We start from the raw sequence: 72,089 nt of genomic DNA, 5'->3' as shown, positions 1-72,089 counted from the left end.
CAGTTTGCATTGTATTGTCTAAAATATACACCCCACGTCTGGTTGTTTAAAGAGTCACTGTTCTTTACACAATGGTAATTTCACACAATTGTAATTGTAATTTAATAGAGAATGGTGTAACAAATTTTTTTTATTACTTCATTCAAAAAAATATGCCTGCATCCACCTGAAAAAAAAAGCTGTAAAGTCATGGCCACAAGGGGTCTCACTTCCACCTAATTTGCAGTCCACTGCCTGTTGTCAGGGAAGATCTGTTCCTTGTAAGAGAGACACAGAAGACAACTCTTCTCAGGATATGGGGGTGTGTCAGAGCTAGCTGAGATCCTGAGCCTGTGTGAGAGAGGGATCATGCGGTCTGGACTTAGGAAGCACATGGCATTACCATGATTGATAATGCTGTGTGCCTCTTCCTGACATTTCTGCAATGGAATCATATTGACATAAAGCTGTCAGTATGATTCTGTTACAGAGAGGTCACACAAAGGCACACAGTATTATCAATCAAGCCGTGTCGATATCGATAAAGCCGTGTGCTTCCTAAGTCCAGAACGCACTATACCTCTCTTACATGGAGCATGATTCCTGCAAGGGACACACTCGTGTGAAATAACCATAAGGGAAGATGCTGTGGGATTTATTTTTTTGTGTGCAAGATCTTTGCTTAATGTACCTGTCAGGAGCTTTTTGTTTGAAGTTTTGATTATGCAGAAGAAAGGAGGGGGCTCAAGAGTTGTTCTTACATTGTTTTTAAATGGATTCATTGATAGTATCTGCACTTAAAGTGGCTCTGTCATCAGGATCAATCCTATTAAACCAGACCCACTGCCTGGTAGGGCTCATCATGCTGACTAAAACAATACCTTTCTTTTGTCGGTATGCTGAACAGCTGCAGAGAAATCTGCATTTTATTTCTCTGCAAATGAGAAGTTTGAGCACCAGGAGGCGGGGCTGAATCCTTAGTACACTGCTTTGTAACACCCCCTGTGCTACGCACTCTCCACTCTCCCCTTGATTGACAGGGCTAGACAAGCTGAAGGCAGAGCTGTGTCCTAGCATCTACATATCATATACTCTATGTACTATAGTATGTATGGTTTAGTAGAGTTGATCCTGGTGACAGAGCCACTTTAAGGATATCCCTGTTGTAAAGAAAGAAATCCCTTTTCCAGTCATATGGTGGTCCACAACAAGACTTCTTTATATTCTAGCAATTAAGTTCATTATCATCATTATTATTATTATTAATACATTGTTTCCTTATTTCCTTATATTCCTAAACAGCAAGATATTGCCCATTAATGGAATCTGGAATTTCCGTGATCATAGCCACGTAGTTATAAGAATATACCTAGTATCAGTCTAAATGTCTGAATAAATGGAATGTACTGTAAAAATCTAAAAACCAGGTGTCTTTAAATGGATATATATATTGCCTTGTTCTACACATGCAAAGGCAAAAATAACAGTTTAAAACAAAATACGCATTTCTTGACTCTGCAAGGCGAGAATGTACAGATTATGTACAACCTACACAGAATTAGTCTTTAACAGGATGACTAATGACTCACCTTTTCAATTACTTATACTACTCTGTTCTGCATTTTCTCTGTACTTCTATGTACTACCAACTAAAAACTCTGACTTAAAGTGAACCTGTCACAATGAAATGTGTTGTAATCTGCATGTTACAAAGTAAGAGGAGCTGAGCAGATTAATATGTAGTTTTGTGGGAAAAGATTCAGTAAAACTTGTGTTTTATAGATTTATATCTCTGCTATTTCTGAACCCAGTTGTACACGGGGGAGGTGTTATCAGTGACTGATAGCACTCTCTGTGTAAATGTGTATACAGACTTGGCTACTTTCACACTGGCATTTTGGCTTTCCGTTTGTGAGATCCGTTCAGGGCTCTCACAAGCGGTCCAAACGGATCAGTTTTGCCATAATGCATTCTGAATGTAAAAGGATCCGCTCAGAATGCCTCAGTTTGCCTCCGTTCCGTCTCCATTCCGCTTTGGAGGCGGACACCAATACATTGCCTGCAGCGTTTTGGTGTCCGTCTGATGAAACTGAGCCAAACGGATCCGTTCTGACACACAATGTAAGTCAATGGGGACGGATCTGTTTTCTATGACACAATCTGGCATAATAGAAAACGGATCCGTCTTCCATTGACTTTCAATAGTGTTCAAGACGGATCCGTCTCGGCTATGCTAAAGATAATACAAACCGTTCTGAACGGATGCAGACGGTTGTATTATCTGAACGGATCCGTCTGTGCAGATTCATGACGGATCCGCACTAAACGCGAGTGTGAAAGTAGCCATAGCTGTCAGTCACTGATAGTTGTGCAGGGTGCGACTCTGTAACATCCTGCCTGCAGATGGTACTGCATTTTCATGGTGACAGGTTATCTTTAAAAGGGTTTTCCAAAATGTTTATACTGATGACCTATTGGTGGGAGTCTGACACCTGGGACCCCCGCTGATCAGCTGTTTGAGAAGGCACAGGTGCTCCTGTGAGCAACGCGGCCTTCTCCGTGCTTACCAATCACATGTTTTGTATAGATGGAGAGTGGGCGTCCAGAATTATTTTATCTGCTAAGATAAAGGAACCCAAATCCAGTACTGTCCACAGATTCATCATTTCCCCACAAGGCCAGCACCCCAAATGCCCAAACAGCTGCCCATTTTGACACTGAGAAAAAGTTGAGAATATATGATAGTGGGGGACCTTTAAAGGGACACTTCCGTCAATTTTTTTTATTTCATATTAACTACTTTTTTCCCTATTATAAACGAGTGGTTTTCTAGATATAATTTCTTGAATTTACTCCATGTACCCTACTTAATTCCTGTCCTGGCTTTTTAACTTCCTCTTGTTCCTGTTTAGACTTAAGCAAGTGCCTGCAGCTAGTGATCGAATATTCGCGAACCGCGCATTCGCAGCAGACCCCATTGAAAAATCAGGTTATCTTTGCAGCCACCAAATAGTCCCACAACATGGACAGCGACATACCAGAGGGGGATCAATGGCAAATATTCCAACAAAAAATATGCATTTTAATCAGGGGCCATTTTTATGCGTCTTAAAGTGAAACTCTCAGCTGCATCCCCCAAGCTCCCCAGAACCTATTCGACATGCCAGGTGAGACGTTGCCTTGCTGTGCTGTGGCTGATGTGCCTGGTAAAGTGGTGTGCGACAACAGTGCCAATCTGCTCAGCACGCTGAAACAGGGCAAAATGACACACGTGCCATGCATGGCACACGTCCTGAACTTAGTCATGTAGCGATTCACTGCCAAATACCCCAGGGTCCAGGACGTCTTGCGGCAGGCCAGCAAAATCTCTGGCCATTTTAGAATATCTTACACGGCCATGGCTCACCTTGCTGACGTTCAGCGGCGACACCACTTGCCCGTCAAACGTCTGATTTGTGACTGCCCGACGCGCTGGAACTCCACCTTGTATATGCTTGATAGGCTGTTCCAGCAGAAACGTGCAGTTAATGACTACCTGTACGAACTCTGCGGCAGGGCAGGTTCTGGGGAGCTTGGTTTCTTTTCACCACGCCAGTGGCTGCTCATGCGCGACGCATGCAGACTTCTGCGGCCATTTGATGAGATCACCAAACTGGTCAGTCTCAGCCAGGTAGCCATCAGTGACATCGTACCTTACGCCTTCCTTCTGGAGCGTGCACTGTGTCGTGTCATTGATCAAGCCATCGAGGAGCAGGAGCTGGAAGATAATGAAGTCGCAATGCTGAATGAATTCCTAGGGGGACTACTCCATATGAGACAAGTCAGCAGGAGTCTGAAGAGGAGTCAGAGGAGGATGGTGGATGGGGGGAGGAGAAGGAGGAGCAAGAAGAGCAGGCTTTAATCTTTTTTGGTCTCCCTGGTGTTGTTCGTGACTGGGGGGAGGAGACCAAGGACGACATTCTCCTGGGTGATGAGCAGGAGCCAGGGCCCTCCACCGCTTCCAATTTAGTGCAAATTGGGGCTTTCATGCTACAGTGTTTGAAGAGGGACCCTCGTATAAAAAGCATAAAGGTCAAGGACCTATACTGGGTGGCAACGTACTTAGACCCCCGGTACAAACACAAAATGGCGGACATGTTACCAGCATCACAGAGGGCTGTCAGAATGCAGAATTATCAGGCCTTTCTGCGAGAGATGCTGCATTCTGCTGTTGCGGGCACTGGCAGAGGAATTTCCACCCACAGTAAAACAGTTGCAGGTACCAATCCTACCGCGCCTGCAAAAAGAGGGCGGTCTGAAGATGTGTTGGTCACTTCGGATATGAGATCATTCTTGCAGCCAACCCATTGACAGCCACCCTCCGGATCCAGCCTCAGGGAACGCCTAGACTGACAGGTGTCCGACTACATCGGGTTAACGGCCGATGTGGACCCTCTGAGAAGCAAAGAACCCCTTGACTACTGGGTGTGCAGGCTTGACCTGTGGCCAGAGATGGCACAATTTGCCATGGAACTCTTGGCTTGCCTCTCCTCGAGTGTCCTGTCCGAAAGGAAGTTCAGGGCAGCAGGGGGGATCGTGACGGATAAGCACACTCGCCTAGTTCATGACAGTGTGGACTACCTCACATTTTTAAAAATGAATGAGGCATGGATCTCGGAGGAATTCAACACCAGTGATGACCATATGTAATTGATTTTCCTCATGCCAGCCCACACATATTCGCCACCACACAGAACAAAGAATTTTCCTTACCTTATGTATATACAGCAGCATAAAAGGCATTTTATGTCAGGTGAATGTCTAATTTTTGGGGCCTGTACTGGCCGACAGTTACATATTTATCCTGTGACAACCTAATGCACCTCCAGCCACAGAATCCAAAGTTCTGTGCTGTCAGGTGAATGCCTATTGGCTAAGTTTTGGGGCCTGTACTGGCTGACAGTTACATATTTATCCTGTGACCGCCTAATGTAACTCCAGCCACAGAATTTAAAGTTCTTTGCTGTCAGGTGAATGCCTATTGCCTAATTTTTGGGGTCTGTACTGGCCGACAGTTAATTTTTTTTTATCTCTAGCTACATAATCACACCCTTGTCTCACTCCCCTGCCTCTCGTTATGGTGGCGTATGAACAGTATTCACCATAAGGACCTTCTAATGTCACAGGGTCATGTGACTGTGCCCCTTTCCCCGTACTGTGCCCCCTTATAACCTGCATTGTGCCCTCTTATCATACCCTGTGCAGTGCTCCTAGTCATTCCCTGTACTGTGCCCTCTTATACCCTTTTATTCGGTCACGGTATGGCGTTGTTATCAGTCACTGTACAGAGGTATTTTTTGTGGGAATTTTTGCCAGTGATCCCCCTCTGGTATATCACTGTCCATGTTGTGGGACTTTTTGTTGATGGCTGCAAATATGACCTGAAGGTTTTTCAGGTTCGCCTGCTATTACACGGTTCGCAAACATTTGATCACAAACGCGCTTTTGCGAATGGTCTCGGACGATGTCTGTCCATCACTAGTGACCTCCTCTCAGACAGTGATTAGCATTTCCTGTGTGCTGAGATGGGAGCAGGAAGTACAGAGCAGCAGGGACATGGGCAGCAGCGATGGATTGGTGATGTATTGTTTTTTAAGGTTATTTAAGCCATTCTAAGCCTATTGCCAACATTTTTTTGGTGATGAAAAACCTTTTAATTAGCTTTTGACTTGAAAATACTGAATTAAGTCATAGAATGCTATATACCTGTTTTTCTGTGCATGATGCACTCTATTATATGCTACCCTAGTTAGGGTACCATAGGAGAAGACCTGACAGAGCCACTAAGGTCCAGCCGTATGTTGGATTTTAACTGGCCCCAGCATTTCGTTGTACCTAATGAAAAAATCACACTCACCTACTCTCCGCTGGTCTGATCTGGCGACCTGAGTCCATTCAGTTTTCTAATCCCCCGTCTGTAAACCTCTGGATGGAAAACTTGGGGACACTTCACTGCTGAGGCCAGTCATTGGCTGCTGCAGTGCACATGACCCCATGTATAGCATCAAACAATGAAGTAAACAATATAGAAGTAAACAATGCAGGGACCGGAAGATTGCCAAGTGGTTCCAACAGGTGAGCAGGGGAGTATGGTTTTTGCATTAGGCACAGCATGCTCCTAGAGCTAGTTAAAATCAAGCATAAGTCTGGACAAATCCTTTAAACATCATCACATGGTTTATAGGTTGCAGCTACCGGTATTACCTTCTGAAACTTCAGTAGTGAAGTTAAAGACCTTAAAGAGACTGCTATAATGTAGATTCCCCCCCATGAATGTTTTCATATTACTAGAAGATACAGATGTGGGAGAAACCTGGGTCCCAGAGGCTTCATGTATCAAGGGATCTGGCAAGCTGAACTGAAGGTGACAAACATTTGAGTCATTTGATTTTGAATAACCACAACAAAAAGATGTTCTCAGTGGTGTTTCTCTCTCACATCATTTTTATGCCTATGTTCAGGACTGTCTTTATTATTGATTGTACCCTGGGCAAGAATTTACTTGGGCCCCCTGGATCCCGCCTTCCCACACCTCAGCATGCAATCAAGACCTCCACCACAACACACACACACAAAAAAAAAATCCACACACCTCGTAGAGTAGTAAACTTTAATAATGATGAGTGGCCACTAGAGGTGTTCCTTGGCAGTAATGCAAAGAAATCCAAAGTGTTCCCAGTAAATGAAAATATTAAAGATATGATTCTGGACGAGTTGAAGGATCCAGAAAGGAGATTAGGTGTCTCTAGGGAGTTTAGGAACAGGCAGTGGTTTGATCAAGCTGAAGTAAAAATCGTTAATGAAACACCAAAGATTGATGTCCAGGTAGCTAAAGTTGTCAAAAAGACCTCCCTTCCATTTGAGGATTCCTCTCAACTACAGGATCCAATGGAAAGGAAGGCTGATGCTCTACTGAAAAAATCCTGGGAAGCATCCATGTTTGGAATAAAACATTAGTGGCTAGATCCGTGTATTTTTGGCTCAGGGAATTAGAAAACCATATTAAAAACAAAACTCCTAGAGAGGAAATCCTAAAATCTATTCCCCTTCTCAAGTCAGCCACATCGTTCTTAGCGGATGCCTCAGCTAAAGATGCGGCTCTCTCTAATTCAGCGAGAAGAGCATTGTGGATGAAGTCTTGGAGGGGAGATAGAACATCTAAAGCTAAGTTATGCTCTATTGCTTTTTCTGGAGAGTATGTTTTCGTACCGGTCTTAGACTCTATTCTCGAAAAAGCAGCTGACAAAAAGAAAGGGTTCCCTGTGGAGAGTAAAAAGAGGCCCTTTCGTTCCTTTAACCCTCAGTCCAAATCCTATAGAGGCAAAGGAAAATCGGGGAGGTGGAGCTATCAAAAAGGGGGGAATGACAGGGGTTTCCTCCTTAATCCCCAAAATAAACAATCCGATAAACAATGACGCCAAGAATGGGGGAAGGTTGAGAAGTTTTCTATCCCAGTGGGAATCCATGACCCAGAATCCCTGGGCCTTGGACATCATTAAAAAAAAGGATACAGGATAGAATTCTCCTCAACTCCTCCAAAGAAGTTCCGGATAACCTCCCACAGCCGGAGTGTGTAAGAAAACATTTGGCAGGGAGTCTTAGATTTAATAGACTCAAGCGTGGTAATAGAAGTTCCCGAACTAGAAAAGGGAAAAGGTTATAATTCAAACCTTTTTTTCAAAAATACCTCAGATTTGCATTAATAGACAACACCGGTGTGGTAAATCATTTCCAGTTCACTGCTCTACCCTTTAGGATATCCTCCGCCCCAAGGGTGTTCACAAAATTGGTGGTGGAAATGATCTCCCCTTTCAGGACAGAGGGATTAAAAATGTTTCCATACGTAGACGATTTCATTATTATAGGCAACTCAGAACTAGAAACATCCAGTCAAACGGATTACCTGATTCACAAGTTCACAGATTTGGGCTGGTTAATAAATCGAAAAAAAGTCTTGTCTAGCACCATCTACTCATATGAAATTCCTAGGGGTGATGCTAAATTCTATTACCCAGATGTCATCTCTACCACAAGAAAAGTTAGTATCTTTCAAGGAAAAGATAAAGAGTTTCCAATCCCAAAGTCAGTGTTCTATCAGGAGTGCCATGAGACTTCTGGAATGATGACCTCGTGCATCACCACAGTGGCATGGTGCCAGGCCCATACCAGGATAACTCAATCCTAGATACTAGGGAAGTGAGACAGAAAACTGTCCTCCCTAGAGAAAAAGATAACCATCCCCCTACGTGTAAAGTCAGATTTGAACTGGTGGACGGAAAAGAAGAATCTGTCGAGGGGCGTAACCTGGTAGAAAAATCCAGAAGTCCAGATCATGACAGATGCAAGCGGCATGAGCTGGAAGAGCAAAAGTAGCTTCCTCAAACTATCAGGGCAGGTGGTCAAACAAAATAAAACAAAGATCATCAAACTACCGAGAGTTGAGAGCTGTCTGGGAGACTCTAAAAGTATCCCAAAAACTATTGTCCGGAAAACATCTAAAAATATTCTCCAACAATGTAACAGCTGTGGCCTACCTAAAACACCAGGGGGGCACAACATCTCAAAGCCTAAAGGGTCTGGCGGAATGAATATTCTTCTGGGCAGAAAGAAATGTACTTTCAGTCACAGAGATCCATCTAAAGGGTTCAGAAAACATAGAAGCCGACTACCTCAGCAGAAAAACTTTAGACCCAGGGGAGTGGTCCCTAAATCAAGAAATTTTTCTGAAAATTTCCAGAAGATGGAGAGTCCGTCAAATAGACATATTCGCGTAAAAAAACAACGCAAAAGTGGGGCGGTTTTGTTCTCTAAACCCCAGAGAAGAGCCATGGGCAGTCGACGCCTTTTCAGTCAGGTGGACCTGGAACCTTGCTTAAGCTTTTCCTCCCTGGGCCCTCATTTCTCGAGTACTGCAGAAGATAACAACCGATCCGGTAACAGTAATACTGGTGGTTCCCTATTGGCCGAAGAGAAGTTGGTTCCCCGTCCTAAAGGAATTAGTTCTGGAAGAGCCATGGAAAATACTTTTCCAAAAGGACATTCTATAACAGAGTCCCATCCTACACCAAGATCCCAGGCTGTTTACATTTTCAGAATGGATCCTGAAAGCGAGATCTTCAAGAGTAAAGGTCTTTCAGAAAAGGTTATAAAAACTCTAAAATCCAGCAGAAAAAGTATTACTTAAGCAATCTATCTCAAAATCTGGAGAAAATACTGCAGTTGGCTGGGACAAGATTCACCAATAAATTCTCCCCCAAGTATCGAGAAGATTTAAGATTTTCTCAAGAGGGGGCTGGATATGGGCTTCAGACCCAGTACACTAAAGGTACAGATATCTGCTTTGGGGGCATGCTATGATACAGATCTGGCCAGCCATAGGTGGATAAGAAGATTTGTAAGAGCTGCTTCTAGACTAAGACAATCTATAACCACAACGATTCCCCAGTGGGATTTAAACCTGGTCTTGAAAGGTCTAATGAAATCTCCATTTACTCCCTTACAGGACATTTCAATTAAACATCTTACTTTCAAAGCTGCGTTCTTAATAGCTATAACATCAGCTAGACACCTGGGAGAGATTCAGGCTCTCTCCTGCCGAGAGCCCTATCTCTCTGTCTTTCCGGACAGGATAGTTTTGAAACTGGATCCGGGTTTTCTTCCGAAAGTCGTCACAGATTTTCATAGAGACCAAGAAATCGTCCTTCCTTCTTTTCCTGAAGATGTAAAGAATGCATCTGAGGAACAATTCCAACTCCTGGATGTCAGGGAGACTATTATACAATACATGGCGGCGACATTTTTTTTTAGAAGGGATGATAATCTCCTTATTCAGTTTTCTGGTCAAAACAAGGGTAGAAAAGCATACAAGGCTTCTATAGGTTGTTAGATTAAGTCAACTATATCCAGCTGTTACCAAATGTCAGGCCTTACTAGTCCCACAAATATAAGAGCCCATTCCACAAGAGCAATGGCATCTTCAAGGGCTGAAAGAGCGGGCGTTTCCCTAGACAAAATCTGTAGGGCCGCCACCTGGTCTAATGTAAATACGTTCATAAGACATTATCGTATTGATGTGTCTGCTTCTGCTAATTTGACCTTTGGACAGAAGGTTCTGCAAGCAGTCTCCCTCCCTACTAAGTAATCTGATAGTTCTCATGGTTAAGACGTCATGGTGGACGAAATGGAAAAACCGTAATTAGACTTACCGGTAATTCTGTTGCCTTGAGTCCACCATGACGGCTCGTAAATCCCTCCCCCCCTTCCCCGAGGTTATGAGAAGGGTTAGAGTATGAAGTCACTAATACTCAAAAAAAAAAGAAGTTAGGGCTGCACCCACTTGGTAATTCGTAAACACTGAGGGTGAGAGTGGGTGGTGGCCTTTTAAACTCTCTGTGATCCTGCCCCAACAGAGGTCAAGGGGTCAATCTCATGGTTAAGCCGTCATGGTGGACTCAAGGAAACAGAATTACCGGTAAGTCTAATTACGGTTTTTCCTCATCTTCTCCTTTCAGACCTTCAGACCAGACCACCATTTTTCAGCCATTCTCGTCTCTGCAGTTTGGCAAACAAAATCTTAGTTTACAACTTTTCCATCATCCAACCATCTTCTGGACAAATCATCCTACCACCCCCAATACTGTGCTGCTGTGCTCCCCAATTCTATACTGCAGAAACAGATAAACCCCTTGATAATAGTAGTACCATGCAGATAGTGCCCTTCAATAATTATTGGCACACAGTGCCCTAAAATAACTGCGCCCAGCAAATAGTGCACCTGACACTAATACTATAAACATAACACCCCCCAAAAATAATTGTGGTAAGCTGATACTGTGCCAAGGTGCCCACACAGGAATAGTGCTCCCAAATGTCCCACCAATAGGAATAGATCTCTGCTAGAGCACACATGGTAGTAATAGTGCTCCTACAATGCCTCCAACATGTCTCCACTGTGCCCCAGAAGTAATAGTGCTCCCATATTGCCCATACTAGTAATAATGTTCCCCATAGACCCCCAGTAGTAATAAAGACCATCATAATGCCCCCCAGTAGTAATAATTCTCCTTATAATGTGCTAGTGCAAAAAAATATCCCCTTTTAATGCCGCCAGTTGAGCTAATGTCCCCATAGTGCCCCCATAATGTGCCAGTATAAAATACCACTATAAAGTGCCCCCAGTAAATGCCCCCATGGGGCTCCTCCCCCCCTTCTTCCTAGTGCCCCCCATAATGTACCAGTATAAAATGCCCCATATACAGTGAGGAACAGAAGTATTTGAACACCCTGCGATTTTGCATGTTCTCCCACTTAGAAATCATGGAGGGGTCTAAAATTCACATTGTAGGTGCATTCCCACTCTGATAGACAGACAAAAAAAAATAAAAAATTCAGGAAATCACATTGTATTATTTTTAAAGAATTTATTTGTCTTGCACTGCTGAGCATAAATATTTACACACCTGAGAAAATCAGTGTTAATATTTGGTACAGAAGCCTTTGTTTGCAATTACACAGGTCAAACGTTTCCTGTAGTTCTTGACTAGGTTTGCACACACTGCAACAGGGATTTTGGCCGACTCCTCCACCCAGATCTCCTTTAGATCTGTCAGGTTTCGGGGCTGTTGGTGAACAACCCAGAGTTTCAGCTCCCTCCAAAGATGTTCTATTGGGTTTAGGTCTGGAAACTGGCTAGGCCACTCCAGAACATTGATATGTTTCTTACGGAGCCATTCATTGGTTATCCTGGCTGTGTGCTTCGGGTCGTTGTCATGTTGGAAGACCCAGCCACGACCCATCTTCAATGCTCTGACTGAGGGAAGGAGGTTGTTGCTCAAAATCTCACAATAAATGGCCCCATTCATCCTCTCCTTATTACAGTGCAGTCGTCCTGTCCCCTTCGCAGAAAAGCAACCCCAAAGCATGATGTTACCACCACCATGCTTCACAGTAGGGATGGTGTTCTTGGGATGCAACTCATCCTTTTTTTTCCTCCAAACACAAAGAGTGAAGTTTAGACAAAAAGTTCTACTTTGGTCTCATCTGACCACATGACTTTCTCCCATGCCTCCTCTGGATCATCCAGATGGTCATTGGCAACCTTCAGACGGGCCTGGATATGTGATGACTTGAGCAGGGGAACGTTCCGTGCAATGCATGATTTGAAACCATGATGGCGTAGTGTTCTACCGACAGTGACCTTTGGAACTGTGGTCCCAGCTTTCTTCATGTCATTGATCAGCTCCTCCCTTGTAGTTCTGGGCTTATTCCTCACCTTTCTTATCAACAGTGATACCCCACGAGGTGAGATCTTGCATGGTCGTTCTTAGCCTCTTCCATTTTCTAACAATTGCTCCAACAGTTGATCTATTTTCACCAAGCTGCTTGGCAATTGCCCCGTAGCCCTTTCCAGCCTTGTGGAGGTCCACAATTTTGTCTCTGGTGTCTTTTGACAGCTCTTTGGTCTTGTCCATGGTAGGAGTTGGCGTCTTACTGACTGTGGGGTGGACAGGTGTCTTTAAAGAGCATGTGCTACTAAGTTAGATTAATGAGTGGAGTAGAGGTGGACTTTTTAAAGTCACAGTAACAGGTCTTTGAGAGACAGAATTCTTGCTGTTTCTCAGGTGTTCAAATACTTATGTTCAGCAGTGCAAGACAAATAAATTCTTTAAAAATCATACAATGTGATTTCCTGAATTTTTTATTTTTTTATTCTGTCTCTCAGAGTGGGAATGCACCTACAATGTTAATTTCAGACCCCTCCATGATTTCTAAGTGGGAGAACTTGCAAAATCGCAGGGTGTTCAAATACTTCTGTCCCTCACTGTATATACGTGCTTTAGCATTTGCAGATGCAAAAGGCAAGCTACAGCATGTATGCTATAGGTTAAAATGAGTTGAATAAGATAATAATCAGACGGGTAAATAACGGGGAGTATCCAGCCATTGTTGGAGACACTTAAAGTACAGGCTACATATGCTGCTTTTAATATAGAAATTACATGATTTTAATAGGAATTCAATTGCAACAATTACAGCCCTTGTGACATTAATAGCTGAACGATACCCTAACATTATAAAAGCAAGTTAATTACAACTGACTAAAACAAAGCCTTTTGTTAATTATTGTCTTCTTCTATATAATTATGACCAGCCCAAGCAGAGAATAAATTGTGGCTTTCCATTCCGTACGTAAATATAGAAAACAGGGCTTCCCACTAACGTACTATATGTACTATTACTGGGAGGTATAAATGTATGGTCTGTACTGGGAATGGAGTCTGAGGACTCTGGGTGTGTTCCTTGACATGTTAGACCTAGTTCACAAAAGGCTCATCAACTAATGAATAGATACAAGACATCTAATAAATATTACAAGGACTTTAATTTATTGGTTGGGTTGAACACTGATGGTAGAAGTATATTATATAAAACAGACTCTTCTATCTTTTTTGGCTTATATAAGAGTAATTCTTTCAGCCACACATGAGTGGACCTACTGATTCCTCAGTGTGGTCTTCTGTGAGATACCGATCCTCTTGTCTTGTCTTCACCAGAAACCTTTTCAAGGAGGAAAAGGCTGTGCTAGATGTCACAGGTTGTACTCTTTGGTACTTTCTCACTAAAGAATAGATATTGAGGATGTAGTATCATGAAGCAGGAACAATGTCACAAACATTGGGCAAGTTCAATACTGAAGCCAACATCATAACCAAAATGCCAAGCAAAAGCACTGAAAAAAGTGCAGAAAGACTTTCCTCTGGTAGGTTACATAGTTACATAGTTAATACGGTTGAAAAAAGACATGTCCATCAAGTTCCACCAAGGGATAGGTGGGGATGTGAATCGCAGAAGGAAGGGAGACTCAGATTTCTATACATTGTCATAAGCATTAATGTCATTTACTTTTAAGAATTCATTTAAACCCTTTTTAAAACTATCCACTGTTCCTACTGTGACCACGTTCAGAGTTAGTATATTCCACAGGTTGAGCTTAGCATGTCTGACTCATGAAATCCTATTACCCCGAAACAGCTGTTTGCAGATGAGGTGCTGGCTTATTTAATATCATGTCTCAAGCCCCATTTAAAGGGTCGAACATTGACTTATAGGACAGCTGCTTTACATCTGGTGGCATTAGAGGCAGAGCTTTTAAGAGTTCATTTGCATCCATTTTTTCCCAGAATTCCAGAGGATCATGTATGGCCTATAAGTCTCCTCACGCCGATCAAGGTACTCTCTCCCCAAGGAGAGATAGTACCCCCCAAATCCTGACTCATGAAATCCCTACTAATCCCCAGAACAGGGGGGGACCAGGTCCCTATTTCTGGGGTAGACTGCTTGAAATACTTTATATTTCGTCCTATAAGACACACAGGTTTAAGGACAATAAGACATTTTTATTTTTCATTAGACCTCAGGTTAGACCACCAATCAGACCCTCAATTTTAATAAGACCTCAGATCAGAGCACCCTCATACTGTGCGCAGCCACAGCACAGTCGACAGCAGAGGACCAGGAAGCGGTGAGTACAGAGCCTTCATTGCTTCCCGGTCCTCCGGTTATGGAAGCGCTCATTAGTATTCATCCCATAAGACGCAGTGATATTTTTCCCAGCCAGCATGGATCCAAATGCCTCCCCAGGGTATTTAAGGCACGAGTGGGAGATTGTGTGAGCTTTAGGTTTTCTAGTATCTCGTTTACCAGAGAAGGTGGTATATACTGCCTGACTACTGACTCTGACTCCACTCCACCTACCCTGACCTTTTGCCTGTTCCTCATATTGCTCCTTAGCCACATGCCCCAATCTCGAATCTGTCTTCTGGTTATGCTTGTACGCCGCCTGCCTTGGTGCTTATTGCCTGTTCCTCGATGATGCAGAACAGTGTCTCTGACCCCATAGGTCAGCTGCCAACCACAACAGGACTATTGCAGGAGGAAGCGACCAGCAGCAACGTCCAGATCCCTGTACAAGGGTTAAATGGTGAATACCCTGGGACTGCCAGGATTATACCTTTAACCCACATTCACACCAGTTGGTTGGTACAGTGGGTCCACAACAACTGTCATAACACTGCAGAAGTAGAACTAGAGTTCTTCAGAAATGTATTTGTTTAGATATTGGTCTAACATGTCTGACATTTTTTGACATCTCTGCATCACAGACCACCATTAAAATTGATTAACAGATGAAAGACAGGACATGTCTGAGTCCTCTCAATCATCTTGCAAGCAGTTTGTGATGGTATTCCCCATCCCCAAAGTGCTATAGTTTTCTTGTTACAGTTCATTCTTTCTCCTTACATCTCCCTCATCCAATGGTGAATCTACCTGAAGTGTTTCTCCCGCCTTGTCCAAAAGAGTCACAAAGAACAATTAAAAGTATTGTAGTCAGTTGCCCGGCATACACTCAATTAAACTGGCCAAGACTGTGGTTGGTCATATGGTCCCTATTAATTTGACATTCTTTACTGCCATTTGTATGCCCAAAAATGTAGATGCCTAAAATCTTCCTCGACTCCTTAAAGAGATTGTCCACTAAAAAAATATATATTTTTCAAACCAGCACCTGGATCTGAATACTTATGTTATTGCATGTAATTAAAAAGTGAGTATAGCCACAGAGTTACTCAATAAAATGTATTTTTATAGTGCTACTTGCTATTTATTATTTTCCTTAATTGGTAACATTTTGGTAACATCAAGGTCGAGGCTCATGCTCAATTTCATCCTTCAAATACCACCAGTCAGATCTTCTTTTAGAAGCTATGGCAGTTACAGGCAGAGAGCTGCAGCAGCAAGGAAACACCCCTGAACTGTTCTAGGAAGAGAGCAGCGGTAATACAGTCCTGATCAAAAGTTTAAGACCACTTGAAAAATGGCAAAAAATCATATTTAGCATGGCTGGATCTTAACAAGGTTCCAAGTAGAGCTTCAACATGCAACAAGAAGAAATGGGAGTGAGATAAAACATTTTTTGAGCATTCAATTTAATGAAAACAACGAATAAACTGAAACAGGCTGTTTTTCAGCTAATCAAAAAAAACTAAACCCCCCCAAAACAGAAATCCAACTTCCAAACATGAACTCAGTAATGAGTAGCTCCGCTGTTATTGTTTATCACTTAAAAAATTTGTTTCGGCATGCTTGATGCAAGCGTTTCCATGAGGTGAGTGGGAACATTTCTCTAAGTGGTGAAGATGGCCGCACGAAGGCCACCTACTGTCTGGAACTGTTGTCCATTTTTGTAAACTTCCCTTGCCCAAAGGTTCTCAATTGTATTTAGATCAGGGGAACACGCAGGATGGGCCAAAAGAGTGATGTTATTATCCTGGAAGAAGTCCCTTGTCCTGCGGGCATTGTGTACTGTATCGTTGTCCTGTTGAAAAACCCAGTCGTTACCACACAGACGATGGTCCTCAGTCATGAGGAATGCTCTCTGCAACATCTGCACATAGACATCGGCCGGTTGACGCCCCTGCACTTCCTGAAGCTCCATTGTTCCACTGAAGGAAAAAGCACCCCAGACCATTATGGCGCCCCATCCACTGTGGCGCGTAGAAAACATCTCAGGTGGGATCTGCTAATCATGCCAGTAACGTTGGAAACCATCAGGACCATCAAGGTAAAAAAAATTCTCATCAGAGAATAAAACTTTCTTCCACCTTTGAATGTCCCATGTTTGGTGCTCTCTTGCAAAGTCCAAACGAGCAGTTCTGTGGCGTTCAAGGAGACGAGGTCTTTGAAGACGTTTTTTGTTTTCGAAGCCCTTCAGTCTCAGATGCCGTCTGATGGTTATGGGGCTGCAGTCAGCACCAGTAAGGGCCTTAATTTGGGTCGAGGATCGTCCAGTGTCTTGACGGACAGCCAATTCAATCCTTCAGCTCAGTGCTGATGAAATTTTTTTGGGTCTTCCACTTGACTTTTTTGTTCCTTAACCCTCAGGATCATTTAAGAAATTCCAAATTACTTACTGCGTCCCACCTCAGCAGCGATGGCGCGCTGTGAGAGACCCTGCTTATGCAGTTCAACAACCCGACCACGTTCAAAAAGGGAGAGTTATTTCGCCTTTGCTATCACAACGTGTGACTTACCTGACAGAAAATGACAATGAATCCACATCTTTGCACAGATTTGGCCTTTTAAAGGCATGTGGTCCTAAAATTTGGATCAGCTGAAAAACAGCCTGTTTCAGTTTAATCGTTATTTTCAATTAATTGAATGCTCAAAAAATGTTTTTTCTCATTCTCATTTCTTCTTGTTGCATGTTGAAGCTCTATTTGGAACCTTGTTAAGATCCAACAATGTAAAATATGATTTTTTGCCATTTTTCAAGTGATCTTAAACTTTTGATCAGGACTGTATCTTATGAAAGCCTAATGCTTTTTCCACATATTGCCAGAACCCCCTCTCCCCCCCCCCAGAGGTGGGAGCCACACCTATCTAACATTGACGGTATATCCTAGCGATATGCCATCAATGTCCAAGATGGGAATACCACTTTCATAGAAAATTGTGACATTTACTATTTTTTGCCAGATTCCAAACTACAAATTAGATTAGATGGTATTTTTTTGTTCATTGCAAATTTTTCTGAACACCATATAATCCTGTGTTTATCTGTGAACATATTCTCTCAGATAAGTACTCATAAAGTTTCATTACGCTTCTGACAAAATCACTTCCCATGTCTTTCAAGTGGAATCTCAGTGGCAACCAGTGTATTTCACTCTAAGGTCATTGCTTAATAGCCATAAACCAGAATGTGCTAAAAAATAAATTAAGTCATTTATAAACATATCCATTAATTTCTCTCCTCACACTGTTAACCTTCCTTGTAGCCTCCTGCTAGGTGCCTCATAGAATAAACATTAAGTCGCTGCCAGGTTGTAAAGTTTGCACCCCTTCGTCAATAATAGTTTTTGATGCACACTATAAACAACCATTGAAAAATAACTATACCTGTTAAATGGTTGATGTTATCTTATGACTTGGATTCTGTATGCCCTGGGGTATTTCTTCTATTTCTGCCTTCAGCCATTGAGGCCATTGGTCTCCACTGGACCAAAGTAACGTAAAATGGAGATTGCATGATTGGACTGGGAACTTAAAGTGGCCCGGGAAAAAATAGCTATAGATGGGTCCAAATTGACAGAAGGCAAGGCAGCACAAGTGGCGGGGGTCAGCAATACCATAACACAAAATATCGTCCCAGCAGAACGATACAATATACCACAGTGAAGCACAATATATTGCCCCAAAAGCTTTCCCTCTGTGGTGGCCATCAATAGCTGCCATGTTCTGTCCTTCTCCAGTTCTTCCTGATTAAGATATGGAGCAGGGGGCTTAGGAGGTGAGGTGCGGGCCACAACAGTTTAATTCAGGAAGGCATGTGCGGTCGCTGGCTGGGTACATGGGTACCTGATTCTCACAACATTAATTACCACTGAAAGCCCATTATGTATCCAGCCGGTGGCAGAAATGACTCCATAGGTGGCCCGCTGGGCATCAGCCCACCAGGATAATCTCCCTGTAAAGTCTATGTCCAATCCGCTCCTGCATAGAAGTTGGTCAGCAGATGCTTATAAAATTAGCTTTACCTGTCTATGATCAGGAATTGATGTCAGGTAATAGAACATAGGTGCCAACATTTTGTTTTACATAAACCAAATGTTCCTATGTGCTTCTATAGGAACAGGGCCAAATTAAAAGTGCCAGAGCCCCCATTAACAGGGTGCTGCATACCACATGTAAGCCAGTGTACCCCCTACTCAATGGGGCACATTAACTAAAGAGTGGTATTCCATATACCAGGTTTAGTAAAAGGCATGCTGGAGTAAGATGAAGAAAATGTAAGAGGTGGACACCTCTCAATGAATTTGTCATGATCATGAGCCACAAGCTGAAATGTGTGCCAACTATTTGCTAGTGTAGAGTTCACTTAGAATTCTCACCAGTGTTCTGATGTTAGATATTGTAAGTGTGTTGGACTGTGGTGCCCACACCCCTTTTTCGGAAAGTTCTGGCCACCTTTTTAAAAAGTGGCAAGAGCGGAAGTACAGAAAGTTGCACATCTTTGCACAAAATGCCTTTTTCAAAAAAAAATTGACTTTTGTAGGGCAGAAATCTGTCATACATCTCCCAACCACAGTGCCCCAACCACAGACTGCCCCATAATGTTTGTCTTCTAGAGAATCCCCCCATACATAGTGCCCCACCTAAAGAGTTCCTATCCACTGCCAAATCATACACCTGTAATCAGTGACCACCAGATAGTACACCCATACACAGTGTGTGAGATGGCAGAAAGCCCCCCATTGTACAGAGTTCACTAGCCAGAGAGCACTCCTCTAAGGAATGCCTGCCCGGGATCGCCCCATACACTGTGCCGGCCACATATGTAAACATACAAAGCACTCAGCATCTGCCCCAGTATTGAAGAAAGCATCAGTAGATAGTAGAACACTGGGTCAGTTCCCACTTGTAAGGCCTCATGCACACGACTTTTTGTGGAATGGAACAGCTAGCCCCTAATAGAACAGTACTATCCTTGTCCGTGATGCGGACAATAATAGGATGTGTTCTATTTTTTTGCGGAACAGAATTACGGACATACGGAAACGGAATGCACACGGAGTAACTTCCATTTTTTTTGTGGACCCATTGAAATGAATTGTTCCGCATACGGTCCGCAAAAAAAATGGAATGGACGCGGAAAGAAACTATGTTCGTGTGCATGAGCCCTTATCCACATAGCCAAGAAAAACTGGATGAATGTCAGCATTCTCGCATTCTAAGCATTCTCGTGACCTGGCTATGGGCTATGCTCTGGAGGCTGGCTATCAGTATGATGGAGGGGTGGTCTATGAGGTGCCATAGCAAATGTTGTGCAAACCAGTTTTTATCTAATGTATACTTAAGTTGCCAACTCTACTGGGATGTCCAGGAGGCCCCCAGAAAAAAGGGAAGGCTTCCCGGGAACCCAGAAGAGTTGGCAAACCTTCTGGAGGCGAATATAGAGAAATGTGGGGTGTCATGGCATGCAAAGTGGTGTGTCCTGAAATAAAGAGGTGTGGCTTGTGGAAAAATGGCCTGGCTAGCTTCCAAAAATCTAGCAAAGCATTACACATACCGCACACCCTGGTCTCCCAAACCCATCAACAAGAAAGTTTACAAGTATGATATAATATATATAGTCATTTATAGAGTATCCACAGGATGTGTCATGCATTTCTTATACGTGAGGGGTCCACCTCTGGGACCTCCATATACAGTTTTTGGAGAATGAGGTGGCTGCTACATCCTGATAGGGATTGGAGGGTGAAGTACATTTCTATGGCTCCATGTCCATAAATAGTAGATACAGTACAAGCCAAGTCTGGTCATGGACCCCCAATTTCTCTGAAAGGTGATATCTCAGAGGTGGGCTCACAACCTATTAGACATTTATGGCAAATCCTTTGGAAACGCCATAACCGCCATAAATGGCTTTAGTGAGAAAATCTTTTTACCCCATATTGGTCTCTTCTATCTCTGCGTCCCATTCATGTTACGTGGGCTTCGGCAACTATAGTGGCTGATATATAAATGTCTTTATGTATAAACCATCAACAATTTACCAGGAAATCTTTCTGACTATTTAGATGTCAGATTGATTTAATAATGGCTTTTCTTTATAACTTGATTATTTCAGTTTTATATCAGTAGTTTATGTCACTTTCTACTGAGGTGGCTGTAAAAATATCTGGATACAGCAATAAGCCTAGATCTGAGGAGTTTGATTCTATATTATATATTACTGGCATGCTTTATTGCTTTGATTTTATTTAAATAGAAAAACATGAATCAATGGGAGTTATTGCACCCTGTTGGCTTTTTTCACATTGTTCTTGAAATTTATGGGGTCGAAAGAGGAAAATTATTTCTTTTTTTTTTAACCTACAATGCATTTTTTTTTTTTACTGAATGTGCAGTGTTTGTTGTAGGAAAAGAGGTCATTTAGGTTCAAGTCTTCTAAAAGATTAGAATAGAATCAGTATATGTTTATTATTATTATTATGACCCTATCCCCTAGACTAGGACCATGGTAGTCGCTGTGCTCAGTGCAATCATGTCAATTATGGTCTGTTCAACCTCTGTTTGGCCAATTAAAAGTAAAGCTGTGAGTTTAGCAGAAAGTAGCAAGTGAAAGTAAACTTGAGCGCCCCTTTTTCAGTATGAAATGGAGGAGAGTCCTGTTTGCATCCCAGCAGTTAAGCTTGCAGTTGTCCTACTATAGGAAGTGTCCTATCTTTTGCTGCATCTGTAGCATACCAAACCACAGGGGAAAACACATGAGGCTCACTGTGGGCTGATAAGTGCAATAGTTTATGTACTCACGGTTAGCAGATGCCTCCCTGGGCTGGCATACAGTGGATGGAAAGACAGCACAGCCAGATGGAAGTTAAGGTGCCCTTGATGGTAATGTGGTAAAGTGCTTTTGCGGCTGGGCCCCTGGTTTGTGACGCCAGCACCGACAGGTGCAAATGTTGAGAGTAGCAGTAGTAAGAATGAGGAGTCGTTTGTTATAAACCAGTTGAACATTTACTGAAGAATCAATAGTCTCTGGACAGTAGGTACAATTCATCAATGGAAAGCTTTTTGTATGGCATAAGTAATAATAAGTTCACTGGTAATCCTATTATCAGGTAGTGGCAGTTTTCAATGAAGGAGTTGTCCTTTTTAAAGTAGACACTATACAGGCAAGGATCCTGGTGGTAATTAGGGTTCGGTGTTCGGCTTTTTTATGGCGCTTTTTGAAAGGCTGCAGAGCAGCCAATCAACAAGTGTTTAACTCTTGTGCCCTTAGAAGCCATCACAGCCATGCTGTGATTGGCCAGTGCTTTTTGTTTTGTAGGTACAGTGCACAATCTTTTTACCCTGCCCTGAGCCCAGTGACCCAGAAAAATAACTTGTATCCGTCTGTTAGTTAGGTGGGCGGTGGCGGCCATTTTATGCAAGTTCTGTGCACCAGCACAGCATATGTGTATTTGTGACAGTCAAATAGAAGCTTGAAATACTGCAATTATATTCTGGGTTTATAAAAAATCACCCATTTTTGGCAAGACTCTACATCTGTGGCATTTGCAGCATTTGTTTGTGTGCAATTTAAGCTTTAAATACTGCAATAATTTTCGGGGTTTTATAAAACACCTATTTTTGGCAATACCCTCCATCTGGGGCCTATACCTCATTAGTCAGTGTGCAATTTAAGCTAGAAATACAGCAATAATTTTCTGGGTTTTAAAAAACAACCTTTTTGGGCAAAATACAACATTTTACAGCCCTTGCTGCATCTGTCAGTGTGAAATTCAAGCTTTATATACTGCTGTCATATTCTGTTATTGTTAAAAACAAGCTTAAAATACTTCAATAATTTTCTGGGTTTTAAAAAACACCCATTTTTGGCAATACCCTCCATCTGGGGGCCTATGCCGCATTAGCCAGTGTGCAATTTAAGCTAGAAATATAGCAATCATTTTCTGGGTTTTAAAAAAACACCCTTTTTGGGCAAAATACAAAATTTTACAGCCCTTGCTGCATCTGTTAGTGTGAAATTAAAGCGTTATATACCGCTGTCATATTCTGTTATTAAAAAAACACCCATTTAGGGCAAAATCCTAATTTTGCGGCGTTTGCTGAATCTGTCATTGTTAAATACAAGCTTGAAATAGTTTAATAATTTTCAAAATACAGTTTTGAGTACTCCACCAACATAACCAGTGCCGATAACGCTGTTCTCAGCGTTACTATGCAACTTCTATTCCTCCTTGAAAAAAACGCTGCTGGCAATAATGGAAGAGGATGTGGCACAGGAGGAGGAGGAGGAGGAAGAGGGATCATTTCATAGGGTTTCTGGACAATCATTCACAAGTGGCTCCGAGGGTGGGTTCCTGCACCCACAAACGCCAGGTACACAATTGTCCAGCCAGAGCACCGTTCTGGAGGAGGAGGAGGATATGGAGGAGGAGGAACCATGTTCACAGCAGGATGGCACCCAAACCAGCTCATGGCCATCACTGGTGCGTGGCTGGGGGGATACAGAGGACACAGACGATACACCTCCCACAGAGGACAGCTTGTCGTTGTCTCTGGGCAGCCTGGCACACATGAGCGATTACATGCTGCAGTGTCTCTGCAACGACCGCTGAGTTGCCCACATTCTAACTTGTGCTGATTATTGGGTGGCCACGCTGCTAAATCCCCGTTACAAGGACAACGTATTGTCCTTAATTCCGTCACTGGATTGTAAGATGCGCGAGTACAATCGCACGCTGGTAGACGCGCTGCTGGTGGCAGTGGTAGCACAAGGCAAAGGTAGAGGAGGAGGAAGAGGTCACCAACACAGCTGGGGCACCACCAGCACCTCAGAAGGCAGGAGTAGCATGGCCGAAATGTGGAAAAGCTTTGTCAGCACGCCACAACAACCAGCACCACCAGCTGATATGGAACGTCTTAGCAGGAGGCAGCATTTCAGCAACATGGTGGAGCAGTATGTGTGCACACGCCTACACGCACTGAATGACGGGTCTGCCCCCTTCAACTTCTGGGTCTCCAAATTGGGCACATGGCCTGAGCTTGCCCTTTTTGCCTTGGAGGTGCTGGCCTGCCCTGCAGCCAGTGTATTGTCTGCAAGTTTGTTTAGCACAGCAGGGGGCGTCATCACAGACAAGGGCAGCCGCCTGTCCACAGCCAATGTGGACAAGCTCACGTTCATTAAAATGAACCAGGCATGGATCCCACAGGACTTGTCCGTACCTTGTGCAGAATAGACATGTATACCGGCACTAACCAGCCATTGTTATACTACAGCGAAATTGCTGATTGTTGTATTTTGGATATTTCCCACTCTTTTGGAGTGTAGTCTAATAAAAAAATTTTAAATAAATTAAAAACAAAAACCAGTGTTGGCTACCTCGTCCTCCTCCACCGCCTCTTCCACCTACACTGCTACGTCCAATGCCTCCTCAAACTCCTACTCCATATGGACCCCCACCTCATAATTCAAGTTTATTTTTTTAATTTGTACGTATTTTATTTTATTTTATGTCATTTCACTAAGTTACATTTTGTTTTGAAATTAATCAATTTTTGGGTGTGATATACCACTGCTATACCTAGTAGACAGGTAAAAACATTTCACTAATTTGTCTGTTCGATTTTCTGGTAAAATTCACAAATTTTTGGGTGTGATACACCACTGCTATACCTAGTAGACAGGTAAAAAAAAATCATGAATTTGACTGTTACATATTCTGGTGAAATTCACTAATTTTTGGGTGTGATATACCCCTGCTGTACCTAGTAGATAGGTAAAAACATTTCACTAATTTGTCTGTTACATATTCGGGTGAAATTCACCAATTTTTGGGTGTGATATACCACTGCTATACCTAGTAGACAGGTAAAAACATTTCACTAATTTGTCTGTTACATTTTCAGGTGAAATTCACCAATTTTTGGGTGTGATATACCACTGCTATACATAGTAGACAGGTAAAAAAAAAATCATTAATTTGTCTTTTACATATTCGGGTGAGCAGTATGTGTGCACACGCCTACACGAACTGACTGATGGTTCTGCCCCCTTCAACTTCTGGGTCTCAAAATTAGGCACATGGCCTGAGCTTGCCCTTTACGCCTTGGAGGTGCTGGCCTGCCCTGCCCTGCAGCCAGTGTATTGTCTGAATGTTTGTTTAGCACGGCTGGAGGGGGTTATCACAGGTTATATTTCCCAATGTTTTGGGGTGCACCCTAATTTGTAAAAAATGTTATTAAATTAAACCAAAAACCAGTGTAGGCTGCCTCCTCCTCCACCGCCGCTTCCACTTACACCGCCACATCCACTGCCTCCTCAACCTCTAGATCAAGATTATTATTTTTAATTTTTACTTATTTTCTGTTATTTTAAATCATTTCCCTATCCAAATTTGTTTGCAGGGCACTTGCCATGCTCTTAACCATCTTTTGCTGGCATTTTCAGCCCTCTAGCCCTTTCCATTACATTTTTAGAGCCATTTTAGTGCTCAAACGTTCGGGTTCCCATTGACTTCATTGGGGTTTGGGTTTTGGGTCAAGTTTGGGTCCCGAACTCGAGCTTTTTTGTGAAGTTCGGCCGAACCCGTCGAACCCGAACATCCAGGTGTCCGCTCAACTCTAGTGGTAATCCTAAATTCACTCTTTACAGCACTCTGGCACTAAAGATGCTAATAACTATTTATTTAGAAGTTATCCTTTAAGGGCGTTCCCCTCACGGCAGGCAAACACATCTGCCTCATTCTTTGGTAGGAAAACTCCTCTAGAAAGGTTTTTGGTTTTCACTACTACCTGGAAGGTTTAGTTAGTGATAAAGACAATTCTGCGCATCAATTATCCATTTGTGTCCAGGTACTCGGAAAGCTACTCCTGGTCACTTGTGCTGATGAGGTCCATAAGCTATAGTTAGCTGTTACCCTCACTAATCTCTCTGCATCTTGGTGTATAGTCTCACTGTCTGGTGCTTGGTTTCTGTAGTTATTTTCTCCAGGCTTTATCAGGGCCCAGAGGAAAGGAACATAGCTACATGGTAACTTTCTCTCTCCTCCATGAACTTGCTTCTCTCCTTTCACACTCCAACTTCAACTCCAACTAACTCATCTCTCTCTCTACATTCTGCTCTCAGCTAGACATACCCCATTATATATATTATGTGGAGCCAGCACCACCTAGGGGCGAATGGATGTAAATGACATTGCCAGCCAGATAATAGAGAATACCATAAAATGCAAATAAACACATGTATATACATTAAGATGTTTGAAGTGTCCAATTTATACACATACTGTATGTGGGACGCTGCACATCTTGCAGATTATGGACCCACTGAGGTCAATGGGATGTCACAGAGACATATGAATGCGACCTTAAGTTATTTATGTACAGTAGGTGTATATGAAATCAGTGTCAGTGTCAGGTTTGTTCCATGTGAACATGCCTTTTGTATGAGGGTTTGTCCAAGTTATTTCTTTACAGAGGTGCTTGAAAGTTTGTAATCTCTTTAAAGCTACTTTCACACTGGCGTTTCTTGGTCCGCTTGTGAGATCCTTTTCAGGGCTCTCACAAGCGGCCCAAAATGGATCAGTTCAGCCTCAATGCATTCTGAATGGATAAGGAATGCATCAATTTGGCTGCGTTTGGTCTCCGTTGCGTTTTTAAGACTGTCACTAAAACGCAGCTTGCAGCGTTTTGGTGACTGTCTGATGATGCGGAGCCTAACGGATCCATCCTGAATTACAATGTAAGTCAATGGGGATGGATCCGTTTTTTACTGACACAATATGGTGCAACTGAAAACGGATCCGTCCCCCATTGACTTTCAATGTAAGTCAAGACGGATCCGTTTTGACTTAGACTTTTTTTTTAATGAATAATGCAAACTGATCCGTTATGAACAGATACAAGCGTTTGCATTATCGGTGCGGATCCGTCTGTGCAGATACAAGACGGATCCGCACCAAACGCGAGTGTGAAAGTAGCCTAAGAATTTTCTGTTTCTGCATAAATATGACCGAAAACTACATCAAATTTATGCACAAGTCCTAAAAGTAGATAAAGATAGCCAAATCAAACAAATGAGTCAAAAATATTCAATGGTCATTTACTTATTGAAAAAAATGATCCAATATCACATGTCTGTAAGTGGCAAAGTATGTAAACCTTTAGGCCCCTTGCAGACGAGCGTGTCCGGATGCGTCCCGGTGCATTGCGGCAAACCCGCGCGAGTAGGAACGCAATTGCAGTCAGTTTTGACTGCTATTGCGTTCTGATGTTCCGTTTTTATCACGCGGGTGCAATGTGTTTTGCACGCGCATGATAAAAAACTGACTGTGGTACCCAGACCCGAACTTCTTCACAGAAGTTCAGGTTTGGGTTAGTTGTAGTGTAGATTGTATTATTTCCCCTTATAACATGGTTATAAGGGAAAATAATAGCATTCTGAATACAGAATGCATAGTAAAATAGTGCTGGAGGGGTTAAAAAATAAATAAAAAAATAATAATTTAACTCACCTTAATCCATTTGTTTGCGCAGCCGGCATCTCTTCTGTCTTGTTCTGTGAGGAATAGGACCTTTGATGACGTCACTACGCTCATCACATGGTCCGTCACATGATCCATCACTATGGTGATGGATCATGTGACGGACCATGTGATGAACGCAGTGACGTCATCAAAGGTCCTATTGCTCACAGATGAAGACAGAAGAGATGCCGGCTGCGCGAACAAGTGGATTAAGGTGAGTTAAATTTTTTATTTCTTTTTTTAACCCCTCCAGCCCTATTTTACTATGCATTCTGTATTCAAAATGCTATTATTTTCCCTTATAACCATGTTATAAGGGAAAATAATAATGATCGGGTCTCCATCTCGATCGTCACCTAGCAACTGTGCGTGAAAATCGCACCGCATCCGCACTTGCTTGCGGATGCTTGCGATTTTCACGCAACCCCATTCATTTCTATGGGGCCTGCGTTACGTGAAAAACGCACAAAGAGGAGCATGCTGCGATTTTCACGCAACGCACAAGTGATGCGTGAAAATCACAGCTCATGTGCACAGCCCCATAGAAATGAATGGGTGCGTATTCAGTGCGGGTGCAATGCGTTCACCTCACGCATTGCACCCGCGCGGAAAACTCGCCCGTGTGAAAGGGGCCTTAGGATTAGCAGATAATTTAAGCATGGAGTTAGGTCCTTGCAATCAATGGGTTGACAATCTGGTGTGAGTGGGCGATCTATTATATATTTGCCACACAGGGTGTTAATTTAAACCTATTGGGTATATTACATCCATCTGTATTTAACCACCTCAGCCCCCTTAGCTTAAACACCCTTAATGACCAGGCCACTTTTTACACTTCTGACCTACACTACTTTCACCGTTTATTGCTCGGTCATGCAACTTACCACCCAAATAAATTTTACCTCCTTTTCTTCTCACTAATAGAGCTTTCATTTGGTGGTATTTCATTGCTGCTGACATTTTTACTTTTTTTTGTTATTAATCGAAATTTAACAATTTTTTGGAAAAAAAAATGACATTTTTCACTTTCAGTTGTAAAATTTAGCAAAAAAAACTACATCCATATATAAATTTTTCTCTAAATTTATTGTTCTACATGTCTCTGATAAAAAAAAAATGTTTGGGTAAAAAAAAAATGGTTTGGGTAAAAGTTATAGCGTTTACAAACTATGGTACAAAAATGTGAATTTCCGCTTTTTGAAGCAGCTCTGACTTTCTGAGCACCTGTCATGTTTCCTGAGGTTCTACAATGGCCAGACAGTACAAACACCCCACAAATGACCCCATTTCGGAAAGTAGACACCCTAAGGTATTCGCTGATGGGCATAGTGAGTTCATAGAACTTTTTATTTTTTGTCACAAGTTAGCGGAAAATTATGATTTTTTTCTTTTTTTTTCTTACAAAGTCTCATATTCCACTAACTTGTGACAAAAAATAAAAAATTCTATGAACTCACTATGCCCATCAGCGAATACCTTGGGGTGTCTTCTTTCCAAAATGGTGTCACATGTGGGGTAGTTATACTGCCCTGGCATTCTAGGGGCCCAAATGTGTGGTAAGTAGTTTGAAATCAAAATCTGTAAAAAATGGCCGGTGAAATCCGAAAGGTGCTCTTTGGAATGTGGGCCCCTTTGCCCACCTAGGCTGCAAAAAAAGTGTCACACATGTGGTATCTCCTTACTCAGGAGAAGTTGGGCAATGTGTTTTGGGGTGTCATTTTACATATACCCATGCTGGGTGAGATAAATATCTTGGTCAAATGCCAACTTTGTATAAAAAAATGGGAAAAGTTGTCTTTTGCCAAGATATTTCTCTCACCCAGCATGGGTATATGTAAAATGACACCCCAAAACACATTGCCCAACTTCTCCTGAGTACAGCGATACCACATGTGTGACACTTTTTTGCAGCCTAGGTGGGCAAAGGGGCCCACATTCCAAAGAGCACCTTTCGGATTTCACAGGCCATTTTTTACAGATTTTGATTTCAAACTACTTACCACACATTTGGGCCCCTAGAATGCCAGGGCAGTATAACTACCCCACAAGTGACCCCATTTTGGAAAGAAGACACCCCAAGGTATTCCGTGAGGGGCATAGTGAGTTCATGGAAGTTTTTATTTTTTGTCACAAGTTAGTGGAATATGAGACTTTGTAAGAAAAATAAATAAATAAAATAAATTATCATTTTCCGCTAACTTGTGACAAAAAATATAAAATTCTAGGAACTCTCCATGCCCCTCACGGAATAGCTTGGGGTGTCTTCTTTCCAAAATGGGGTCACTTGTGGGGTAGTTATACTGCCCTGGCATTTTCCAGGGGCCCTAATGTGTGGTAAGTAGGTAAATGACCTGTGAAATCCTAAAGGTTCTCTTTGGAATGTGGGCCCCTTTGCCCACCTAGGCTGCAAAAAAGTGTCACACATGTGGTATCGCCGTATTCAGGAGAAGTTGGGCAATGTGTTTTGGGGTGTCTTTTTACATATACTCATGCTGGGTGAGAGAAATATCTCGGCAAAAGACAACTTTTCCCATTTTTTATACAAAGTTAGCATTTGACCAAGATAGTTATCTCACCCAGCATGGGTATATGTAAAATGACACCCCAAAACACATTGCTCAACTTCTCCTGAGTACGGCGATACCAGATGTGTGACACCTTTTTGCAGCCTAGATGCGCAAAGGGGCCCACATTCCTTTTATGAGGGCATTTTTAGACATTTGGATCCCAGACTTCTTCTCATGCTTTAGGGCCCCTAGAATGCCAGGGCAGTATAAATACCCCACATGTGACCCCATTTTGGAAAGAAGACACCTCAAGGTATTCAATGAGGGGCATGGCGAGTTCATAGAAATTTTTTTTTGGCACAAGTTAGCGGAAATTGATTATTTTTATTTTTTCTCACAAAGTCTCCCTTTCCGCTAACTTGGGACAAAAATTTGAATCTTTCATGGACTCAATATGCCCCTCACGGAATACCTTGGGGTGTCTTCTTTCCGCAATGGGGTCACATGTGGGGTATTTATACTGCCCTGGCATTCTAGGGGCCCTAAAGCGTGAGAAGAAGTCTGGAATATAAATGTCTAAAATTTTTTACACATTTGGATTCCGTGAGGGGTATGGTGAGTTCATGTGAGATTTTATTTTTTGACACAAGTTAGTGGAATATGAGACTTTGTAAGAAAAAAATAATAAAATTCCGCTAACTTGGGCCAAAAAAATGTCTGAATGGAGCCTTACAGGGGGGTGATCAATGACAGGGGGGTGATCAGGGAGTCTATATGGGGTGATCACCCCCCCTGTCATTGATCACCCCCCTATAAGGCTCCATTCAGATGTCCGTATGTGTTTTGCGGATCCGATCTATGTATCCGTGGATCCGTAAAAAACATACGGACATCTGAATGCAGCCTTACAGGGGGGTGATCAATGACAGGGGGGTGATCAAGGAGTTTATATGGGGTGATCACCCCCCTGTAAGGCTCCATTCAGATGTCCGTATGTGTTTTGCGGATCCGATCCATGTATCAGTGGATCCGTAAAAATCATACGGACATCTGAATGCAGCCTGACAGGGGGGTGATCAATGACAGGGGGGTGATCAATGACAGGGGGGTGATCAGGGAGTCTATATGGGGTGATCACCCCCCTGTAAGGCTCCATTCAGATGTCGGTATGTGCTTTGCGGATCCGATCCATGTATCAGTGGATCCGTAAAAATCATACGGACATCTGAATGCAGCCTTACAGGGGGGTGATCAATGACAGGGGGGTGATTAATGACTGGGGGGTGATCAATGATAGGCGGGTGATCAGGGAGTCTATATGGGGTGATCACCCCCCTGTAAGGCTCCATTCAGATGTCCGTATGTGTTTTGCGGATCCGATCCATGTATCAGTGGATCCGTAAAAATCATACGGACATCTGAATGCAGCCTTACAGGGGGGTGATCAATGACAGGGGGGTGATCAGGGAGTCTATATGGGGTGATCACCCCCCTGTAAGGCTCCATTCAGATGTCCGTATGTGTTTTGCGGATCCGATCCATGTATCAGTGGATCCGTAAAAATCATACGGACATCTGAATGCAGCCTTACAGGGGGGTGATCAATGACAGGGGGGTGATCAGGGAGTCTATATGGGGTGATCACCCCCGTCATTGATCACCCCCCTGTAAGGCTCCATTCAGACGTCCGTATGCGTTTTGCGGATCCGATCCATGTATCAGTGGATCCGTAAAAATCATACGGACATCTGAATGGAGCCTTGAAGGGGGGTGATCAATGACAGGGGGGTGATCAATGACAGGGAGGTGATCAGGGAGTCTATATGGGGTGATCAGGGGTGATCAGGGGTTCATAAGGGGTTAATAAGTGACAGGGGGGGGTGTAGTGTAGTGTAGTGTAGTGGTGTTTGGTGCTACTTTACTGAGCTACCTGTGTCCTCTGGTGGTCGATCCAAACAAAAGGGACCACCAGAGGACCAGGTAGCAGGTATATTAGACGCTGTTATCAAAACAGCGTCTAATATACCTCTTAGGGGTTAAAAAAAATCACATCTCCAGCCTGCCAGCGAACGATCGCCGCTGGCAGGCTGGAGATCCACTCGCTTACCTTCCGATCCTGTGAACGCGCACGCCTGTGTGCGCGCGTTCACAGGAAATCTCGCGTCTCGCGAGATGACGCATAGATGCGTGACTCTGTGCAGGGCTGCCGCCTCCGGAACGCGATCCTGCGTTAGGCGGTCCAGAGGCGGTTAAGGTTTAAACCAGCAGGAAGGCATAACATTGAATTGTGTAACCTTCATATACAATTAAAGGGCATCTGTCAGCAGATTTGTACCTATGAAACTGGCTGACCTGTTGCATGTGCACTTAGCAACTGAAGGCATCTGTGAAAAATTATGTTTTAATATATGCAAAAGAGCCTCTAGGAGCAATGGGGGCGTTGCCGTTACACCTAGAGTCTCTGCTCTCTCTGCAACTGCCACGCCCCCTTTCTACTTTAATTGATGAGGCCAAGCAGTCAAAACATCATAACACCTGGTCCTGTCAATCAAAGTGCATAGGACGTTGCATTTGTAGAGAGCATAGCCTCTAGGTGTAATGACAACGCCCCCATTGCTCTTAGAGGCTCATTTGCATATATTAAAACATAATTTTTCTCAGCAATGCAGGCACATATAAACATGAGACCAACACAGATGCCTTCAGCTGCCAAGTGCACATGTAACAGATCAGCTAGTTTTTTAGGTACAAATCTGCTGACAGATGCCCTTTATAACATGACCTTATAATAGAAATCTAACGTTGCCAAAAACCAAAAGGGAACTGTCATTTGGAGTGAGTACACTCTCACAAACAGGCTTCCTTGGGTATCAGATGTAGTACATGTAATGACTGTATAGGTCGCCCATTTAGCCCTATGGCTTGTATACCTGTGCCGAGCGAGTGCGGAAGTGTCCTATAGACTTCAGCTAATGGGAATATCCACAGATCAGGTGAATGAGCAGTTCTTCCCCTTTGTTTTAGCAATTGGTGTGGGTCTTAGCACCTGGACCTCCACTGAACAAACCCTCTGACCTCACTTTAACATGTTGAAAGTTTTATAAAAGGGCAGATGCAAGGCCTTTTTTTTTTTTCTTCCCTGCTTTACAAGATGTGTTCTATAGCTTTTTTAATTTTCCATTCACATAGGCATATGAAAGCTTGTTTTTTGTTTTGTTTTTTGAAGGATTAGTTGCACTTTCTAAAGGCATCACTTATATTTCCATATAATGTATTGGGAAGCTGAAAAAACTTCTTCCATTGTTTTACGGGTATTGTATTTACAATGTTCACTGGGCAGCAAAAATTACAAATTATTTTAATTTTATGATTACAGCGATACAAAATGTATAGTATATAGTTTTATTATAAATCGATCTATGTATAAAGGGTGGCACAACTGACCCAGAGGCAATGGTTGGTGCTCTGGTCGATATGACACCTCCAATCACGTAAAGAAAAATATAATAAAATATAGTAAAGAAAAAAAATTCTACTCAATTTTTCTACTATATCGATTTTTCTACTAGATTTTTCTACTAGATTTTTCTACTATAGTTTTATTATGATTTAATGCTTTTACTAAAAAAACTGTTGAAAAATGTTTTTTATGTCACCTTATTCTGACACATAACTTTTTTCTGTCTATGGAGGGAGTTGTGTAAAGGTCCTTTTTTTGACTGGTAATCTATAGTTTATATTTATACCATTTTAGCATAGGCATGACTTTTTGATCAATTTTTATTCATTTTTTTTTGTGGGGGGGGAGGCAGAGCAACAAAAATTGTGATTCAGCCATTTTGATTCTTTTTTTTCGTTTCTGCATTCACCACGTGGGTTACTTTTATATTTTGATAGATCAGGCATATTTTGTTTGTTTTTATATGTACAAATGGGAAAGGTTGTTAGTTTAGTGCTCTTATTAAGAGAAACAAAATAAGAGTATTGCAGGCTTGATACCTTTTAATGGCTAAGAAAAATAGAAGTGATGATGTTACATAGCGAGCTTTCGAGACATTACCAGTCCCTTCATCAGGCGTACTACAAGAATATATAAGGAAACAGCAATATATATACAATAAGAACAGAGACATGTAGGAATGAATGGACATTTGAAAAATAACAGAACAACATATCAAAGAAAGGTTGGGAAAGGTTGTGATTAACGTTTTTTATTCTTTCTTTATTTTTAGATTTTTAGAAAAATGTTATTCTTCCTAATGGACTTGAACTAAGGCTCCCAGCATAGCAATCAAATGGTCTCCACAGTCTTGTTGCAGGTGAGGGGCAGTCACCTCAGATGCCACGGTCAATTGCGTTGGTAAATTGTCCATGATTGAAATGATCTCTGAGCACGGACACTCTGCCAGCAGGTCCCTGCTGTATAACGCGGCAGTCATCAGGCAGCTATGGAGCCTGTACAGCTTCCAAGAGGCTCCATGTTTAAATTAAAGGGTATAGATTGTGGTATGGAATATTACAAGATCAAGGTGATCCAAAAGAAGGATATCATGGTCAGTATTGGTAGCATTTGTTTTAACTTTAATAAAATGTATTACATTGCTTTACAGAATATCCATAGGCTTCATTATATCAACTGCTCTTCGGTTAGTGCTTTTAGCTACAAGACCTGTGCCAATATCAATATTATTTTGGGTAGAATCAATCAAAGCTTAAATGAACAAAAATCGAATTTACATCTTTTAAGCCTCTAATTCTTTTCTGTTAACATTTCAGTTACGGTCTATTATTTGTGACAACACAATATTAGAGCATGTAAAAACTAACACTAGGCTGATGAAAATAATAGAAGATTTACAGTAGTTTAATAAAAAGAAATGCTCCACATGTTGGACATGGTTTTGTGAAGAGGCAGGAATGTTATACAGTGGTAGAACATCTCAAACACACTTTTGTTTTAGAACATGAAGGAATTGTTGATTTTCCATTTTCTTTTGGCTACCATTGGTGATCCTTGGAGGGCATTCTTCAGCCATTTTGAACATGCTGAACCGCTGACAGCTCTAGGTAGGGAGGAGAGCAGTAGAAACATACTCATCATGATTAGTGAGAATAATTTTGCCAAATTTAAACTTCTGCTTTCTTAAAGTAGCTGCAGATCCTCAGGATAGGTCATCAATATCAGATCGGCAGGGGTCCAGCTCCTGGCGCTCCTGCCGATCAATTATTTGAACAGCGTTCTCTTCACTGTTTACCTACTTTCCATCAACATTGCAAGTGGCAAGCAGTGGCAAGCAGGTGTCATTACAGTTCCTTCCTTTTTTTATTCACCTGAATGGTACATAGAAGTTGTAGTTACGTTCCGTCTCATTCAAGTTAATGGGACGAAGGAGCTGTAATTACACCTGCTCACTGCTGCAATATCAATGGCAAACCGGTACACAGTGAAGAGAATGCAACACTCACAGGAGGGCTGCTTTTCCTTCAAACAGCTGATCGGAGAGCGTGTCGGGAGTCAGACACACACCATGTCCTACAGACTCAAGAGGAGAAGGGCCATCAAGCTTATTGTCAGGGCACTGTTCAACAGCATGCATCTCTGATGGTATTGGGGTGCATTATTGCCTATAGCATGGGCAGCTTAAATATCTGGAATGGCAGTATGAATGCTGAACAGTATATAGGGGTTTTAGAAGAACACATGCTCCCATCCAGACAATGCCTGTGCTTGCATATTTCCGCAAGACAATGCTAAATCACATACTGCATCCATCACAACAGTGTGGCTTCTCAGAAGAAGAGTCCTTGCCTGCCTGCAGTCCAGACCTTCCACCAACAGAAATCATTTGGTACACCATGAAATTAGAAATCTGGCAAAGAAGACCCAGTACTGTTGAGCAGCTAGAATCCTACATCACACAAGAATGGGACAACATTCTTCTCCAAAAACTCCAGAACTTGGTTTCCTCATTTTCTAGACATTTACTGACTGTTGTTAAAACAAAAATATTCAAATCAGTCAGCACTGCAGGCAAAATTCGCGGAGCACGTGTCCTAGGGTCCGCATCCCACACAACAATAATGATAGAGAAGGACTGTTACTCATATACAGTTTTAAGAAAAAGTATGTGAACCCTTTGGAATTATATGTATTTCTGCACAAATTGGTCATAAAATGTGATCTGATCTTTATCTAAGTCACAACAATAGACAATCACAGTCTGCGTAAACTAGTAACACACAAAGAATTAAATGTTACCATGTTTTTATTGAACATACCATGTAAACATTTACAGTGCAGGTGGAAAAAGTATGTGAACCCTTTGGAATTATATGGATTTCTGCACAAATTGGTCATAAAATGTGATCTGATCTTTATCTAAGTCACAACAATAGACAATCACAGTCTGCGTAAATTAGTAACACACAAAGAATTAAATGTTACCATGTTTTTATTGAACATACCATGTAAACATTTACAGTGCAGGTGGAAAAAGTATGTGAATCCTTAGACTAAAGACTCTCCAAGAGCTAATTGGAGTGAGGTGTCAGCCAACTGGAGTCCAATCAATGAGATGAGATTGGAGGTGTTGGTTACAGCTGCCCTGCCCTATAAAAAACACACACCAGTTCTGGGTTTGCTTTTCACAAGAAGCATTGCCTGATGTGAATGATGCCTCGCACAAAAGAGCTCTCAGAAGACCTACGATTAAGAATTGTTGACTTGCATAAAGCTGGAAAGGGTTATAAAAGTATCTCCAAAAGCCTTGCTGTTCATCAGTCCACAGTAAGACAAATTGTCTATAAATGAAGAAAGTTCAGCACTGCTGCTACTCTCCCTAGGAGTGGCCATCCTGTAAAGATGACTGCAAGAGCACAGCGCAGACTGCTCAATGAGGCGAAGAAGAATCCTAGAGTGTCAGCTAAAGACTTACAAAAGTCTCTGGCATATGCTAACATCCCTGTTAGCAAATCTACGATACGTAAAACACTAAACAATAATGGATTTCATGGGAGGATACCACAGAGGAAGTCACTGCTGTCCAAAAAAACATTGCTGCACGTTTACAGTTTGCAGAAGAGCACCTGGATGTTCCACAGCAGTACTGGCAAAATATTCTGTGGACAGATGAAACCAAAGTTGAAGAAGCACACAACACTATGTGTGGAGAAAAAGAGGCACAGCACACCAACATCAAAACCTCATCCCAACTGTGAAGTATGGTGGTGGGGGCATCATGGTTTGGGGCTGCTTTGCTGCGTCAGGGCCTGGACAGATTGCTATCATCGAAGGAAAAATGAATTCCCAAGTTTATCAAGACATTTTGCAGGAGAACTTAAGGCCATCTGTCCACCAGCTGAAGCTCAACAGAAGATGGGTGTTACAACAGGACAACGACCCAAAGCATAGAAGTAAATCAACAACAGACTGGCTTAAACAGAAGAAAATATGCCTTCTGGAGTGGCCCAGTCAGAGTCCTGATCTCAACCCGACTGAGATGCTGTGGCATGACCTCAAGAAAGCGATTCACACCAGACATCCCAAGAATATTGCTGAACTGAAACAGTTCTGTAAAGAGGAATGGTCAAGAATTACTCCTGACCGTTGTGCACGTCTGATTTGCAACTACAGGAAACGTTTGGTTGAAGTTATTGCTGCCAAAAGAGGTTCAATCAGTTATTAAATCCAACGGTTCACATACTTTTTTTAGTTTAAGCAGACTGTGATTGTCTATTGTTGTGACTTAGATGAAGATCAGATCACATTTTATGACCAATTTGTGCAGAAATCCATATAATTCCAAAGGGTTCACATACTTTTTCTTGCAACTGTATAGCGTCTTGCGAAGTATTTCTTTATTGCCACATATTCATTATATGACACATTTCGACACATCCTGTGTCTTTGTCAAACAGTGCAGATTCCCCAATACAAATACATTTAAATAACCCGCCCAACAACCTCAGAATGACGTCATGTAACCGTGACGACCAAATAAATATTCTCATTAAAAGAAAGAAAAACTGAAAAAACTTCCAGAGGGATCAATTGAATTCCTCAATAGTCCATATGCATAACACAATTCATATTGCTTCAACTCCGCTGTTGGAAATAATGACATAGATTAAGGATATATCAAACATTAATGTAAAAAAAAGAAAGAAAAGAAAATATATACTAGAAAGCATTCTATAAAAAACTATTCAGTTCGTAGTTGTGATTCAGACCCATCGGCATGTTGTTAAAGCAAGAGGGGTCTCTACACAATAGTAGGCTTAAGCTTACTGCGTAACAATTACAAAACCATACAATCATGGTAAAGACACACACAGTTTTTACAATGCGGTTTTGGAATCAGTTTTTTTAGTGTAACACGTCTGCAAAATGTAAACCCAGCCTAATCTGGAAACTTTTCAGATCAATGAAATTATCTCTTATGAACGTTATTCGGCTGTAAATTGCTGATTGTCACAGTTTTGACTATGAGAATCTTTCATCAATAACCGGCACGGCCTCACTGTCATTGTGGCTATTCGGAATTATAAAATGAAGTGTCCATTTATGATTACTGGTAGTTGACAGGAGGAGATAAGGTGATCACCTAATGTCACATTTTCTAGAATGGGATTATTGGAAGCTTCTTTTTAATCTTCCTTCCAAGACATTTCACTTGACTGGCCTCCATTGTGCAGAAATTAGAACAGCGCTTACAGTATGACATGCCAGCTGAGAGCCATGATGATTTTTAGCAGAATGATTCAGATAGCAATGTGCTGTTAGAGCAGCGGCTCCTGGAATACATATTTTATATTTGTATTAATCTCTAGGTTTCTACTGTGGGAAATAGAACAACATATTTCTGTTCTGTATTACTTTTACCACTGCATTTTTAAAGAGGACCTGCCGACCAGGGGCAGACTGGGAACTTAAAGAGGCCCTGGAAAAAAAAAAAGTAGCCCCATGTCGTAGGCGGGTCTAAATTGACAGAAGGCGGGGGCAACAATACTGTAGTGCAACATAAAATACCCAGGGCTGGTGCAAGGATTTTTGCCAACACAAGCGAAGCTACATTTTGGCGCCCCCCCCCTTTTGGCGCCCCCCCCCCCTTGCAGCTCACCTCGCCCTGGTCCCATCTGCAGCAGCTGGCTTCTCCTCTGCGTGGTTCTGGTATCTTCTCTCTGCTTCAGACAATCGCTGGTTTGAGGACCGTATTTTTCGCCCTCTAAGACACACCTAGGTTTTAGAGGAGGATAATAAGAAAAAAATATTTTCCATTACACCTCAGGTCAGACCAGCAATGTTAATCAGACCTCAGATCAGCCCCCATCCATCAGCCCCCCATGTCAGCCATCTTACCGCCATGTCAGCCATTAGCCCCCATGTCAGTCATCAGCCCCCATCCATCAGCCCCCCATGTAAGCCATCATGCCCCTATGTAAGCCATCATGCCCCCATGTCAGCCATCAGCCCTCCATGTCACATTTCTCCCCCTCCATGTCACATTTTCCTGCCCTCCCCCAGGGTGCGCCCTAAGGCAACCGCTTGGTCTGCCTTATAGTAGCACCGGCCCTGAAAATACCCCCCCAGCAGAACCATATACACAGTGCAGCACAAAATACTGCCATCCCTGCCGCAGCATTCAACTGTATCACTGTCCTGAGGACAGCGATACAGTTAAATGCAGGAGGGAACTTTCTTCTGGTAGCGAGGTGTATAAGGAGCAGATTCTCCTAGCATTAATAAAAGAGGACCTGTCACTTCTCCTGACATGCCTGTTTTAATAGCTTCATGTATTACCCATGTAATAACAATTCTGGAGCATCTATTCTTATGGCTCTATGTTGTACCATTCCTTTATTATTTCTAGTGTTGATCACGAATATTCGAATTGCTAATTTTTATCGCGAATATAGGTACTTTGAAAATTCACGAATATTTTGAATATAGTGATATATATTCGTAATTTCAAATCTTCGAGATTTTTTTATTGATAATTTTCGTTATGCGAATTTTTATCGCAGATTTTTCAACTGCCGAGTAAAAACATGATTCCTCCCGGCTTCTTGCTTGTGGGCCAATGACTCATTAGCCCACAACCAAGAAGCAGGGAGGAATCATGACTTTAAATGGGAAAAATGAGGAATATTCTAAAAAATATATAGCACTGTATCAAATATATTTGTTTTTTCGAATATTCGTAATATTATAAAACAAGAATATATAGCAATATAGCGAATATTCGAAAAAAAAACAACGAATATAGAGCAATTTAGCTAATATAGTGCTATAATCTTCTTTGTTTAATAGTTGTAATTTTTTTCTCATCTGAAGTTCAGATTGGAAAAAAATTTCAACTATTGAAAAAAAAGATTATAGCACTATATCAGCTAAGTTGCTCTATATTAGTTGTTTTTTTTTCCGCATATTCACTATATTGCTATATATTCTTGTTTTAGAATATTACGAATATTTGAAAAAACGCATATATTTGATATAGTGCTATGACTCATTGGCCCACAAGCAAGAAGCAGGGAGGAATCATGTTTTTACTCGGCAATTGAAAAATTTGCGATAAAAATTCACATTACAAAAATTTGCATATTATGCGATCATTACTTTGTCGATTTTTCGAGTAAAAAACCTTAGGATATAACGAATATTCGAATTTGCGAATATTCAACAAATATTCTACAAAATATTTGCAAAATATCGCGAATTCGAATATGACCCCTGCCGCTCATCACTAGTTATTTCTACTAGAAGTTATGAATGAATTGCTAGCAGTCTGCAGTAAGGGTACAGAGGGGTGGTAACCAATTGGGTGAAATGTAGTCTTTGGCTTTCAGCAAACATGACTTCTGATACTAATTCAAAATAATTTTCTTTCTATGTTTTGTCGAGAAAACATTATTCCAGAAGTTCTGGTGTTTGCCTTGATACTCATGTGCAATCTGTAGTCTTGCCGTGATGTTCTTTTTGGGCAAATTTAGAAATTGTTTCCTCCTCTTGTATATTTAATTTGTTTATGTTCTTTAGAATGATAGATGATGATAGCTGGCGTAGATTTGTGGACCTTACTCCAGTGCACTTCTTATGAAGACAGACATATCAACTGCTAGTCTTAAATTGCCCCCGAAATGTCTGAGGTGTAAAAAAAGACAAACTCCCCAAGATCGTCTCTCATGATGTTATAATCATTTTCACCTAATCTGGTCACCCCATTCTACTTGTAGGTCTTCAAGATAGTGATAAAGGTCAGAATTAAGGATGAGCGAACCAGTTTGTACCGAACCGGGTTTGTTCTGAACTTTGATATTTTTCAGACTGCAGATGAACCTGAATCTTTTCAGGTTTGTTGCAGACAAATTCACAAAAACAGCATCAATTTAGTGCACATATTGGCAGGAAAAAAGGAGGAAGTAGGGGGGAGGGCTTGCTCTGATTGGCTTCCAGGCCAACAGACAGCCTGTATGAGCCAATCAGCAGCCCTAGCAGAACATCATTCTGTGCTGGGCTGTGAATGAGGGTGGTTGAGTGTATCTATGTCTGACAAGATAACAATGTTAGGAAGTCAGGGACAGTCAGAAATCAAGCATCAGCTATTTGGCCACAAGCATTAGTAGTAGTAGTAGTAGTAGGCCGCAGTTGTCCCTGCTGGCTTTGGCAGAAAGGTCCAGCATTATCATTGAGGAGAAGGAAGATGAAATTGTGAATTGGATTGCTCAGTCCTCCTCCAGTCCCAGCATGATGAGGTGGAGATGGGACCGAGGTCTCTCCACCGGCCCTACAGGGATGCTGGTCGGTCAGCCTAGATCCCCAACGGCAGCCGGAGTTTCAGGGAGTAAGGACAGTCAGTCCTGCTCCCCAGCGGCAGTATGTTTTGCAGGGAGAGGAGAGCATCGTCTCCATTCCCCAGCGGCAGTGTACCTTGCAGGGAGAGGAGACAACTGGTCTCTCTCCCCAACCACAGGGGGACAGCACCCCTAACTCCCATGGTGCAGATGGGACCGCGGTCTCTGCACCAGACCTACAGGAATGCTGGACGGCCGGTAAAGATCCCCAACCAACCCCGCAGGAATGCCAGGAGGAAGAGGTAAACGATCCCTCCTCTCCACAGCTGATCCGCAACAAGGTCCTGGGGGTAAAATTCCCTGACCCCATCCCAGCAGAAGAGCTGGCATCTGGGCAGAGCGCAGTCGGCCTCTGCCCTCCCCTATCCTCTTGTCCAGAGCCTGACTCCCCACAGGCTACCCTAGCTGATGTGCTGGCACCAAGGCAGAGTACCGCTGATCCCTGCTCACAAAGCAACCTCTACTCCCAGCTAGAGAGTGACACAGAGACCGGGAGTACCAGTTACCAACACAACCTTGGTATACTCACTGGACAGAGACAGGCTACCCAATTCAACAGGTCCAGTATTTGGTTGTAGGTGGGCTGCCAGACTAACTCAGGTACCGACCAGCGAGAGGTCAGGTATCTGGTTAGTCTCCCCCTTCGGAGGGAAGATGTGTGACGAAAGCACCTTCATCACTGGGAGTTGGAGAGGCCTGCTTGCCAGCCTCTTGCCCTGTGACTATGGCCCTTGGGGCACTATTTGGGCATATTGAATCTTAAAGGCACTGTTTCAGCCCCTCAACATGTGGCGGCAGCCATCTTAAATTGCCCAGCAGTCTTTTGCTGTTCGAGTGTATGGAACTATTTTGGGCATGGGACCATGTGCACGGTGGGGCAAAAATAGGACTTCCAGGAAACTCCTGAACCCCTGAACCGATCTGGGTGATTTTTGGATAGATTGTTCACCCAGATAGAGGCTATCAGGGGATGTGACTTTTGTAGTGTTTTCTGTGGTTGGGGAAAATGTGTGTTTTCTGCCTGTGAGTGATTAAGTTAATGGTGTTTGGTAATTGCATCACAGGCAGAGCCCATGGTATTTTGTTAATTGCATCGCAGACAATGCCTATTGTGTTATTGCTTGCGTCACAGCAATGCCATTGTGTTTGTTGAATGTATAGTTTTTGTGTTTAAACTGTAAAAAAACAAAAACAAAAAAACATCCTGCTTTATCCTTTCATGAAGTCTTGGCTCATGTGTGGGGGATGGAATAACTACACTCTTGGGGATTGCTATATCACAATACTCCCCGGAGTATAAGCTCTTGTAGGAGCTTGTTCCTGGTTCCTGCTCTCTGGATTTAGGAGAGGTTCACCCACTGGAAGCTGAAGCCCGGTCTTGGATCCAGCGTGAGTGGAGGATGGCGAGACCCCAACCAAGCTGCAGTGGTTTGTGGGGTCTTTGGTGATTATTGTATCTGGTGGAGTGCTTGGAGCCTTCGGGAAGCGCTAGGACCATCCATCAGCGGAAGGTGCCCAGTTGGGGTGCCAGGCGTTCTGTTACAGATGTGGAGGTGACTTTGGAGTCCAACATCATTCCATGGAGCCAGGGGTCACAACGATCTTCCTCCTTGCAGCCCCAGAGAAGGCTTTCAGTGGTGCCCTCTCAGTCTTCACTGCCCGTTCCTAGTGGGAAGCCTTCCTTTTTCCTAACAAGTGTCAAAAAAAAACACCACGCCCTACGGCAGATAGTCAAGAGAGTCTCCCTGTTGACGACTTCTGTGAGAACCGTCACCATTTAAGCTGCCCTGAGGAGGAGGCTAGGGATCCCATGCATAGTTGCGTTGATGGTGGTAGTAATAGTGGCATCGGTGGCCATGGCATTGGCGGTGGGGCAGCAACAGTGGAAGTTGGGACAAACGCATATCAGGGGAGGGTGTCCAGGAGCCCACCATGATATCTCACAGTCTGATAAAAGCATCAGGGTGAGATCTCCGATGACGATTGTGTGCAGGACAGGACCTGGGAGCTGGATCTTGGTGCTGAGGAGGAGGCAGCATCAGTGGAGAAAGGCGGTGGAGGTAGAGGCAGCAATAAAGAGCACAGACGACCTACCTCCCAAAGAACAGCTAGGGCCATGTCTGCTTCAGGATCTGGTGATGCCACTGATGCTGTGGGTGGGTGTTACGGTCCCTCAGGTGACTGATGTCAGAAAATCAAGGAGATTGGATGAGCGTGGAGGAATCTAACAGCCTCCTTGATTTCTCTTGATTCAGTGTTGATAGGGTTAATGACCACTTCCCTTTTCTCATCTGTTGCTCAGTGTTCATCACTTCTACTTTTTATAGTCTGACCCTACCCTTCTGACTATGCAGAAGATAGCTTCATTTGAGTTTGGCTGAGCTGTTGTGAGTTTGTCTCTGGTGTTCCTGCTCGTCCGTCTCTACTGAAGTTAAGTGTCGTGTTTGTTTGTGTTTGTTATATTCCCTTCTGTTTGTATCTGGGCTTGAGACATCCATTCGTCCATACTGGGAGGAATGGGTTGTCTCTGGTCCTAACCTTTTCTAGGGCCTTATAGGGATATAAAGGCCTAGGTCTCCTGCATATGAATATTCCTACCTTCTACGGTCTATTTAGCCGCTGTACACTCGTATATCATATTGATAGATAGTTAGGGCCTGGATTAGGGTTGTCTAGGAGGTGACCTGTTTCTTCCCTAGTTTCCAGGCCCAGTTACTGTTCCCCTTCCCTCCTGTGTTCAGAGTGGATTTTCCCCCCACACTGATCGTGACAGTCGGGTAGGCTCAAAATTTCCCAGAGCTAAGCTCAGCTTAGCTGCCGGTAGCTCTGTGCGAGCAACTCCCGTATGACATTTTTCTCCACAAGGCGGGCACACAAAACCACATCGGTGTGCAAGGTCTGCAGGATTAAGCCATGGCCATTCAAACACACTCATAGCTACTAGATGTATAACTGCATCACTGGATCCTTTGGGAAAATACACATGCAAGTAGCCAACATTCCCAATCAGAACAAGTCTGTCCTTTTTCTCCTGGTCCTCTTTGTGGCAGCCAGCCCGCACCCCAAAGCAATATGCAATCTTTGTCATCATCTTTATCATCAACATCAGTGATCACCTTCTTCTCCTGATAAGACTCCTCCTTCTCCTTGGCTTCATCGTCAGACATCTATAACGCAATGTTTGGCCATGAAAAAACTTTTCTCCACTTGCATATTGTAAAAGTGCCGTGTACTCTCATGTGGCATAGAAAAACGGCCACTTCTTGTGATTCTCGCTGTGCAGCAAGCTGCACTCCATGGTGGCAGTTGTTATGGGCAGGGACAGTACATGTCTTTCACAGTGTTTTTTGTGACTGTGGAGAGGCAGCACCCCAGCAATATGGCCAGGTAGGTCCCTTTGACCCCCTCCCCCAAGATTGTATCAGCCTGGCACCCACAGCAAACACTTATCTGCCTCCTCCACCTCCTAATCCAGGGACATGGGCGTGTCCCCAACAGCAGCAGGGCAAAGTGTTGCTCACACTACTCCTTCTTCCCGTCATATGTGTAAACTCAAACGTTGCCACGCCATGTTAATGTTGATTGACCTGGGCGACAGTAGCCACACCGGCGAGCAGTTGCTAAAGTATATCAAGCATTAAAACATCCCGCTGACTGTCAAGTTGGACAGTGTGGACAAGGTGGTGAGTGGTAATGGGCACAACATCCTGGTTACCCTGAACCTGGGGGAAATAACACATGCTCCCTCCATGGCTTTTAAAAAAAATACACTGGCTTGAGAAATTTTCAGGGCAATAGGAGCAACTTCAGTTCAGCCCAAATCGATTTGGGTCTGAACCAAACTTTTTGAAAAGTTTGACAGACCTGAACCCAACCGAATCTCGAATGGTTTGCTCATCTCTAGTCAGGATGTAAGTACTTTTTGTTCAATTATATAATTTACCAATTTTTTAAGCATTGTTTGAATGAAATGTTCACAATTTAAGAAAAATAAAAAAAAGAAATAATAAAAACACTACACACTCACATCGGATGTGACTGTTCTCTAAGAACTGTTATATTCAGAACTGCTGTAACTGACAATTCAGCTGACACATGATTTATTTATTACACTTTAATAGCCTAGCATTAAAAATCTGTCATATTCCTTGTTGTTGAGTGGTGTCACTTACTGTTGAATTGCCAGTATTCTCAGCAAAGTTAACAAAGACAAACTGAAGCAGCCAAGAGAAGACAGCTTGTTGTGTTTCTTCTTTGTAAATTGCAGCTTACCTGGATATTTGTACATTGGAGCTGACACTCCTTTTCCAGTAGATACGTAATATCATTCACCCCAAGAGGCATTGTGTGTCAGGGCTAATATATTTCAGAGCAGGTAATTGTGGTAAGGATAGCATTAAGGTAAAAACAAGCATCTTGTCAGCCCCTGGAGACCTTACATCTTCCCGAGCTGTAAGAATAATTTTCAGTAAACTTCCATTTTCACAGTGTTTTGCCCCGAACTCTAAAATCTCATTTGAGTTCATTGGCTTACAACAAATAATTGCAAGGTCCTTTTTTTGGATCTAATTCAGTACATTGTGTTACTGAAATAAAAAACACAAATAGAAGTTTATTGAGATTTTCCTTTGGTGTTAGAAAAAGAAAAGTAATAAATTAGGAATAATGTTATATAAAAATTTGACATAGGTTTAAAGCGGTTGTTGGGGCTACAGCTGTGCAGTGTGATTACAGCTGTTTGTCCCGTTCAAGTGAATAGGATGCTTAAATCACAGTGCACGGATGCTACAAAGGAGATGGCATAGAGGTAAACACTGAAGTGGACACAGAGCAGCACCCTCTTCAAACAGCTGATTGGCAGCGGTGCTGGAAGTTGGACCTCCACTGATCTGATATTGATGACCTATCTTGAGGATATGTCATCATTAATATCTGTAGCCTGGACAACCCCTTTAAAGTGACTTTCTAAGAAGCAAAGCTGAAAATGTTGCTTTTATCTTGTAGGAAATTGCCCACCTCCAAACTTTTACTTACCAGAGAAACATAGGTTTTTCATTAAAGGGGTTGTCCCATTACAAAAGCTTATCTATATTCACAGGATAGGAAATAATTACTTGATCAGTAGGGGTCCAACCTCTGGGGACCCTGCCAATTACAAGAGTGGGGGCTCTGAGTTTCCCTCTTTGATTGGAGTGGTGGTCACGCATGTACTCTATTGCTCTATTCAGCTCTATGGGACTGTGAGATAGAACAAGTGCTCATCTATGACCGGCAGTCCTATAGAGGTGAATGGAGCGGCAGTGCGCATGCATGTGCAGTACAACAGACCTGGGGGTATCTGCAATTGTAATGTTATGTATTTTCATGTGTTTATGCCTTTATTCCAGCAAGAGAAGGAATCGTTGGCAGTGGTTGGCAAGAACAGGGCTAACCACCTTGTTCCTCCCCTCTTGGTAGGATTGGGATCGTCCTACTTTCTGCCAGAAGGGGAGTTCCAGTCCAGGAGGCAAAGGGAGAGGAAGCACATGGCTGAGCTCTTACTCCTGGGAACACTATCCAATTCTCCAGAGTGATATTCAGAAACCAGATACAGTTGTCCTGTCAGACCAATGCTCCAGAGAACTTTGCAGAATTAAGAACACAGCATCCAGAAAGCATCAGAGTGATCATCAAACTTACAGCTTTAAAGACACTGCTGCAAGATGAAGGACTGCAGTTCAGACACCATCACCTACCTAAACAAGCACTAGGCCAAACTAACATCAAGCCGGTATCACAGTAGACACCAACATTCACAACTGCCTGCTAGTGCTATTAAACTGCCATCCAACTAGCCACCATACCTGGTGCCAGAAACTGCATTTTGTACTTTTACTGCTGGATGTGTCACAAGTTTGCACTAAGTAAACAGACACTGTTATATGTTTACTTTTGACCTGATTCTTCAAACTACCTTTCTGCTGCATCAATCCCCAGGGAGTGATGGCCTGAGGTAGGACACCATGACACAACACCTCATCAGGGTCACTACCACTCCTCCCCTGCATTGGCTCCTCAGGGGCTTGCTGCACATGACCACCACTCCAATCTGCAAGGAGAAACCATGACCCTTAGTGATTAGTTGGGGCCCTAGATGTCTGACCCATATCGATCAGAGGATAGGGGATAAATGCTTGTAATGGGACAACCCCTGTAAGGCAACTTCTTCAATGCAGCTGCACATTCAGGTCTGAGCATTTTTTTTATCATGGGCTTCCTGGGAAAAATGTGAGTGGCCTTACTTACTGATCGACAACCATCTCTCTTAGTCATTCAGAGTTAGCTGTCAGTCACTGAGTAGGGCCACCTCCATAGTTCTTCAGCATAGCATGAGCAGAGATTTAAATGAATAAATTACTAGTTTTCCATAATCATTTCCCACAAATCCATACCTCAATCTGCTAGTAGAAAATAGCAATGTAATATTGCATCTGATGGAATATGAATGAGTGTATATAATCAGAGGCATAGGTACAGTAAGTTCCCACAGAAGTTTGTGGCTCCATACAACTGGGTGGTTGTACAGATCTGTAATGTCTTGGTGTGTGTGTGAGGCTTTACTCCACATTTATCAAATAGGACATAGTTTTGTCTTGTGTTTCAAAAGGGGCATAGTAGGTTTTTTTTCAAGGATGTTTGGCTTATCACCTGCACCACATATTTGTGAGTGTCTGAAGGCAGACTTCCACACATAATGGAGAAAATATATGACATCTCAGAGCTGCTGTAATTTTGTATGGCATACGCCTGTTTTATAATTGGAAGTTTCAGTAAAAAGCACTTTAATAAATATGTCACAAACAGAAGTCAGATTCTAGATGGTTTTGTTCATAGTTTTGATACTATCTGCAAATCTTTTTTACTAGCTGACAAATCTTTTGTTGTGGGGAAACTTTCCTCCCCCCACTATAAATATGAGCACACGTCTTTTAGTAAATGTATTCATATATTTCCATTTATTCTCATCTAATGTTTGGGTAACTACGATATGTAGTTTAAAATTTATTGCTATTTCAACAAAGTCTAAATATTTAAGCCGCTCTTAAAAACAGAAAATTGATTAAAAACCTAGGAAATAAATATGCAATGACCTCAAGCACAATTTATAATGCAATCACATCAGCCGTTCACCACTTCTACATAAAATACATTTTCTAAGCTCTTCTGTGAAACTGTTCCATTAAGCAAATAATTAAAAGCACAGACTTCTGTGGCAGCGGTTTTCATTAGTGCGTTTAAAGACAATGAAGACAGAAGGCGTTTTATCGGTGGCATTTCCACCATTGGAAAAAATGGCAAAGAAATTTCTTGCAATGTGCATTACTCAAAACATTAAATCCAAATAGGTTTTACGTGACTGCACAAAAAAAGACTCAAAAGCAAAGAGTCTATACAGAGATGCCAACAAGTGGACGTGTATCTTTGTGAATGTGAGGTCAGAAGACTACATTATAAGTGAAGCTCCCAAAGCTGTTTTCATGAGCATATTAAGAAACCAGTTCAATAGCTTCAGTAAATCTGTAGATATGAAATTTTTAGTGGCCAGGTGTCACGGTAGGTAAGATAAGGGAAGGAAACAGAACACGACAAGGCAAACAAAACAACTGACTAGGCCCCAAAGGCTAGGGAACAAAGTGGTCACCTCCTAGCAATCCCAAAAACACTTTCCCTAAGCTGCTATGCCCATGAGCATATCTCGATGGTAGATATGCACATGCCCTTGTACCTAAAACTATAACACACTGAACCAAACCATCAGCTGTAGGGAAGAGGGAAATAGACACCCAGCTCCTTCAACAACTGAAGGAGCTAGTATCACCATAGAGGCCTTGTAAAAACAGACACAGAAGGAAAAAGGGAAAAGGACTTATCTAGAGGTGTGTTGGAGCAGACGATCCACCAAACTTCCAGAGCTCACACAAGGCAGAACTATAACCTGCAAAGGCTATAGGGAGAGGGAGGAATAAATAGCTTCACCAATTACCTAAAGAGCAACACCTGGGAGGAGGTGGGATTCAGTTCAAACCCACAACAAAACAAACTGTCAGATCGAGTCACGTGCAGCAACTCTGACAGATCTCCTCAGAACACCCACAGGGTAGGGCGTGACACCAGGTCAAAAGGATACCTTGGGTAGACAAAATGTATCCAGACATAACCATAGGTATCCATGCACCAAACACACATCAAAAGAGTGTCCTACAATAGTTTTTTTTGTATAATCTTTATAAAATTTGTGTGCCATTCAACAGAACATCTAACAGCACTTTCAATTGCAAAGACATATACAGTCAGGTCCATAAATATTGGGACATCAACACAAATCTAAAATTTTTGGCTCTATACACCACCACAATGGATTTGAAATGAAACAAACAAGATGTGCTTTAACTGCAGACTGTCAGCTTTAATTTGAGGGTATTTACATCCAAATCAGGTGAATGGTGTAGGAATTACAATAGTTTGCATATGTGCCTCACACTTGTTAAGGGACCAAAAGTAATGGGACACTTGGCTTCTCAGCTGTTCCATGGCCAGTTGTGTGTTATTCCCTCATTATCCCACTTACAATGAGCAGATAAAAGGTCTAGAGTTCATTTCAAGTGTGCTATTTGCATTTGCAATCTGTTGCTGTCAACTCTCAAGATGAGATCCAAAGAGCTGTCACTATCAGTGTAGCAAGCCATCATTAGGCTGAAAAAACACAACAAACCCATCAGAGAGATAGCAAAAACATTAGGCATGGCCAAAACAACTGTTTGGAACATTCTTAAAAAGAAGGAACGCACCGGTGAGCTCAGCAACACCAAAAGACCCGGAAGACAAGTGAAAACAACTGTGGTGGATGACCGAAGAATTCTTTCCCTGGTGAAGAAAACACCCTTCACAACAGTTGGCCAGATCAACAACACTCTCCAGGAGGTAGGCGTATGTGTGTCAAAGTCAACAATCAAGAGAAGACTTCACCAGAGTGAATACAGAGGGTTCACCAGAAGATCTAAACCATTGGTGAGCCTCAAAAACAGGAAGGCCAGATTAGAGTTTGCCAAACGACATCTAAAAAGGCCTTCACAGTTCTGGAACAACATCCTATGGACAGATGAGCACAAGATCAACTTGTACCAGAGTGATGGGAAGGGAAGAGTATGGAGAAGGAAAAGAACTGCTCATGATCCTAAGCATACCACCTCATCAGTGAAGCATGGTGGTGGTAGTGTCATGGCGTGGGCATGTATGGCTGCCAATGGAACTGGTTCTCTTATATTTATTGATGATGTGACTGCTGACAAAAGCAGCAGGATGAATTCTGAAGTGTTTCGGGCAATATTATCTGCTCATATTCAGCCAAATGCTTCAGAACACATTGGACGGCGCTTCACAGTGCAGATGGACAATGACCCAAAGCATACTGCAAAAGCAACCAAAGAGTTTTTTAAGGGAAAGAAGTGGAATGTTATGCAATGGCCAAGTCAATCACCTGACCTGAATCCGATTGAGCATGCATTTCACTTGCTGAAGACAAAGCTGAAGGGAAAATACCCCAAGAACAAGCAGGAACTGAAGACAGTTGCAGTAGAGGCCTGGCAGAGCATCACCAGGGATGAAACCCAGCGTCTGGTGATGTCTATGCGTTCCAGACTTCAGGCTGTAATTGACTGCAAAGATTTTGCAACCAAGTATTAAATAATGAAAGTTTGATTTATGATTATTATTCTGTCCCATTACTTTTGGTCCCTTAACAAGTGGGAGACACATATGCAAACTGTTGAAATTCCTACACTGTTCACCTGATTTGGATGTAAATACCACAAATTAAAGCTGACAGTCTGCAGTTAAAGCACATCTTGTTCGTTTTATTTCAAATCCATTGTGGTGGTGTATAGAGCCAAAAATTTTACAATTGTGTCAATGTCCCAATATTTATGGACCTGACTGTATTATCAAAGCCAGAATAAGATATAAATTAAGCATAGGAAAAAACAAAGAAAAATAAATAACAACAGGTATAGCAAACCTCTGCAAGTCATGTATACACCGTACATCAATAATATGGCATTAACTAACTCTTTTAGAGAAGGAAGGGACCTTATTTTCCAGACACAGAGTTGCCCAGGGTAGGGCCCACAGGATGGGACATCGGCCACTTTGTCCAAGGGCTCCAAAGTATGAGGAATTTGTCATGTGACTCCGATTTCCAACTGGTGAGTCCCTGTAACCTGTAGATCCTTTGAACTTTTGAGATCCACTCCTGGGTGGAGGGTGGGTTTGGATTTAGCCAATGTAGGGGGTCGAGCAGTTTCGCTGCCATGACTAACAGGGCTGGTAAGAAGGTTTTGAAGATTTTACAATACCGCGAGGACTACCGCGAGGCAGGTTCAGCAGGACTAATTGAAGGTGATTGTGGTTTGGTAAATATCATTAATGTTTTTCCCAATGGCTCTCCATTACCTTGAGATTATAGGGTACTCCCACCATATATGTAGGAGAGATCCCGGGCAGTGTCTGCATCTCCAGCAGACATTTGGTGAAAAAGGGTACATCCTTGTATCCACATCTTGGGAGTGGTACCATCTAGTGTGTGTACATGTGGAAATAGCATATGTTTTAGCTAGTATTGCCTGAGCCTCCCTATCCTTGAGCGAGATGTGAAGCTATCTGTCCCAGGACTGCAAATAAGGAGGACATGAAGGTGCTCCATTGGTTACCAATCTTTTATATAAAGAAGATAGGAGGTTCCTTGGAGGGGATCTCATGCCAACAACATGTTCCATCCATGTCCCATCTCACCTTTCAAACTTAGTCAGAAACTTAGTCACTGCTGACACACAGAACTAAAGTGCAGTAATGAGCTTCAGAACACTGAGTGATACCAAACTGAGATTGTAGAGAGTGTCGGGAGGGTAGGGAGAAGTTCTTCAGTAGTTGTCCTATTGAGAATATTGCCAATTTGCTCCACAAACCTAAAGAATATTGGAAGTTCCGATCGAACTGGTATTAAAGAGGATGGCAAGTCCCAAAGGAGACCCGAATCTTTAGCATTGTGAAGAGTGTTATGGGAAAGCTTAAGGATAAGGGACTGTGTGCCTATTAGAAGTTTCTGGAAGCCATAAGCTGGCTACGTATGCAGAGCTAATAGTTCTGTAATCAAGTGCAAGATTGTAGCCCTATAGCAGGGATCAGCAACCTTTGGCACTCCAGCTGTTGGGAAACTACAATTCCCAGCATGCTCCATTCATTTCTATGGGAGTTCTTAGAAGAGCAGAGGAAGTATGCATGCTGGGAGTTGTAGTTTCACAACAGCTGGAGTGCCAGAGGTTGCCTACCCCCGCCCTATAGTATAGATTACTGTCCGGAAGCCCGAAGCCCCCAGTTTCTTGGTAAGGACCAATAGATTGTAAGTAGAGATGAGCGAATAAAAAAAATATATGATTTGCCGGTTCTCCAATTTTTGGGGAAAAAAGTTGATTCAATCCGAATTTATTCGTGGCGAATTTTGTTGAAAAACTGCTATTTCCTGGCTTCAGAGAACCTTTATAGTGGTGTAGAACACTGTGCCTTGCAGTAACACACATAGGGAGTCTGCTTTGGTAGTGAAATAATACTGAGTCGTATGACATGCAGATGACAGGCGTCGCTCTTAAAATCATTGCACACATCATTTATTTGGGCAGTCATGGGGCCAAAACTGACCAAATAACTCAAGTATGAACTCAGCCTTACAGGTCGATGTTAGCGCCAAGAAGAAGCGCACTCCTTTTACACCGTCATTGGCTAATTCCACATAGATGTCTACAGACCCTGTTCTATTAAACGCTTATACAAGTAGAGCCCTCCCTGACAGAGTGGAGGAGGTGTCAGCAGTAAGTTTGTGTTGACATCACTGATTAATTTGCCCTTCCTCTGATCCGTCAGAAAAATAACCCACAAAAAACGGATCCTGTCTGTGGAGCATCCGCCTTCACTCAGTCAGCATTTGGTCAGTAATCCATCAGTATTGCTAATGCCCAAAAAAACAGGAGTGGATCCAAAACAGAGATGACATGTGAACGGAATATTTGCAAGTCTTCTGTGTTTTGTACCCACTCCTGCTTTTAGCTACCAAATCATAAGCCAATTCTGATGGGACCATACAGGTCTTACAGCTGCTACACAGAGAGGATCCTTTGTGCGTCTCATTTTTCCTTCCTTCTGACAGACCAGAAGAAGGGTCAAATAAATTATGATGTCAGCCAAGCCAAAAAGGCTAAATAGTGGCCCAGTCATGAAGTGACATAGTGGTGAGGTGGAAGCAGCATGTGTAGACCACAGAGTAGCCCAATGACAGAGTCTGGAGGTGGCGGCAGCATCAGGAAGCCACAGAGTGGCACAATGATAGAGTGTGGAGGTGGCGGCAGCATCAGTAGGCCACAGAGTGGCACAATGACAGAGAGTGGAGGTGGCGGCAGCATCAGGAGGCCACAGAGTGGTACAATGACAGAGTGTGGAGGTGGCGGGAGCATCAGGAGGCCACAGAGTGACAAGGTAAAATTATGTGGAGGTGGCAGCAGCATGAGGAGACCACAGAATGGCAAGGTGACGTAGTGTGGAGGTGGCTGCAGCATCAGGACGCGACACAGAGTGGCACAATAATAGAGAGGAAGTAGCAGCAGCATCAGGAGGCCACAGAGTGGCACAATGACAGAGTGTGGAGGTGGCGGCAGCATCAGGAAGCCACAGAGTGGCAAAATGAAAGACTGTAGAGGTGGCGGCAGCATCAGGAGGCCACAGAGTGGCAAGGTGACAGTGTGAAGGTGGGTGGCAATACCAGTACCCGATGAAGATGGTGGGTGAAAGAAGGTGCACTTAGCATCAGATGTGTTTAATCAGGCGGGTGGCAGCATCAGAATAGTAGCTGAGGCAGGTAGCCAGAAGAAACCGGTCTCTTTTGTCAAAGTGTTGGTGTGGCACCATGGATGATCTAGTCTGATGCATCAGGTATTGGTGGGTGGAAATCCTGGCTGATTCACGCCTGATTCATCTTGACAAAGGTCATTCTCTCCACATTTTGGGTTGACAGGCGGGTTCTTATTGGGGTAACTATGGCCCCTGCCGCACTAAACACCCGTTATGATCCCACACTACAGGCCGGGTAGAACAGCTTTTCCAGGGCAAACTCGGCCAGTTGCAGGCACAAATCCAGTTTGGCTGCCCAGTAGTCCAGCGGAACTTCAATGACGGCTGGGAGGGCGCACTCCAATTATACCACCACCTGCTTGTCCAGGTTCTGCGCTACGTCTAGCTGCTGGTGAGTAGTTTCTTCACTATGCGGGTGAAGAAAGCTTCTGATTAGTGACTCTAGACTCAGGCTGCTGCTGATGGAGCTGGTACTGCTCCTGCCATCCCACCCCTTCCCAGCAGCCATGGCAGTGGAACGTGAGTGCAGAGGGCCCCCCCCCGGTCAGAGGATGGACGATGGCGCAGATAGGCAGCGGCCAACTGACTACATAGGATGTCTCTTTAGTAGTTCAGTTTGTCCTCTCTCTCAGCGGGTGTAAAAAAGTCCCCCATTTTGGACCGGTAGCGAGGGTCTAGCAAGGTGGAGAGCCAGAAGTCATTCGTCTGCCGAATGGTGACAATTCGGCTGTCACTACCCAAGCAAGTGAGCATGCATCAGGCCATTTGTGCAAGTGACTCGGAGGGACTCCCTACCTCCATCTTCACTGCATACTGCCACGGTGTGTCTGGGTCCTCTGCCTCGTCTTCCTCATCGCCCTGTAGCTCCTCTGGCAGATCCTGCTCCTCCTCTCCTGTCACCTGTGTAGAAATACCACCCATTTTGCTACACATTGCTTGTGTTACAATGTCCTTCTCCTCCAGTTTAGCCCCCACATGGCTCATGTGGCCGTGAGATCTAGGCGCCACGTCTCCAGTCCCCTGACCAGCCAGATTTACCAGCATCTGTTCCAGGACATGATGTAGTGGAATAACGTTGTTCATCCTGTAGACCTGGCGACTTCAAAGGGCCTGAGCAATCGGCAGGTGTCATGCATGAGCTGCCACTGGCTGACATCAAAGTTACACAGGGGAGTACTTTTGTCCGCTTGGATCATCACAAAATCGTTTATGGCCTTTCTCTGTTCGTACAGTCGGTCCAACATATGGAGGGTGGAATACCAACGGGTGGAAACATCGCATATCAGCCTATGTTGGGGGATGCCGTTCTGTCGCTGCAGCTCAAGGAGGGTGTACTTTGCGGTGTATGATTGTCTGAAGTGCATGCAAAGTTTCCTGGCCATTTTTAGGATGTCTTGCAGATGGGTGGAAGACTTCAGGAATCGCTTGACAACCAGATTGAACACGTGTGCCCTGCGCCGACAACAAGTTCTTCCTGTTGTCAGTCACCATGGTTCCGATTTTCAGTTGTCGTGGAGAAAGCAAGGATTCAATTTCTTGATGAAGGACATGGAAGCAGTTCCTCCCCTGTGTGACTCAGTTCACCCAGGCAAACAAGGTGCAGAACAGCGTGACACTGCAATTCCCTGCACATGTGATATGCTGGAGGATCACTGTGAATTGTCCCTGCAGTGGAGGCTGAGGACACAGTGGAGGATGAGGAGGCAGAGGCGGACATTATCGCAGGACCAACGGCGTGGCCAAGTTGCTGGTGTGGCTGTTCAGGAACCACATTCACCCAGTGGGCCGTAAAGGACATGTATTGTCCCTAACCGTAGTTACAGCTCCACACGTCGGCGCTGCCGTGCACTTTGGCAGACACCTACAGGCTCAAGGACTGGCCCACCTTCTGTTCTACATGTGTGTGCAGGGCTGTTACTGCCTTTTTGGCAAAGAAATGACAGCTTGGGACTCTCCACCTCGGCTCGGCACAAGCCATCAGTTCTCTGAAAGGTGGAGAGTCCACAACTTGGAAAGGGAGAGACTGCAGCACCAGCTGAGTGCACGCATACTGTTGTCTCTTGGCAATCGCTTCGGTGATCGATTGCTGACGGAATGACTGACTAGGAGTAGCAGGAGGGCGAGGGGCAGGAGCATTAGGACCACCTTCGGCTGAGGTGGTGCAGCTTTGACTGCCTGAAATTGGGTGCAGGCCACTGGGTGATGCAGCGGTTGCTGCTGCAGGCTGGACCACCACATCGGAGCCACAGTTCTCCCAGTCCACTTTATGGTAATGCTGCATATGTTGACGCAGGGCTGTAGTGCCAACATTGGCACCCTGGCCACTCTTCACCTTCTGCCCACAGATTCTACATATGGCCGTGTTCACCTCCTCCGGCGGCTTAACAAAAAACTGCCACACCACCAAGTAGGTGATTTTACCCCCAACACTATGCACAGACTGATTGCCTCCGTGAACCCATGCAGCGCTACTTCCTGAGTAGGTAGGCTCCCGCGAAGTGGGTGGTCTACCGTGGGCACGTTTGGCTACCGACCTCCCACTGCTGCCACCCTGCCGACTCCCGGCTACACTTGCTGGCTCCGCTTCTGCCTCACGAGGAAGCTGCCACCCTCTTCTCCCAATAATGATGAAGCCCCTTCTTCACCCGGCTCCCAAGTGCAATCAGATACATCATCATCATTGAGTAATGTCTGCACATCACTGATATCCTCCTCAACCGTCTCTGGGTAAGGAGCCTGACTGATTGCAACACCACCCACGGCACTCTCCTCAGCACTACTTGCCTGCCTACCGGAGGAAGCTACGGATGTCTCCTCCAGATCTTGGCTGGGCAGTGGCTACTGACTGTCCTCTAGTAGCTCATCCTCGCTGAAGAGTGGAGCCAAGCCTTAACTATGTGACCTTAGAAGCCATCACAGCCATGCCTACTAATGGCATGGCTGTGATTGGCCAGTGCAGCATGTGACCCAGGCCCTATATAAGCTGGAGTCATGTAGCGCTGCACGTCACTCTGCTGTTACTAGTGTAGGGAGAGGATGCTGCTGGTGATTTCAGGGAGAGAATAGGACTGAATCTGTGATCAGAACTCCAATATATCTCAGCGATCTACGTACATACATTTAGTTGTGTGGGTGCAGTGCACAATCTTTTTACCCTACCTCGAGCCCAGTGACAGAAAAAAATTACTTTTATCAGTCTGTTAGTTAGGTGGGCGGCGGCGGCCATTTTATGCAAGCTCAGTGCACCAGCACAGCATCTGAGCTTTTGTGACATTCAAATCTAAGCTTGAAATACTGCAATAATAATCTGGTTTTAAAAAAACACCCTTTTTTGGCAATATACAACATCTGGTGCATTTGCAGGATTAGTCATTTAAGCTAGAAATACAGCCATAATATTCTGGGTTTTTACAAACACCCCTTTTTGGCAAAATACACTATTTTACAGCCCTTGATGCATCTGCACGTGTGACATTCAAGCGTTATATACAGCTTTTTATATTCTGTTAGTAGAAAAACACACTTTTTTGGCAATATCCAACATCTGGATTAAGCCTCATGCACACGACAGTATTTTTTAACATTCCGCAAAACGGGGTTCCGTTGTTCCGTGATCCATGCCCATTCCCTTGTGCTTCCGTGTGTCCGTGTGTCCGTTTTTTTTGCGGCCCGTCAGAAAACAAGGAATGGTGAAAAAAATGTAATTTTAATAACTTCACTCAGGATACTGGTATAAATGAAGGTCACCTGAGTATGCTTTTGTGGCCATTTTCTGTAGTCTTTACAGTGTACAGAGGTTCATTTGGCTGCTTCTCTTTGCTGTATCACCATGTCGGATTCAGAGGAAGAGGTCTTACTGCATTGGCTTGTTTCTCGGCAATGGGGACCGCGCACTCCTTTGTTGAATGAGGAACCAAGTAGAAGGCGACGATTTTGGGTCCATCCGATTGTTTCACAACGTTACCGAAAAGGACACTTTCATTCCCTCTACAAAGATCTGCGGCTGCATCCAGAGAAGTTTTTTTCGTTCTGTCGGATGTCAGTGTCTACCTTTGATCGCTTGCTGTCGTCTCTACGTACTGTCCTTACCTTCATGGACACCAATATGAGGCGCAGCATTTCTCCTGAGGAAAGGCTCATCGTCACGTTGAGGTAAGCAATATTTAACATTTAAAGTTTCACCAGTAATGTGCCCTGCTTCTGTCAGGGATAACATGTGCTAGAAAATGTCTGCTTTTAGACATGTGCTACTGTTTGCTGAAGTAACCTTTCTTTGCGCATAATGTTTTTTTTAATATTTTTTTTATGGTTGGTTTTGTAACCCGTTAATCCATGTCACATAACATCCCAATATTGAATTTTTTTTTTTTTTTTGTGCAAATTTAAAACTTGTGTTCATCTAACGTCCTAGAGACACTCCAATAATCCTCAGCATTCGCCAGTAGTTTGTAAAAAACTGTGTTTTATTCAGTCAGTCAGCCAGGTTACAGCAGGCTGTAACCTGCCTGTCTGAGTGAATAAATCAACATTTTTCGTCAATTACTGGCGAGTGCTGGGTATTTTTGTAGTGTCTGTAAGAATTGGGTCCCTCTGTCAGGATCCCTATCTGCGTGCACCACCCTGTTTGAAGTCTATATACCGGTTTGTACCCTATTTTGTAGGATTGTGCTGCTGCCAACCCCTGAGATTTCCAGCTAACGTCCTCATCATGCATAATGTTCACATAATTTTGAACTTGCACATCACTTTCAGCATTTTAAAAGGGCTATACACAGTTGATGTAACTTAGTTGTGGTAGTACTGCCCACACCCCAATAGCTGTTAGTGTTTTGCTCATATACACCAATTTTTTTTCTATTTTTGGGTTTAATCAACAAAGGACATAGGGCAGTGATGGCGAGCCGTTTTCAGACTGAGTTTCCAAACTGCAACCCAAATCCGACGTTTTTAATGCGAAATGTCAACATGCCAATTTAACATGAATACTATAGTCCAATATAGTTTAGCGTCATTGCATTTTATCATTTTGCTATAATTGGCCGCTTAAATTCAGTGCTGCCTGTCCTTTTCATAGTGTGCCCTGTGCTGATGAATGTTTTGAAAACTCTAAGGTTTATTGGTAAACCATACACTTTTCAAAGGGTGTGGGTGCCCACAGAGAGGTCCCTGAGTGCTGCCTCTGGCACCCGTCCCATAGATTCCCCACCACTAGACATAGGGTGTTTACAATCATGTATTGTATACAACATTGTACTTGAATCATGAATCTGTTGTTCCCTTTGATTTGCTGCTGACTGATTTTTTATTTTTTTTCAACAGATTCCTTGCAACTGGGAACTCTTTTGCATCCCTGCATTTTGAGTTTCTTTTAGGAACCTCAACGATCTCGCGAATTGTACGTCACACTTGCCAGGTCATCTGGCAGCAACTCCGAGAGACGGTGATGCCGCAGCCCAAGGCGGACGATTGGGTTCGGATTGCTGAGGGCTTCCAAAATTCTGCACAGTTTCCAAACTTCATCGGGGCAATGGATGGCAAGCACATCCGTGTGAAGAAGCCGCCACACTCAGGGACCCGTCTCTTCAATTATAAACAATATTTTTCGGTAGTGCTGATGGCTGTTGCTGACAGTCATTACCGGTTTATAATGGTTGATATCGGGGCCTATGGAAGCACTGCGGATGCTCGCATCTTTAGTGCTTCTAGAATGGGTGAGCGGCTTCGTGCCAACCAGCTTGCCCTGCCCGAGTCCAGAAGACTGCCTGGATATGCAGGTCCGCAGGCTCCATTTGTCATCGTGGCGGATGAAGGGTTAGCATTGACACCACATGTTATGCGGCCCTTTCCAAAGCGTGGTTTGGATGTCAGGAGGCATATATTCAACTACCGGTTAACTCGTGCCCGTCGGTATGTTGAGTGCACTTTCGGGATACTCTCTAGCAAGTGGAGGGTATTTTTTGTCATCCATACAGATGGATCCGGAGAATGCTACCCTGGTGATTAAAGCTTGTGTTGTTCTACACAACTTCACCAGGATTCACGAGGCTTCCTCTTCTGTTGACATGGAAGATCTTCCTACATCATCAGATTTGGGTTTGGAAAGGACCCTGCATAGACGACCTGGGACTGCAGGCATTGCAGTTCGGGAACTCTATGCAGACTACTTTTACAGCCCAGAGGGGTCCTTGCCATGGCAGAGGGACGCTATTCGTGGCAGTTTTTGAAATCTTCTGGGCTCTTTAGTTGTTTATTATTTTGTAGATAGATTACTAAAAATTATTGTTTGTAGTTGAGTGTAGGGACTCACAAGATAATGAGGACCCTTGATGTGGGCTTGCGGGCTGAGATTTTTTGGACATCACATATTTTAAACTGCATCTAACTAAATATTAATGATGTTTTTGTCTAATTGTAAATTGACTAAAACATCTTTATATTTGGCATATCTTGTCCAAAAATTTTTCTAATACCTCAGGATCACAGTATCCCAAACTAAAGATGTTGTTCATCACAATAAAGTTTTGCTTTGTGAGCTATAGTGCGTGTGTTTTTTTTTTTTTACAATGGCTTTTTACCTGAAAATGTTGTGTGGAGTGTGCAAAAAAAACAACAGACAAATAGTTTTGTCCCAATCCTAATTTAAATAAAATATTGGGAACACCAATACAACACCAAAGGCAATGTCGATAACATCAAACAAAAAACATATCAAGCGCTATAAAATAATAAAATATAAAAAATTATAAATCCAAAAGGTCCTGCGTAAAAGAACCAGGAGCAAAGGAGGACCGTGCCCGTACATGGCCCTGTTGTGGTTCCACAGTTGGCAAACTGCCCGGGAAAAGAGGCTCAACCACATGATGGATTGGGCCCTGAGGTTGCATGTATTGTGGTTGTGGGGGGAAAGAAGGCCCTTGGGTGGGTTGGGGAGGCAGCTGATAGGGGCCTCGTTGCTGCTGCTGTCCTGCATTTTCAATGCCGATTTTCAAGGCATTAATTTTGCCTAGAATGTCGCCATGGTAAGGGCAACTAAACATTTTTATCACTATGGCCAATGAAGCCAGGCCCTCCGGATGTTTGTCAGGAGTGACCTGCTTCATTAGCGGCCCTAGTCCCCTTAGCATTTTCTCCTCCAAACCATCACTCCTCCTCTGGGCAAGAAAATCTATGACGCGTGCGTCAATCACTTCCCGACTCTCTTGCCCAGAGGTAGAGGGAGGGACTTGGCGGCGACGTCTGGGCTGCGGCTGCACAAGTCGTGGTGGACTGGCCAGTGGTAGGAGGGCCTGGGCCAGTGTCGATTCCTCTGGGTCCTCTTGTGGCGTAGGTGCGGGACTTGTGGCGGGGGAGAAAACCACAGGGGTTTCACTCCCAGGCGTGTCCGAATCTTCGGAGGCATCCAGACTGTCCACAGTACTGTATTTGAAAGAAAATAAAAAATGAAATTAGATCATTTGATTTCATCATTTCAAAAGTACATCATTTATATTAGGTGTAAACAGCCGCGTGTATACAATATATATACGGAGTGGCAGCATACATCAGATATTTGATTTTACACAATGAATAACAGCTTTTATGTGAATAGTGAAAATAAAAATATTAATACATTTTAAATTTAACGATGGAACAAGTCTTGGAAAGGCCTCATGTAACACTATTTGGAACACATTGTTTGGCGTTTGGAGCTGTACAGCCTCAGAAGAGGATTACTCATTCAAGGACCAAAACCAGTGCTGATATTCAGGCCATCTCGTCTGTATGTGGCCTGCTTCCACCATCCAAACATACAGGATGTAATGTTAACCTAGTAGAACATAATTTACAAAGAAAGAACATGTACCAGGCAACACTTGACCATGGTGGGAGTAGTAGTTTTAATCCTGCTGGTCAAGCGTAGTTGTAACATCATTATAATCCATTATCATAGGATTAGGTTATTGTCATTTTATATGAGCAATGTAACAAATCCATGTTGTGGTTGGTGGTATACCATTGAACCTATATAAATGACAATGACAATACCTAATGGCTATCAAATTCAAAAACATTCTAAAAAAAAATAATAGATATCTATGGGAAAAATATTACCACAACCCAAAAAATAACAAATGGATACACTATTCAGGGCTCCCATAATAAAGGAGGGTTTACCCTACCTTTAAAAATTTCACACCTATCCATAGGATAGTTACAAAAGAATATATTGGTGTGTGACCAACAGCCGTCAAACACGATGATCAACTGTATGAGGAGATAATGCGTGCAGTGCGCACGTGCCATCTCCCTTCTCTATTGTAGATCAGATCGCAAACATCTATGTTCCGTGACCGTCAAAAAAATGCTTCAACAGGACCAAAACAGAGAGGGGAGGCGCTATCTGCGCACTGCATGTGTCATCTCATCATACAGCTCATCAGCGGTGGTGCCTGGTGTGACTCCCCCACATAAATGATGGAGACAAACAACACCAGGCATGTACAAACTGTTGTCCGCCAGCTGTTGCACAACTACAACTCCCAGCAGGACTGGTTAGCTTACAGCTATTCTGGCATGCTGGGAGTTTCAGTTTGGAAAGAGCTGGATGGAGTCAGTTTTGACATGCCTGACCTACTGAAAGGATAGGTCCTCAATAGTACAACACAACACAACCCATTACTTTCTTGTACACTTTTGCTCACCCAGATTCTAACCTAAGTTTTAACAAAAATTTAAAAGATTAAAAAACATTAAAAATACTTACGGCCTCAAATCCATAACTGGCCTCAAAAACTGCAACTGTGCAGTATAAATATATGGCTGTTTACGTGATGATCCCTCCCCACTCCGGCCTTTGCTGGTTACCTCCCTCCGGAATTGGTCCCGGCAACTCGCCCATCTTGTTTTGGTTTGTTTAACTGTTAAGAAATGACATAATAGACAGATTTGAAAAAAATAATTAATATTCCGAAAATACATACAAATAGTATTTAAAAAAAAAAATTTAATTAAAGAAGTCAAAGCACAAAATTCTCCTCATTGGACAGATTAAACAGCACATGGTACAGTCCTGCAGGTGTGTGGATACTAATGAAGAAGTAAAAGATGGTGGAGACTAGTCGTGCAAGCCATTTTGACTAAAATACTTTACAATATGTGAAGGTCACAACTGTACGATGCTCAATTACAAGGACACATGTGTCACCCCAAAAAAAGTGCCCAGACATGTGATTAGACATGAGTACTATATGCTGTAGCAAAGGGAGGGACAGCCATTTAAAGTTCGAAAAGGTGGGGTATGGTATTTATTGCACGACTCATTAAAAAACCATGTACAGGCCTTTATGCAAAATGAAGCTGGACCACAAAATAAACACTATTGTGACCTCAGGAAATTTAAAACTACATCATTTTGCCACACAGAGGGAAAGGACAGCACAACTACATTGCTATCACTTACCTAATTCGGCCCGGCCTCGGCTATCTGCTTTGGCCCATTCGCTCTTCCTCATGTTACGAGCCACTTGCTCCCACGCAGCATCTTTTTTCCCACGGTCCAAATAGGAATTGGCTCTGGTATCCCAGAGCTCGGGCCTCTCCTGGACCAGAGTAATAGGTCTCTCCACATTCCATCGCGGCATGGTGGCTGAAAAGAAGCTGAAATGGCTGCCTCACCACACACAAGCTTGTAGGCACAGGTGGCTAGCAATTTGCATAACCTGTGACCTTAAATTTCCTGTATATATTCTTATTTTATTTTATTGGCACAAGTTTTGCCAGACAGTTTGGCCATGGCAAAAGTTAGAAATAAAACGAGCGCGGACGCGGATGTCAATCAGGTGTGCAACCGCGTTTTTCACGGTCCCATTGACTTGAAAAAAATAGGACAGGTTATATTTTTTTGACGGGCTGGAAACACGGATCACGAGCGCGGGTGACAAACAGTGCATTAGCCGAGTTTTCAACTGACCCATTAAAAGTCAGTGGGACCGCAGAAAATCACTTTAAACGGGACAACGGCCACGGGTGCACACAACGGTCGTGTGCATGAGGCCTTAGTCAGTGTGCAATTTAAACTAGAAATACAGCAATAATTTGCTGGGTTTTTAATAACACCCTTTTTGTGCAAAATACACTATTTTATAGCCCTAGATGCATCTGCACGTGGGAAATTCAATCGTTATATACAGATTTCATATTCTGTTATAAAAAAAAAAACTATTTTTGCAAAATACTTAATATTGCAGCCCTTGCTGCATCTGTGATTGTTAAAAACAAGTTTTAAATTTTTTTAAATAATTTTCTGACTTTGAAAAAACACCAATTTTTGGCAATATCCAACATCTGGTGCCTTTGCATGATTATTCAGTCTGCAATTTAAGCTAGAAATACAGCCATAATATTCTGGGTTTTTAAAAACAACCTTTTTTGGCAAAATACACAATTTTACACCCCTTGCAGCATCAGCACGTGTGAAATTCAAGAGTTATATACTGCTGTCATATTCAGTTATTAACCCCTTAAGGACTCAGCCCTATTTCACCTTAAGGACTTGGCCATTTTTTGCAAATCTGACCAGTGTCACTTTAAGTGCTGATAACTTTAAAACGCTTTGACTTACCCAGGCCGTTCTGAGATTGTTTTTTCGTCACATATTGTACTTCATGACACTGCTAAAATTGGGTCAAAAAAGTAAATTTTTTTGCATAAAAGAATACCAAATTTAGCAAAAATTTTGAAAAATTAGCAAATTTCAAAGTATCAGTTTCTCTACTTCTGTAATACATAGTAATACCCCCAAAAATTGTGATTACTTTACATTCCCCATATGTCTACTTCATGTTTGTATCATTTTGGGAATGATATTTTATTTTTTGGGGATGTTACATAGCTTAGAAGTTTAGAAACAAATTTTGAAATTCTTCAGAAATCTTCCAAATCCCACTTTTTATGGACCAGTTCAGGTTTGAAGTCATTTTGTGAGGCTTACATAATAGAAACCACCCAAAAATGACCCGATTCTAGAAACTACATCCCTCAAGGTATTTAAAACTGTTTTTACAAACTTTGTTAACCCTTTAGGTCTTCCACAAGACTTCATGGCAAATGGATATAAAATTTAAGAATTTAGATTTTTGGGAAAATTTTCCAGGAAAAAAACAGGGTTAACTGCCAAACAAAACTCAAAATGAGTTACCCTGATTTCTTGCAGAAACACCCCATATGTGGTCGTAAACTACTGTTTGGCCAAACGGGAGGACATAGAAAAAGGGGAACGCCATATGGTTTTTGCAAGGCAGATTTTGCAGGACTGGTTTTGTTTATACCATGTCCCATTTCAAGCCCCCCCTTGCACCCCTAGAAAAGAAATTCCAAAAAAGTGACTCCATCTAAGAAAGTACACCCCTCTAGGTATTCAAAACCGGGTTTACAAACTTTGTTAACCCTTTAGGTGTTCCACAAGAGTTAATGGCAGATGGAGAACCAATTTTGAAATTTAAATTATTTTGAAAGTTTTCCATTTTAACCCATTTTTTCCAGCAATAAAGTAAGGTTTAACAGCCAAACAAAACTCAATATGGGTTGCTCTGATTCTGTAGTTTGCAAAAACACCCCATATGTGGTCGTAAACTACTGTTTAGCCAAACGGGAGGACATAGAAAGAGGGGAACGCCATATGGGTTTTGGAAGGCAGATTTTGCAGGACTGGTTTTGTTTATACCATGTCCCATTTCAAGCCCCCCCTTGCACCCCTAGAATAGAAATTCCAAAAAAGTGACTCCATCTAAGAAAGTACACCCCTCAAGGTATTCAAAACTGGGTTTACAAACTTTGTTAATTCTTTAGGTGTTCCACAAGAGTTAATGGCGGATGGAGAACCAATTTAGAAATTTCTATTTTTTGGAAAATTTTCCATTTTAACCCATTTTTTCCAGCATTAAAGTAAGGCATAACAGCCAAACAAAACTCAATATGGGTTGCCCTGATTCTGTAGTTTGCAAAAACACCCCATATGTGGTCGTAAACTACTGTTTGGCCAAACGGGAGGACGTAGAAAGAGGGGAACGCCATATGGGTTTTGGAAGGCAGTTTTTGCAGGACTGGTTTTGTTTATACCATGTCCCATTTCAAGCCCCCCCTTGCACCCCTAGAATAGAAATTCCAAAAAAGTGACTCCATCTAAGAAAGTACACCCCTCAAGGTATTCAAAACTGGGTTTACAAACTTTGTTAATTCTTTAGGTGTTCCACAAGAGTTAATGGCAGATGGAGAACCAATTTAGAAATTTCTATAATTTTTGGAAAATTTTCCATTTTAACCAATTTTTTCCAGCAATAAAGTAAGGGATAACAGCCAAACAAAACTCAATATGGGTTGCCCTGATTCTGTAGTTTGCAGAAACACCCCATTTGTGGTCGTAAACTACTATTTGGCTAAAATGCAGGACATAGAAGAAGGGGAACGCCATATGGTTTTTGGAAGGCAGATTTTGTTGGACTGGTTTATTCACACCATGTACCCTTTCAAGCCCCCTGATGCACCCCTAGAGTAGAAACTCCATAAAAGTGACCCCATCTAGGAAACTACGGGATAAGGTGGTTGTTGTTTTGGGACTATTTTAGGGGTAAATATGATTTTTGCTGACCTGCATTCCCTGGATTTTATGTGGCTGTCATGGCCCATGAACAGGTAGGAACAAGAGTTAGGGACCACTCATGAGACAGCCTTGACGCGGTGAGTGGCTTACTATGCTTTGGCCAAAATATAAACCAATGTCTCATCCAGCATGGAGGGCAGAGTGCTGGATGTAGTGTGCGATCACATTTGCATTTTCCGTTTGTATATGTATTTCGCCATAGCGATCTGCACCTACAGGCAGGTTGTGCTGACCCAACCCCTTATTTTTTTCTTTGTAGTATATATTGGAGGTGTGGCGATCTCCTTGGAGTCATTGCACACCTGACCAGTTAATCTGTCCTTGAGGCTGGTTTTAAAGTCAGTATAAAACTGAGTCTGCTTGTATAGAACCTACCATTAGCCATTTGGCTCCAGGAGAAGTATATGGTGGGTTCAGCATGCATGTTGGTACTTGCATCCCTGGATCCGATGAAAGCTGTAATGGCACCGGACGGGGTTACAAGCAAAGTGTACTTGGCTTGCATGCTGACCTGCATTCCCTGGATTTTATGTGGCTGTCATGGCCCATGAACAGGTAGGAACAAGAGTTAGGGACCACTCATGAGACAGCCTTGACGCGGTGAGTGGCTTACTATGCTTTGGCCAAAATATAAACCAATGTCTCATCCAGCATGGAGGGCAGAGTGCTGGATGTAGTGTGCGATCACATTTGCATTTTCCGTTTGTATATGTATTTCACCATAGCGATCTGCACCTACAGGCAGGTTGTGCTGACCCAACCCCTTATTTTTTTCTTTGTAGTATATATTGGAGGTGTGGCGATCTCCTTGGAGTCATTGCACACCTGACCAGTTAATCTGTCCTTGAGGCTGGTTTTAAAGTCAGTATAAAACTGAGTCTGCTTGTATAGAACCTACCATTAGCCATTTGGCTCCAGGAGAAGTATATGGTGTGTTCAGCATGCATGTTGGTACTTGCATCCCTGGATCCGATGAAAGCTGTAATGGCACCGGACGGGGTTACAAGCAAAGTGTACTTGGCTTGCATGCTGACCTGCATTCCCTGGATTTTATGTGGCTGTCATGGCCCATGAACAGGTAGGAACAAGAGTTAGGGACCACTCATGAGACAGCCTTGACGCGGTGAGTGGCTTACTATGCTTTGGCCAAAATATAAACCAATGTCTCATCCAGCATGGAGGGCAGAGTGCTGGATGTAGTGTGCGATCACATTTGCATTTTCCGTTTGTATATGTATTTCGCCATAGCGATCTGCACGTACAGGCAGGTTGTGCTGACCCAACCCCTTATTTTTTTCTTTGTAGTATATATTGGAGGTGTGGCGATCTCCTTGGAGTCATTGCACGCCTGACCAGGTAATCTGTCCTTGAGGCTGGTTTTAAAGTCAGTATAAAACTGAGTCTGCTTGTATAGAACCTACCATTAGCCATTTGGCTCCAGGAGAAGTATATGGTGGGTTCAGCATGCATGTTGGTACTTGCATCCCTGGATCCGATGAAAGCTGTAATGGCACCGGACGGGGTTACAAGCAAAGTGTACTTGGCTTGCATGCTGACCTGCATTCCCTGGATTTTATGTGGCTGTCATGGCCCATGAACAGGTAGGAACAAGAGTTAGGGACCACTCATGAGACAGCCTTGACGCGGTGAGTGGCTTACTATGCTTTGGCCAAAATATAAACCAATGTCTCATCCAGCATGGAGGGCAGAGTGCTGGATGTAGTGTGCGATCACATTTGCATTTTCCGTTTGTATATGTATTTCGCCATAGTGATCTGCACCTACAGGCAGGTTGTGCTGACCCAACCCCTTATTTTTTTCTTTGTAGTATATATTGGAGGCGTGGCGATCTCCTTGGAGTCATTGCACACCTGACCAGTTAATCTGTCCTTGAGGCTGGTTTTAAAGTCAGTATAAAACTGAGTCTGCTTGAATAGAACCTACCATTAGCCATCTGGCTCCAGGAGAAGTATATGGTGGGTTCAGCATGCATGTTGGTACTTGCATCCCTGGATCCGATGAAAGCTGTAATGGCACCGGACGGGGTTACAAGCAAAGTGTACTTGGCTTGCATGCTGACCTGCATTCCCTGGATTTTATGTGGCTGTCATGGCCCATGAACAGGTAGGAACAAGAGTTAGGGACCACTCATGAGACAGCCTTGACGCGGTGAGTGGCTTACTATGCTTTGGCCAAAATATAAACCAATGTCTCATCCAGCATGGAGGGCAGAGTGCTGGATGTAGTGTGCGATCACATTTGCATTTTCCGTTTAAATATGATTTTTGGTTGCTCTATATTACACTTTTTTGAGGCAAGGTAACAAAAAATTTTAATTCTAAAATTGTTTCTACAATCGCTATTTAGTTTTGTGGAACACCTAAAGGGTTAACAAAGTTTGTAAAGTAACTTTTGAATACCTTGAGGGGTGTAGTTTCTTAGATGGGGTCACTTTTTTGGAGTTTCTAGTCTAGGCTACATCAGGGGGGGCTTCTAATGGGACATTGTGTAAAAAAAAACAGTCCATCAAAATCTGCCTTCCAGAAACCATATGGAGTTCCCTTCGTTCTATGCCCTGCCGTGTGGCTATATAGCCATTTACGACCACATATGGGGTGTTTCTGCAAACTACAGAATCAGGGCCATAAAAATTTAGTTTTGTTTGGCTGTTAACCCTTGCTTTATTACCGGAAAAAAGGATTCAAATGGAAATTTTGCCCAAAAATGGGTGTTTCTGCACCGTTTTTATTTTATATTTTTAACGCTGTTCATCCGAGGGGTTTGGTCAAATGTTAACTTATTTGTACCATGCCCGGGTTTTGTGCATGGCATTATATGGCTTGAGGACTTGATCAGAGAGATTAACTCCTCCCATATACCAATTGTAGTCGACGATACAATCGGGCTTGAGGACTGTTGCCGCACAGAGACAGGGGTGGTGCTGTTACCGTGGATTGTGGACATCCTAAGGACATCCCTCTTGTCCTTATACCTGACCAGCAACAGTTTTCCACTGGTAAGGGCACGGGTCTCACCCCTGGGGATAGGTACCTGGAGGGGGTGGTCAGGGAGGCCGCGTTGATTTTTCCGCACGGTCCCACAAGCGAACGTGGATCTGGTGGCAAGGGACCTGAACAAGGGAATGCTAGTATAAAAGTTATCCACGTAAAGGTGGTAACCCTTATCTAGCAGTGGGTACATAAGGTCCCACACGAGTTTCCCGCTAACACCCAGAGTGGGGGGACATTCTGGGGGTTGAATACGGGAATCTCGCCCCTCGTACACACAAAATTTGTAAGTGTACCCTGATTTACCTCGCCCGCTTTGTGGGAATGTATTGGTGGAAACTGAGTCTCCCCTTGAACGCAACGAGAGACTCATCAACCGCGACCTCCCTTCCAGGTACGTAGGCCTGCTCAAATTTGGCCCCGAAGTGATCGAGGACCGGCCGTATCTTATACAGACAGTCATGGGCAGGATCACCTCGGGGGGGACATGCTGCATTATCGGAATAATGCAGACATTTCCGGATGGCCTCAAACCGGGGACGTGTCATGACCATACTGTAGAGTGGGGTCTGGTAGAGGATGTCCCCACTCCAGTATTGCCTGACACTGGGTTTTTGCACTAGACCCATGTGCAGCACGAGGCCCCAAAATGTCCTCATCTCGGCTGCACTGACCGGCGTCCAGCCACCGGGTCTAGCCAAAAGTTAGCCTGGGTGCTGAGCAACGAACTGTTGGGCGTACAGGTTTGTCTGCTCCACCATCAGATTCACAAATGGTCTACTGAAAAAAAAACAAAAAAAGTCCATTTCAGTAAACTCCACTGTGGGAATCTGGATTCCTGGATTGCCAGCAAATTCCGGAATCTCGGGCTCAAAGTCTCCTGGGGGACACCAGCTAAGTTCATCGGCAGGGGGCTCCGGTGGGCTTATTTGGTGGGCCGGGAAACTAGTATGAACCCCAGGGCAGCTCGTACTAGTGTGGGCCACAGGATCCCTAGCATGTGGGGCCCCAGGCTCCGCCTGGCGGCGTCTCCGCCGCCTTGGGGGCTCATCGTCATCAGATGATGATGAGGAGGATGCGGATGACAAAAGGAACGTGGGGGTCATCCTCATCCTCACTGGGGCTCTCTGAGTCAAGGGCAATCTGGGCGTATGCCTCCTCCACGAGAACATCCGGCGGGCCATGGGTATGTGTGTGTGCGTGTGTATGTGCGTGTGTGTAAACCTTTATTGTATGTGCGTGTGTGTGGGGGCACGGGTGTTCGCGTACTAAAAAGTCCAAGCAAAAAAAGTGGGCAAGTGTTAGGAAAAAAAAAATATATAAAGTTCAAACTTGCTGATCAGCGGTACAACCCCCAGTGGTGGGGCGGGTGATGCGCTAACAGTGGCCGGACGCTAAGAGTGCCGGCCAGTCAGCGCACGTTTTTTGGGTGGGGGGGCTGGTGGTGAGGGGGGGGCTGGTGGTGGGGGGGCAAGTGGCAAGGGGGGTCTAGGTTCTGAAAGCTGAAGTTTAGATAAAAGTGCTTTTTTTTCCCTAAATAACTTTCCCCTTCTATCCCTGCCTAACGGTGCCTCTCCCTCACTGACCCTAACCTACCTGGAGGGCGATGGGTGCAGGAGGGTTATGGATTACGATTAGGGGGACTCAGGAGCTGGTGCTGGACGGTGCTGCAGGGTGCTCGTGTAGAACAGGAAGAGGAGGGGAGAGAGGAGCGCAGGAACTTTGAATCTTGCGTCTCTTTCCCCTGCACCAATCAGCACCCTGGACAGCAGCATTCAGCACCAGGGCCAGCACCGCCTCTTAAAATATTCGGACTGTGATTGGTGGTGTGTAATCACGGCACCGATCGCAGTCTTTTTACGGTTCATCGGGTCACCGGAGACTCGAATGGACCGGAAACGCAGCAAACCGCAGGTCTGAATTGACCTGCGGTTTTCTGCGATCGCCGATACGGGGGGGGTCAAATGACCCCGCCCCGGCGTTGTTACAGGATGCCGGCTGAATGATTTCAGCCGGCATCCCGTTCCGATTAACCCCC

Source organism: Bufo bufo, chromosome 3, assembly GCF_905171765.1.
Source record: "Bufo bufo chromosome 3, aBufBuf1.1, whole genome shotgun sequence".
NCBI lineage: Eukaryota > Metazoa > Chordata > Amphibia > Anura > Bufonidae > Bufo > Bufo bufo.
This window is presented reverse-complemented; position numbering follows the sequence as displayed.